Below are 72089 nucleotides of genomic sequence, written 5' to 3'. Positions count from 1 at the left end.
CCTCAAAAAAGCGGTCAAGTTGAAGTTTCCAATAGAGATATCAAGCAAATTCTTGAGAAGGTTGTTAACAAGACTCGTAAGGATTGGAGCATGAAACTTGATGACACTCTTTGGGCTTATAGGACGGCCTATAAGACCCCCGTAGGAGCTTCACCTTACAAGCTAGTCTATGGAAAGGCTTGTCACTTGCCACTTGATTTGGAGTACAAAGCCTTTTGGGCAATCAAAGCTCTCAATATTGATCTCAAGCTAAGTGGGGAGAAGAGGATCTATTAAATTGAAGATTTGGAAGAATTTCAGCTTCACTCATATGAGAATGCAAAGATCTACAAAGAACGCACCAAATTGCTTCATGACAAGAAAATCAAGCAAAAGGCATTGCACAAGGGAGACAAAGTCCTTCTATTCAACTCTCGATATCGGCTCTTCCCCGGAAAGTTAAATTCATGATGGACGAGTCCCTTTGTGATCACAAATGTTGGAAAGTATGGGGACTGTGAGCTAATGTCGGAAGATGGAAATCGGTTCAAGTCAATGGTCAACGTATCAAGCCTTATTATGAAGGAGCTTTCGTCAGAGAAGTTGAGGCCATCCGCCTTGAGCCTCTCCCACCATGATCAAGCATTAAAATGGAGGAGAGTTTGGTGGAGCCCTCTCTAAACCACCACTTGTAAATATACTAACTTACTTTCTTGCACTTAACTTCATTGCATTGCATTTTAATTCTTTGTTTTAAGTACATTTTTTTACATGAGAGCAGGTGAGGGAGGGTTACTAATCAAATTTGATGTGTGAAGGTTATGAAATTCAAGTGTAGGGAAGCTTTGCCTAGGCTAAGAGAGAGCCTATGTCACTCAATGAAGGAAGAGCCATAGAAGAGCTAAAAGGAGGATCCCCACGAGCTGGCCTCGACTCGTGGGAGTTGGAACCAAGAAGATTGAAAGAATTTTAGCTAAAGCAAAATTCGGGCGTCCCAGCACTCAGGACGGGCATCCTGAATGCTCAGGACGGGCGTACCATCCCTTGGGACGCACGTCCCCATCTACTTGTCAAAGAAAAATTTTATGCTGTTGCGAAATTCGGGCGTCCCTGTACTCAGGACGGGCGTCCCAGTACTCAGGACGGGCGTCCCAGTACTCAGGACGGGCGTCCCAGTACCCAGGACGGGCGGACCGACTTGAGGACGCGCGTCCCCCTCTACGTATACAAAAATCTTCTGAAGCAAGAAACGCCCGGCTCCCTCAACGAACCACGCGTCTCCCTCCCGTGCTACTCTTCTATTGGCTACAAACCTTTCTTTCTTTTCCTCATTTCCACCACACATATTAAGACACATCAACTTCTCTCTCTTCTAGTAAACCTAAATCTCCCTCACAAGCATTCAAACTCACCCAACCTTATCTCCAAACAAACAAATCAACCCCCTAAACTTTAGCTCACCCAAATCTAGGGTTTGAGATATTCCACAAAACAAAGAGATCTAATTTAGGAGGTTTGATTTCACTCTTAGACAAACAAAGTTCTTGACCCAAATCAAAATGAAAACACCAAGAAGGTTCATGACAAAAGATCAAAGAAGAACACGGATAATTGGGAGTTCTTCAACCTCACATCTCAACACAAGAAGAAGGGAAAATGAGGAGATTATTGATCTCTCAAGACTTGATCAATTTCCCGACATCGAGTTTGTTAATGATGCACAAAGAGGTTTCTTCCACCGACTATTGGGTAAGAACAACCTTCCCACTAAATTCGTTTGTCATGATACATTAACGAAGTTAGGAATTTATCATCAAACCGAAGCATTATTCGACTTGTCCGGTCTCTCAACTATGTTCCATATGCATGAGCTTACGTATAAATCACTTGTGCTAGAATTCCTAAACTTCTTAAAAATTTCCACTCTTAACAACACAATATGCATTGAGTTCCAGTTGGAAAATGTCACACGAATGATGACATTAGTTGAATTCGCGGATGTATCAGGCTTAGATGTGTCAACCTCTCGGTCTTCCAAGCCTAGAAACTATAGTGTGGAACCTCTTTGGAGAGCCCTAACGGGCTGTGATATGTTAAGGATAAAATATTGTTCAGCTTCCTATATCCAAAACCCCATTATAAGATTCACTTATTGTTTCATCGCGAGCACCCTACTTGTTCGACGTGACCCGACCATATTCAATGAGCTTGATCTTAATTTCATGGAATCATACTTGCAAATTCAAGGTAAGAGTGGCTACAAATTAAATGTTCCTTTGGTATTACTTGAAAGATGGGCACGGTTTCGGAACAGATGTGACAATGGGATGAGACACATTGTCAATGGAGGCTTAATAACAAGACTTTCAAAGTGGTTCAACCCGAATTTCAACAATGATAACTCATATGTCCATCTTCCGGGCAACACTAGGCTCAATAAAAGGCTTCTTTTCCAACAACATCATTGGATAGCCTACGAAGGATATGAAATGAAAATCAAATGGTTGACAAAATAAAGCACCCCTTTAACCCTTCCAATGGAAGGATTGACAAGGATTTCATCGAGGAGGGGTCCTCTTTCCCGATTACCGTCCTACCTAGTGCCCGGAAACACTGTTAGGTTTATAAAACCACATTTTAATTCATATCAAATATGAGTTCATTAATTTAGTCATAAAATTAACTTGAATCTTATGCATGCAAAACTAGAATAAGAGTAAGGAGAAATTGGTTTCATACCATATGAATATTTCGGCCAAATATGGGCACAAAAGTGGTCTCCTTCCACTACTTGTTCTTGAGCTAATAACACAATGGATGATCCTCCAAGTATTCAAAGTAGAATACCTCCAATAAGTTGCACCCAAGACTATCCCATAATACCCATATAATTATTAACTAGATAATTATATAAGTTGCCTTAAAAATTCTAATATACATATTACTAACACTAGTAATCTCTTATATTAGTTTTGAACAAGATACATAAAACTAATTTTATGTGTAGTAAGAATTATAGAGGTTTTCTCTAATTTTATTTCTTATGAGAGATAAGGAGAAAATGAGAATAAGCATAAATTAGAGAGAAGACCACTCATCTCTCTTTTGTTGTAGTCACCGAAAAAGAGGAGGAGGGGAGAGGTTAAGCATGCTCTTGTCACTTCTCTTTTCCATGCATTGGCTAGAGTAAAAGTGTCTTTGTGCTTTTCTAAAAAGTCTAACACAATTTTAAAAAAAAAAGCATAAAAAAACCCTTTCAAAATTTCAGTCAAGCCATCAAGTAAAATGGATTCCATTTTATAAATGTCATTTTGTCAATTTGTGTAAAATGTGTCATGTGACACACAACATGGCTTTGTCAATATAAAATGCACATTTAACTACTTAAATATCATTTTATATTAAATAAATCTCATTTATTAAATTGACTAGTAATTTAAAATTACTTATACATAAAATGGGTCATTTTAATACTAGTTAGTATAATTCACAACATCTTGTAATTATAACTAACTTATCATTCTCATCTCGCGTGTTGCAAACACCGATTAATTTTAGTAATATAACTTCTTAAATTACTAAATAAAATCTTATTTAATCACATTATAATAAGATGTCATTTTCTCACTTGTAATTATAATTTGTTCAATTTTAAGTAATTAATTAATCTGTATCGACATACAATTAATTAATCTTTTCAATTAAGGGAATCGTCCTTTAGGTGTGACCTCAAGGGATCAACTGATCACCACCGTCGTACGACAGTAATGTCAAACTCTAGTCAGCCAATCATTATCGATATGTGTGGACCAGTTGACTATATATAATGTATCATCCCTTTCGTATTCTTATTATGAGATTTAAATATGTCATTGGCAATGTGATCGCATTATTGTCGGGGACACTTACTCCAACAATCTCCACTTGTCCTCAACAAGTGTGCGTCACCAATTCTCTTGTACTATTACTATCTCCCACTCAATGCAAGGTGTATTTCGGGTCGTACTTGCAAGTGATCATATCGTGAGTGGTTTCCTCGATCTGGAGAATAACTGATTTGACCAGAATTATCTACCGTAGATACCTTCCGAGCGTGGCCACGCATTTCCAGTTCATTACTCCTCGAGTGGCCCTGAGATATTGTTTTAAGCCTGACAAGGTGGTGGACAATTCATATCGCACTATTCCCTTTGACTAGCCACAGCTCATCATAACCCAAAATAAGCCCATTTGACCCCATTTACGAAAGTCGTAGGATCATAAATCTAAGTTACTCTGAAACTGTGTCATCTTAGGCGAACAGTATTTAGTCAAAAGAATCGACTTATTACAATACTATAGTAGCTCTCGCCACGACCAGACTATATAAATTTGCCAGAACTCTATAAGCGGTCACTAGCCCGACAGAGTGTTCCAAACCGTCTGCCTATGTGATCGACTAGTCATCCCATATGACTCTATGGCACTTGAACTTGCCATCAATCACATCACACTCTAGTTACATTAAGACGTCACCTCATATAAGTAACTAGGGGTCAATACTATGTTAATCCAGTTCAATTTAATGGGGTTCAACATTGTCTCTACAACCCATTGGATTTAACAAAGTAATAAAAGGAGTTTTTAGATTAAAACTCGAACGACAAATACGATTATCACATATGAATAGTCAATACTTGATTACTACTTCATATTCTATAATCCAAATTTGATCTTGTATGTAGTTGTTCATCTCAATTCAATTGAAATGACATGACTTATCATGTAGAACCTATGAATAGGCATTAGTTAGTAGGTTTTAGCAACTCCTTGCTCAATCCTTGCTACATACTTGTTTTCCTTTCGTAATGCATACCTTACATTACAAAAACTTTCTGAGTACGTGTCTAGATTCAATCTAGACATAGGCTCTCTTGCCTTAGAATAGCTCCCACTGTTTTTACAGTGTGCGGGACTCATCCTTCTTGCACATCTCATGATTGCAAGTGTACTCAATTTCCGTTGTAAATATCTCTCATTGTTCTTTATTGCCTAGAACGATTCTAGCAGATCTATTTCTTAAATAACAAAGCCACAATGGTTCCTCAACCATCTTTATGTGTTTTGAATATGGTTTTGTTAGAAACCTTGCGCAATCTCAATTGTCATTTGTGTAATGCCCTTGCACAAATTTAGTGAATTGCATAAAAAACACTCAACTTTACATCCTTAATGCTTCTTCAAGCACTTAAGGATAATCCACATGGCTACTTGGTAACTATTACTTAAATTCGATTTTAAAACAATTCATCATACTCAAAGTATATGAAGTGTTATACATCATTACTCATTTAATTGATCCGACAGCGGAAGCAAATGGAATCAATCAAATATGTTCAACTCGTATGAACTAGTCATGAATCTTATCAACATAAGACATTTTAGTTGACGTTAATATCATGTAGATTTATCTCCATAAATCCGGATATTAAAGATGTATTATGTTTCTCCAAAAGTCTTAAATCATTCCCAATGATCAATATGTCATCCACATAAAAGACTAATTAAAATTTCCGTAACTCCTACTAAACTTCAATTATAGACACGAATTATCGAGAAAAGTTTTATAACATGATCAAGATATAGACTCCAACTCAATGATGTTGTAATACTACGGTTTTATGAGTCTATGGGTACTCTATCGAGTGGGGCTTACTCTATCGAGTAAGTATGTTTTGAGTTACGAAACGGTATTCTGCCTGTAGGGTACTCGATCGAGTAGCCTTGGCACTCGATCGAGTAAGCCGCACTCGATCGAGTAAGTTGGTTATCGGGTAATAGTTTGACGGGTTTTGTTAACGATGCGAGATAAGTATAAAAGGTTGTCCGTCACTTTTCTTAGTTTATTTTATCTATTCTAAAACCTAAGTGAGGAGAAAAGGAGTTACGCAGTTTGTCTGTCATCGCATCATTAGCAAATCCCGGAGCTAGAGGTGTCGGATTTCATCGTTCTTTACACCGTTGTGATCCTTGTGTCGAGGGTAAGCTTTACATATAATTTTTATACTGTTTTGTTAAAGTTGGTTAAACCCTAATTTTGGGATTGGGGGTTTTCTATGTTTTGTTGATGTTAGATTGTGATTGTATGATTATGTGTATAGGAGGAGGGTTCGTAGAGGAAAGGTTTTGAGACAGCTGCTAGATCGTCTGCTGTTTGTGTTGCATTCCAGGTAGGGTTTCCCTACTCAGTATTAATTAAATGATGTGTGGTGATTGTGCTGTAGTTAGTGATTGTTGATTGATTCAGACGGTTGTGATTTCGTATTATTGATTAATTCAGACTGTTGTTGGTTTTGTGTTAAGATTACTGTTTATCTGTGATCTTCAGGGTGCGTCCCTGGCTGAGTGGAGTCACTTGCGGGAGTGACTTCACGCCCTTGATTCGCCTCCTGTGGAACCCGCCACAGGAGGGATGTGCACATTAAGGAACATGAGTTTATCGCTCGATGAGATGAGCGGGGCTTAGGTGGGAACGGCTGCGGTCCCCCACTGGCGGTGTGGAGTACATGTTGCGATGGGTACTCTGGCAGGGCTACACACTTTAGTGTATAGCCAGTTGTGTGGAGATTGATGATGGAGACTGGGGTTTGATGTGTTGTTTGAGCTGCTTGGTATTTGCTTCATGTTGGTTTGTATCGAGTAATTAGTACTGACCCCGTTTAAATGTTTTAAAAACTGTGGTGATCCATTCCGGGGAGGTGAGCAGTTATTGAGCAGGTATGATATGACGCGTATGGGATAGCTGGGATGAGTCATCACGTGGCAGTTAGAAGTCTTCCATTTGTGTCGACGATGTTTTATAGCTTTGATAGTTTTATCAGTAGATCGTCTGAGAACCTTGTATTTCAGTTTAACAGTTTTGGTTTTGATCATGTAATCACTTTAAACTATATTGTTATTTAAATTAAATTATGTTTCTTCAATGTCATTTGATTATCATTACCTCGGGTAACCGAGATGGTGACGTTCTTATACCTTAAGTGGTCCTGGTAAGGCACTTGGAGTATGGGGGTGTCACAAAGTGGTATCAGAGCGACGATCCTGAAACTTGTAATCAATGAATCTAATTAACCTAGGGAGTCTAATTAAAATGAACCCGAGGTAGAAGTTGTAGGAGCTAATGCAAAAACTTCGGAGACGTCCTAAAGTCGCGAACTCGCCCTACAATTTTGAACCGGTCACCATGGAATATGAGTCCGGATCGCTATGTGTTTAGCTTATGAATTGTGTATCTTTGTAGCAAAGTGTGGTATGAATCAGTGGATGTATGTATGGGGAGAATGGGGAATGTGTAGAGAAAGATGATAATGAAGTGTTTTTATACATTATTGATTGAAAGCATGATAGTTGTTTTACGATATGGCATTATAGAAATACGGAAAGAAAGTTTGTTTGGTTTGAGTTATACATAGAGCTATGTATACATATATGTTGTTGGTAGTGTTGTACGAGTTTATATAGCTGAAAGTTTGAGTAAGAGCATGAATAATTGGTGGAAAAAGATGATAATTGTTGCATGATAATATGATTTTTGATAAAGCATGTTGTATGATGGAAGAGATTTTATAATGTTATTGTGCTAGTAACATGTGAATAAGAGACTTGATGTTATATATTTGTGATTTTGTTTACGTAAAGTTATAGAATAAAAACATGTAGGTAATACATACTTGGTAAATTGAATGATGCATGTGTATAATGGATGTTGTTGCTTGGCTTTTGAAGATAGTAACATGTGGTTAGGGATACTGTTTTTATGAGCATCGAGTTGTTTTTGTTTACCTTGTTGTCGTTTAAGTCATTTGGAAGTAAAATCAAGTAGTTGTGTTTTCGATTATAGAGAGGTTGTCTTTAAACTGTTATAACTTGAGATGCATAAATGATTTTAATGTAATTCCAATTGGAGGTAATAGCTTGTTCTTTTACGATTCTAACGATAGGTCACACGCCCAAAACGACCAAGAAACGAGTGAGTTATGGCCATTTTACGAAAATTGGACAGTGCTGAGAAATGCGTAGGGTACTCGATCGAGTGGCCCTCACTCGATCGAGTGAACCTTGGTATTCGATCGAGTACCCCTTACTCGATCGAGTAGCCCTGGTAATTTGTTTTACGTACTTCTGACCTTCACCTACTCGATCGAGTAAGTCACTTACTCGATCGAGTGGCATGTACTCGATCTAGTGACCCCTGTTTTGGGTCATATGCTTATCTTTTGAGTTCGTTGCATATTATGTTTAATTCAAAGGTGTTATTTTGCTTCTTTATGCATTGTTTTACATGTATGTTGGTCTTGATGCGTAAGTTACCCAATATTATGGTGTAGTGAGTGGCACCTTATGGTGGATATGAATTCGGTGGGAGGACATGAGTTATATGTGGTTGTGATGGATAGTGGAAAAAGAAAAGAAGGATTGGTAAGGCTTATTAAGGCATGGAGCATGTTTTTTGAGAAGAGATGAGTGATATGATTTTGTGTTGAGTAATGTAAAAGTAAGTAAATATGGGCAAGGGATGATGTGAGTCTAAGGAACGTGAGAATGAATAGATTGAAAGGAAGAATGTGGATAGTAGCAACTTGAAATGTATAAAGAATTATGGAGGGACATGGTTAGTAATTGTGTTGGTTAAGAATATATATAATGAAATGTCGCTTTAGAAGGATTGAGAAGAGTGGTATATCGTGAACTTAATGGAGACATGTCGCGACGTGGATTTGCAGATAGTGAGTGAGTTTGGGAATTTGTGTTATCAAGAGGTGAAACTAATGTGTGATTTCCTTGGGCAATTAACGGTATAAAATGAATTTTGATTTCTATAGATGTAAAAAGGGAGATGTAATTGTTTGAACAAGTAGACGTTGATTCTATGGATGGATTAGTGGCAAGGGTGAGTGATAGGATAATAAGAGAATATCTATGGTAAGAAAGAGTGAGATGATATCGATATGAAATAATGAGATGTAAGTTTTGGAGCAATGAGAAGGTAACCGGAGCACTAAAGAGTTAGGTAGAAGTGATAAGGAGTTGAATGGTTAATTTCTTTTGTTGAGTGTAAAAAGAAAAGAATGAAGGGAGTAAAACTAAGAAAATGTTCACCGGAGTTATGTGATATAAAAGTAAGGAATCGTCGAGGTGTATGATACTATCATGAGGATTTGAGTTAATAGTTATATAGGAGTTCCAGGACGACATGATAATCATGAGTTTCGAGGAATTAAGTAAAGTAAGTAGGTAAAGAATTTGCACGATATGAGATCGTGGTGGTGAGTCGGGTGACGATACAATTAAGGATGGAATTGGAAATAGTGTTGAGGTGATTTTTAGTTGATGTATTTGATGTTCGTTATTTGGGATGATAACCAAAGATAGGAAAAAAACGTGATGTTTAGAGATGAGTGTAAGAGGTTTTATGCACGAACGGTGGTAGTGTGGAGGTGTTGTCTCTAGTGGTTAAAGATGATGATAAATAGGAAATATGGCCAATCTAAAAAGGTTGATTTTGTAGAGACCGGATTGATATGTATGGTTGTGAGGAAGTATAAGACGTAGTCTTAGGAGGCGGTTTCTGGTAGTGAGTGTTAGCTGTATGGTTATGTATGGCAGAAGGTGCTGGTTATGCGAATGGAAAGATGAGTTATGAGGGGCATACGAGTTAAGCTCAGGCGAGAGGTAACCTTTATCAGATGGTAACTTACGTGATCAGGATTGACTAGTTGGATGTCATTATGGGTCTAATATGTATATAAATGTTTATGTGGGGTTCTGACTTCACGAGAAGTGGTATGGTGTGATAGTTATAAGTTGTTATCTGAATACTCTATAATATATGTTGGATACGGTAACCTAGTGGAATGATGTTTAAAAAGGTAATAATTCGAGTGATCTGCCATGGCTAGTTATACTTGTATGTGTATGCATGATATATGTTTATTCCGTGAAAAGGTATGGATGGTATTCGTGAGATTCTTGTCTGTTATTCTATATAATATATTGTGTTGTGATTTAGTAAAGTGGATTTGAGTAAGTTTTCTTGTCCGGGAAGTTATTTCTGAGTTAGTGTTTATGGGATTGTGTATGTTGCGATGTCTATCGGTGTGGTTGTGGTGCCTCGGGTGGTGATCCGGGCACGGTACTTAGTGTTGTGATGCGGGTATTTTTGCACTGCGGTGTGGCTGTTGGTGACGGTGTTGCAATGCCGTCACCGGTTGTGGTGGAGTAGGCGGGATGATTATGATTCGAGTTTCGAAAGTACATACCAGTTATACATAAATTGTTGTTTTGTTTGATGTTGCTTCCTGTGAGTTTCAGTTTGTACAGATAGACAGTTGTTTTGTTTATTGATGTTTCTTACCAGTTAAGTTTTGGAATGAGGGTAGAGTATGATATGAAAGAGAGTGTATTTGTTTCAGTGGTTGTCATGGTATAGTGATATTCTGTTGATGGGACACAGTTGTCAGAATTTGTTACAGTATATTTGATCTTGTTGTAGATGAGGCATCGGTGCACATAGTCATGGCAAGTGATTCGTAGAACATGTGTGGTAATGATCTGAAAGCTGCAGGTGGTTCATAATCTTTCGCTGAGACAGTGAGTGTAGGGTGTTGGAAATTAGTGTAATGTTAAGTTATGTACGCGTTTTACGGTAATGAAACAAAATAACTTGAGGATCTACTGTGAGTGTATGTAATAATTGTGGATCGTGAGTTATGAGTATGGAGATAGGTGCAGGTATAGAGGATTATGTCGTTTTGGCAGTAATAGGGAACAATTGAAGTTTTGGTTAAGCTAAAGATTTTGAGGTATAGGTTAGGTGGTGTGACGAGTGAATTGAAATATGAGAATTGTTTAAGTAAGAGAGCCTTAGATATATGCATGGCGAGTGTTTAGATTATAGGTGGTTATCTTTGACATGCGATGGTGATGGGGATAATGAGAAGAAATACCTAGGATTTAGTATTAGTGAGTTATGAGGACGTAACATTTATCTTAAGAGGAGTAGGATGCGATAAAAGAGATTTTGATGGTTGTGCATATGGTAGTATAATTGGAAGTAGAGTGTTGGTGTAGCATAAAGGACGGATATTTGTTTTGATTGATTTTATTAAAGGTCATGACCGTGCTTGTAGTAGTTCGATGTCTAGGAATGGGAGAATATTTCAATAGTGTTGACAGTTGGATGATGATGATATGAGTGTGAGTAAACTTCGAGGACAAAGTTCCTTTTAAGGGTGGTAGAATGTAACATTCCGTTTGATGTTATGAGTATCTTGATATTGGATTTTCTAGTGGATGATATGTTACGGAGCTAGCAGCGTTTGTGTTGGTAGTGTATGGAGTTAGTGTCGAGAGAGATATAATATAGTTGATATGATATCGTGAGACATGTTGTGGAGGTAGGCGTAGTTGGTGGAGTTGGTGTTAAGAGTTCATGTGTTATAGGTTAGGTTTTGTTTTGAGTTCTTAGTTGCGTTCTTGTGTCTTAATCGAGTTGGTAGGTTTGTTTTTATGTATGGGTTGAACTTCAGGGACGAAGTTCTTTTTAAGGTGGGAAGACTGTAATATTACGGTTTTATGAGTCTATGGGTACTCTATCGTGTGGGGCTTACTCTGTTGAGTAAGTATGTTTTGAGTTACGAAACAGTGTTCTACCTGTAGGGTACTCGATCGAGTAGCCTTGGCACTCGATCGAGTAAGTCGCACTCGATCGAGTATGTTACTTACTCGATCGAGTAAGTTGGTTATCGGGTAATAGTTTGACGGGTTTTGTTAATGATGCGAGATAAGTATAAAAGGTTGTCCGTCACTTTTCTTAGTTTCTTTTATCTATTCTAAAACCTAAGTGAGGAGAAAAGGAGTTACGCAGTTTGTCTGTCATAGCATCATTAGCAAATCCCGGAGCTAGAGGTGTTGGATTTCATCGTTCTTTACACTGTTGTGATCCTTGTGTCGAGGGTAAGCTTTACATATAATTTTTATACTGTTTTGTTAAAGTTAGTTAAACCCTAATTTTGGGATTGGGGGTTTTTTATGTTTTGTTGATGTTAGATTGTGATTGTATGATTATGTGTATAGGAGGAGGGTTCGTAGAGGAAAGGTTTTAGGACAGCTGCTAGATCGTCTGCTGTTTGTGTTGCATTCCAGGTAGGGTTTCCCTACTCAGTATTAATTAAATGATGTGTGGTGATTGTGTTGTAGTTAGTGATTGTTGATTGATTCAGACGGTTGTGATTTCGTATTATTGATTGATTCAGACCGTTGTTGGTTTTGTGTTGTGATTACTGTTTATCTGTGATCTTCGGGGTGCGTCCCTGGCTGAGTGGAGTCACTTGCGGGAGTGGCTTCACGCCCTTGATTCGCCTCCTGTGGAACCCGCCACAGGAGGGATGTGCACATTAAGGAACATGGGTTTATCGCTCGATGAGATGAGCGGGGCTTAGTTGGGAACGGCTGCGGTCCCCCACTGGCGGTGTGGAGTACCTGTTGCGATGGGTACTCTGGCAAGGCTACACACTTTAGTGTGTTGCCAGTTGTGTGGAGATTGATGATGGAGACTGGGGTTTGATGTGTTGTTTGAGCTGCTTGGTATTTGCTTCATGTTGGTTTGTATCGAGTAATTAGTACTGACTCCATTTAAATGTTTTAAAAACTGTGGTGATCCATTCGGGGGTGGTGAGCAGTTATTAAGCAGGTGTGATATGACGCTATGGGATAGCTGGGATGAGTCATCACGTGGCAGTTAGAAGTCTTCCATTGTGTCAGACGATGTTTTATAGCTTTGATAGTTTTATCAGTAGATCGTCTGAGAACCTTGTATTTCAGTTTAACAGTTTTGGTTTTGATCATGTAATCACTTTAAACTATATTGTTATTTAAATTATGTTTCTTCATTGTCATTTGATTATCATTGCCTCGGGTAAGCGAGATGTTGACGTTCTTATACCTTAAGTGGTCCTGGTAAGGCACTTGGAGTATGGGGGTGTCACAGATGTCCTACTTAAGACCATCTCTTAAGTTGTACATTGTCTTAGGATTGTAAGAATCTACAAAACTCATAACATGTATCGAATACGTTCCTTCTTTGGAGAAGTGGGTTTTAGATTCACTCGCTATATATATCTCATCATGATGAAATACAATCCCTAAGAAGATCTGAATAGACTTAAGCATTTCAACTAGTGCAAAACCCTTTGACACCAATCAAGCTTTGATATCTTACAAATTCACTTGGAATTTATTAGCTCTAAGCCTTATATTGAGTTTTGACTTAAACACTCTCATGTAAGTCATATGTTCATTACTTTCATGAATCAAACAATTGCTTTGTAAGAGTAACGCTAATTCATCATCTTCAATAAGTGATGAGTTCAACCTCGTAGGTTTCAAAGAAACAACGTCTCATGTAGCCAAGAAAGTAGCCAAGAAAGACCAGTTTCTTGCGACATACAATTCTTTTGTGGCTCTTGAATATTTTCTCCCACTCTGTCTTCTAGAAATAAACTTGTATTCTAGAAAGACAGCTTCACGAGCCACAAACCCGTTGTACTCATGATTGTTGTAAGGAAGAATGAGCATTTGTTTCTTATAAAACTTACAAGCATGGTACACTAACATTTCATATCTCATATGAATCGTTTAGATTTAGTGGAAAAATAATTTAGACAAAATGATAAAATCCCAAAAATAAGATCAAGTAACTCAACGTAACTTGATTAAAGTCCAAAACATATCGAATAGGGTTTGATTTCTTCATTTAACCACACCTTATCCCATAATGCGTGCTAGGAGAGATTAACTTGTGATACTATATCACACTCCTTTGGCTTATATCAACGTCATCACTTAGATAATCCCATCATGACTTAATCGTGATTTTTGAACTCTTTGAACTTCTTCAAAGATTTCTCTTAGTACCTCATTAAGTAAACACTAAAGTATAAACTCAATCGTCGATAAAAGAAATGATCAACCTTTTCTGGATCAATGATTTGCATCCTCGATCTCCTTTTCAACCAAAAAGCACGATATCTTGCTTTGAATACAAGATACGCATATACCATAATATTAACAATCTAATGGTTTCAAGAGTACTCGCTAACTCTTTGCGTTCATCATTCCAAAATTTAAGGTTTAATCTTGGGTTACCAATTTGAGTCTTGCATCATCTACATGATATATCATTCTAGTTTGGTTTAGAATATAATCACCTTGATTATGGGCTAGCCATCGAATCGTGGTGTATGGGGTCACAAAAGTGAAACCTCTTTTGTATCTTAACAAAATTATATTCTTACTCAGAGTTTATGTACTTAATAGTCATAATTAAGGTACAACTTTAAACCCAAAAACTAGATTGAGTACACAATGACTCTATCTCTCGACATTATTTGATGCTAGTCGTCAAATTATAATCATCCTATGTATCGAATACAATGATGAAAACCACCACCGGTTTCTAATATTGACGAAGTGGTACTAGCAAGATTTATGTCAATTAAATAAACATTTAAAGAAGAAAGTCTCATTAGATGTCCCACAACTAATTTGCGTGTTCTTCAATAATTTGCGGTAGTTTCCTTTCTAGTGTCCAACACTTCCAAAAATGGAAACTTTATCGGTCGGGATTGATAGGTTTGGTAATGTTATTCTCAATAACTTTACTTTTACCATGTCTTGTATCAATACCATTCTAGATTTACTTCTTGAACCTCGTTCTTTTCTTAATGATTAAGAAAATGCTCCCACTAATTTCTATGAGTCTTTGCTTAGAGAAGCAAAATTTGAATTTCATGAAGCCTACTCTTCAATTCATTCATTTAGTCTTAAAACTTTTATTGAGGTGGTTGCGTTATTTTGGTCAATTACGATTTCTAACAAATCTAATTACCAAAGCAATTTAACGTTTCAAAGTACTTAACTCAATTAAGCACATGAGAAACAATCCATTGTAATTAGACATGTTAGTCAATAATCAAAAGCCCTTTTGATAATGAATAACTTCTATCTACACTCTTTACAAGAGATCTTTGCAATGGTTAATATGAGGTTTTTAGAAGAAAATTCATATTTGTCTTTAGTTACGATGTTTTAATGGAGATTCGAATCGAAATGATATCGTATAATTAGAGGTAAAGAAATAGAACAATATGATAACGGAATAATGGAAAACTAACATTTATCGTTATAATAATACTTGTAAACAAGTTAAGCATTTACATAGTGACCTCTACCCAACTATGATAAATGATTCCAAGATCCAAATTCATATTAACTTGGGGTACGGTTTGCCGAAATACCCCTCATCAATATAACTCAGTGGATTAACTCTTTAATCGATTCTACTTTTAGAACTCTTGGTCGATAAAATTACCTTAATTTTTATCTTTAGCCCGAAACACATCCGGCAACGGTCGAGAATACTTTCGTTGAGTTCAACCCATATTTCGATATAAATGATTCCAAGATCCAAATTCATATTAACTTGGGCACGGTTTGCCGAAATAACCCTTATCAATATAACTTGGTGGATTAACATTTATCACCCACTTCCCCAACGTAACAAGGTTTGTACCCCAGTGTGGCCGGGTACACTCCCTCACGAAATTGGTTTTCATGGGTTCTACTATTTGGTAAGGCTAAATCTCAATTGTTTATTTTGCGTGAGGTCATGTTAATTTATTATCTATCACGTTTTAAATGAACTAAAGCGGTGAACTACGATAATTGTAATTGACATGGTCGATAATTCGATAAAATAAAATGCATGTTTGGTTATGGCGATTTAGCTATGCATGCAAACATATAAATAAAATGCAAAGCATAATATAAAATCCTAGTATGGCCTTCCTAAAATAGAAAATCAAATTAACTATTACAAATTCGTAAATCAACTCCATTGGTCCCTTGAACTTCGGTTGACACGCCTTCCTTAGGAAACACCGTCTTCTTCGGAACGCCTCTCCGAATGACACTGTCTCCAAGGAACGTCGGGAAATTACAAATAATAAATTACATAATTTCCTATTATACATTTGTAATAAAAATTTAAGTCTATTAAATTACAAATTGGTGATACGAGATCACAAATATTACAACCGAATCGATATTCACATACATTCCAGGCAATAATGATTAAAAACTAAGGCCATACTAAGTACAATTACATAATTCCAAATTATATAAAACAAAATATGACAATCATAAATCAAATATGCAGCATTAATATATGTATGAACATGCTTATTATAATGCCAAATTGCCTTTAAAGAGCAAACATCGTATATTTGGTTGCGGTTTTACGGATAAGCGTGATTATAACTTCTTAAAATCACGAAACATTACATAAATCTAATTTATGTCCAATTTAATCATCCTAACACTCTTAGGACTCAAAATTTAGTCTTCACTAAACTTTTGACTACGATTCAACTTGATATTCATTATTGTTCGATAATTACTCGTATTAACGGAAAAATTTAAAGGAAAAACCCAATAATTCGAAAAATTATGAAAAATTCAAAATAAAAAATTTGAACATTCTGGAAAATTTCCAATATTCCAGATCTCAAATTAAATTTTCCTTTCAATAAAATTTATTTATTTCACAAATAAATTACTAAAAACATGTTTTTAAGCCATTAATTCAAAATCAAGCATCAAAACATGTAATAATTCAAAACTAAAAGTTTGAATATTCTCAAATAGATCTTAGAACCTGGAAAAGACAAAAAATTTAAGCTAAAGACGAATTTTTACAATAAGGACTTAATAAGGTTCATATTATCAATCTTTATCAACATAAAAATTAATAATCAACAAAAACCAAAACTTTTCAACATACAAGCTTGGATCTGATGTTCATGTTACATATGACACCTATGGGTAAAATTTCATGCCACAAAAATCATTTTAGCCACTTTTGCCAAAATATGTCACCATTAATATGATTTTCACCTCAAAAATCATAAATCATGCAAAAATAAGATAGAAAAATCTCAAACTTTACATACATTCTGTAAATATTTCATGTGACATCATACTAAAATTTCATGGCCAGATTCGAAATATAACTCATATTATCCCATTTTTCTCATATTATGACATTTTATCTCATAAATATCATAATTCATGCAAAATAACTTTATTTTACACGAAATTTTACATGCAGTCTGTAAAATATGTATATGAGAACATATCTAAAAATTACTGAAAAATACCAAGTTTTACTAATTTTCGTTTAAAAATGACATTTTAGTCATAAAAGTGACATTTTATACAAACAATTATAAAAATGAACAATAAAAATCCATAAATCATTCCAAATGACCTAAAACCATTTTAGGACCAGAATAAATAACATGCAAAAATTTTGTGGCTTTATCTTCATAAATCCATATTTTTCAAGTTTTATTTGTTACTTTTAACTCGGAAAAACTATCCCGATTATGCATGCAACAACCATGAGCTCGGATACCGCTTGTTAGGTTTATAAAATCACATTTTAATTCATATCAAATATGAGTTCATTAATTTAGTCATAAAATTAACTTGAATCTTATGCATACAAAACTAGAATAAGAGTAAGGAGAAATTGGTTTCATATCATATGAATATTTCGGTCAAATATGGGCACAAAAGTGGTCTCCTTCTACTGCTTGTTCTTGAGCTAATAACACAATGGATGATCCTCCAAGTATTCAAAGTAGAATACCTCCAATAAGTTGCACCTAAGACTATCCCATAATTCCCATATAATTATTAACTAGATAATTATATAAGTTACCTTAAAAATTCTAATATACATATTACTAACACTAGTAATCTCTTATATTAGTTTTGAACAAGATACATAAAACTAATTTTATGTGTAGTAAGAATTAGAGAGGTTTTCTCTAATTTTATTTCTTATGAGAGATAAGGAGAAAATGAGAATAAGCATAAATTAGAGAGAAGACCACTCATCTCTCTTTTGTTGTAGTCACCGAAAAAGAAGAGGAGGGGAGAGGTTAAGCATGCTCTTGTCACTTCTCTTTTCCATGCATTGGCTAGAGTAAAAGTGTCTTTGTGCTTTTCAAAAAGTCTAACACAATTTAAAAAAAAAACATCAAAAAACCCTTGCAAAATTTCGGTCAAGCCATCAAGTAAAATGGATTCCATTTTATAAATGTCATTTTGTCAATTTGTGTAAAATGTGTCATGTGACACACAACATGGCTTTGTTAATATAAAATGCACATTTAACTACTTAAATATCATTTTATATTAAATAAATCTCATTTATTAAATTGACTAGTAATTCAAAATTACTTATACATAAAATGGGTCATTTTAATACTAGTTAGTATAATTCACAACATCTTGTAATTATAACTAACTTATCATTCTCATCTCGCGTGTTGCAAACACCGATTAATTTTAGTAATATAACTTCTTAAATTACTAAATAAAATCTTATTTACTCACATTATAATAAGATGTCATTTTCTCACTTGTAATTATAATTTGTTCAATTTTAAGGAATTAATTAATCTGTATCGACATACAATTAATTAATCTTTTCAATTAAGGGAATCGTCCTTTAGATGTGACCTCAAGGGATCAACTGATCACCACCGTCGTACGACAGTAATGTCAAACTCTAGTCAGCCAATCATTATTGATATGTGTGGACCAGTTGACTATATAATGTATCATCCCTTTCGTATTCTTATTATGAGATTTAAATATGTCATTGACAATGTGATCGCATTATTGTCGGGGACACTTACTCCAACAAACACAAGACAAGAGAACCAAACCCCACCCCCTACTCAACAACAACAAGAGCATGAGCAAAAGAATGAAGGGGAAAAGATCACTATTCCTCCATACTCCTTTCCTTACCAACCCTACAACCACCCTAACCCGTTCATTCTCCCAAAGGATGACCTTGCCACGGGTCTACTTCAAGCAATGCATAAACAACAATGCGATAATAGGGCGGATGCCTACTATACTCTCTATCCTAGTTTCCATCAAATGGCCCGCCAAGGGCGAATTAATGAAGAAAGAGTACTTCCTTCTTGGGCTCAAGTTGACATACTCTTCCCAAATTCGGCCCATGGGAATGACGGAGCAAGTGGCAATGGTAATGAAAGGGAGAGTAACGGTGACACCGTGGAAGTGAATAGCAATGGGGATGAATTCATGGACTTTTATGAGAGTGATGAGTCTAAGGTGAATTGGAGCGATGAGCTTGGAGGAGATGATGATAAGTGAAAAGTTCTTTGGCTTGGTGGAGAGGGCAAGAGGCACCCACCATAGTTTTTGTGAGCTTTTTCTTCCTCTCTCATTCTTTGTCAAAATTTGATTTGTATAATAGTTTGGTTTGAATAATTCTTGTTGTTTTGGCTTTTGCCTAGTGACTGTCCTAGTAACACCAAAGGACTTTTTCCATCTTAGCCACATCAAGGTGATGACAATTTTTACTCCCACTAGAAAAATCCAAAACGACATTTGCATAGCATAACATGCATAGCCTTGTGGCCAAACTTCCACCATAACTTTAACCGGTTTGGGAAAGTTTAGTCACAAGCATCCCGAGTTAATCTAAATTAGCTCTTCAAACAATCGAAAGCATGCATCACTTAGAGTAGTTTATCTTGCATCATTTGTAATATTTCATGTAGTATGCATTTAGTGTAGCATTCATACATCCCATATAATTTCATGTATTTGCATAATTCCTTATCGTATTATCCATTGAGGACAAATGGACAATGTCCATACTAGTGTGGGAATTGGAAATTCTAACATTCTAAAATCTAACCATTTAACATCTAACTTATTTTAAAAAAAATGATAAAAATTTGAAAAATTTAAAAATCCAAAAACATGTTCATTCCTTTGTAGTGTAGAATTGTATATATTGTTATATTTGTTTGTTTGTCACTCTTATCACATTGGGTCGACTACGCCACATTCGAAGCATGAGGGAAATAGAAGACCGCATGGTATGATCTTTCCAAATCTCCTTTCTCCTTCTATATGTTAATGACAATGTGGCTATATTTTGTTGATGCGGTACAAACCTATGAGTTGCTAAGAGTTTGCATTTAGTTTACATGGCATAGTAGTTGATAGAAGCATATGCATTAGAGTTGTATATATGTTAGTTGCATCATGGCATTTAGTTGCATTTTAGAAAAATTTTGTGAAAATGCCTATTTGGGAAGCTTTACACGTGTATATAAGGCCCTTGTAGATAATTTTTTTCCTTGAGACTTTGTTTGCTAAAATACTCTCAAGACACCCTAGGATGTGTCATATTAGTATCCTTTGTCCCATGAACTAAGGCCTAGTCAAGAGTGCCTTGTAGTGTGATAACTCCTTAGCTACCGTTTATTCCAAGGTGACCCTTAATGCTATGCAACCGTCCTTACACTTCTATCATCATATTTTGTCAACAAAAAGGGAATGGGCACAAAAATGTCAAATTGAGTTCAAGTTACCAAATGTCAAATGTTTGCAATTGCATCAAATGAAATGAGGAGCGAAAATAAACTCCTATGCTCTTAATAGAAGTATCCTTGCTACAAATGAGGTTACTTTTAAAATGTTCAAAGAAATGCAAAAGTTGAAAATGCCAAACATAAAAAAAAAAAAACTGGCATGGAATGTTCTTAATTGTCGAATGCTACAAAAATGGGGGGAAAATAAACCCAAAAGCAAACTACCATCATGAAACTCATATACTTAGAATCCCTTTTATCCTTGATGATCCTATCTTTGTTGCATGGTGGAGAGGGGACAACCCTTCTTCTTGTTTAGGCAAGAGAGGGAATTCCGCGATCCTACAGTGTTTTCTAACACCATGGGGAGTTGACTCTTGACAAAAGCATTTAGCAATTATGAACAAAAGTACCCTAGTTTAACACAACTTGGAGGTGACTTGTTTGTATCCTCTTGGACTTACTAACTAGGAGAATTATTATATATGATGGAGTGTGTGCCCTTGAGTTGCTTCCCTTGCAGGCGATTTCTGCCACTTAGATGAGGAAAGTGGCTATTCTTTTTGTAGATGCATGCTTTACTTGTTTTTGTGTGCTTAAATGTTAGGATGTTAGGATCCATCGCCATTTTTGGCAAGCCCCACCTTGCCTTGCAAAAAGGAATCTTACCTCATGGATGTCTTGTTGAGAGTTGAAGGGGCGGAGTGAGACCCGCTAATTGTCTCACATCGGCTAGTAGTATTAATAAAGGTCATAGTTTTAGTCACCTCTTTACTCGGGACGAGCAAAGGTTCGGTTTGGTGATAGTTGATGTGACTCATATTTACACACATTTAGTCCCCGAACTAGCCTCGTTCCTATACTTCCTAGCATGTATTAGGGTCGTTTCTATCTTAAGCTTCCTACTTTGCATATTCTATGAGGTTTTGTGCCCTTGTAGGGAAGGAGCGCTAGCCTTGCGTGTATGAAGCAAAATGGAGCTAAATTGATCGCATATAACGACCAAGCATCAAAGAGAAGACCGATACTCAAGGCCTAAGTAGATAGATCAAATAAATGGGTAATGATGAAAGACCCTCACTGCTCCTCAATGATCCCCACGGATCATGAGGCAACCAAATGAAGAAGGAAATCTGTATGGAAGGACGGGCGACCCAGAGCCGGACAGGGCGTCCCATCACTAAGGACGGGCGTCCGAAAGAACAGCCCGGGCATCTCGAAGGCAGGTCGAGCGTCCTTTGAAGCAGCATGAGCGGGCAACAGCAGCAGGTCGAGCGTCTCCATGAAGGACTTGCAAGGCATTAATCTTCATTTTATGGACTTGATCGTCATTTAAGCCCTTAGTTAACCTAATACTTGTACTTAGTATAAATACTCTCTTGTAATAGAAGATTAGCATCAAGTCATTAGAGTAGATTAGAGATCAATTAGCTTAATTACATCTTAATCCTTCCCTAATTATTGTTGAAGAATTCGTAGGTCCAATTGGGTAATTTGAAGATTATTTGGGTTTATTGAAGAATTGACAACTCTTCATTCATCAATCAAGTTCTCTTCTATTTATTCTTTCCTTTCCATTTGTTCATCATAAGTTTGGTACAATTTCTTTACTCTTTGCTTAATTATTGTTTTTACTAATTCATCATATTTACATTTGTTAAGATGATTGACACCATTATTAACATGTTTTCCATTATCATGAGTGAGTAGTCTCCTAACTAGGGTTAGTGGGGGTTAGGAGAGTTAATCATGGGGTAGATCTTTACTTAATAAGTTCATATAATTGCTTGCTAGTTGTAGTTTCAACTTATGCACATGTTATGCTTGATGAAATGCTTAATTGATAACCTAGCATGAATCTCTTATACATTCAACAAGACTTGTAAGACATAAACTAACTCAAGGCTTGTTAGACCATGCACATAATTGAATAGTGAGAATTAAGTCGACTTGTAGGAGTTGTAAAGTCTTGACCGACTCGGCTCCGAGACCCAAAACTTCCTAGGAATTGTAAGATATAAACTAACTCGATTCCACTACAACAATAATTTGCTTGCATCTATGAAACTTGTTTATGAGATCTCACCATGATTCTCTTATGAACCCATGACACCCTAGTGCCTTTTATCAATTATTTACATTCCCATTTACTTTAGTTGCCTTGTTTTCCACTTGTTTACATTTACCTTGCCTAGTAGTTTAGATAACCATCTCATCCAAACTAAATTGTGACTCTAAGGCATAACTACTTGCATTTGATAGCTTAATCCAATACTCGTCCCTGGGATCCGACCTTTACTTACCGCTCTACTAAGGGTAGTTTGTGGAGACTATAAATATTGTTTGAGGGCGTACAACGACAGGCTACATCAGTGGACTTACTCGGCCGAGTAGAACTCTACTCGGTGGAGTAGACTCAGATCACTCGGTCGAGTATACTCTTCACTCGACCGAGTGGACCCACTCGGTCCGCTGCAACACCACTTGGTCTAGTCTAGGTCTAGTGTAAGGTTATCCTTCCCTCCCGAGTGATCTCTTATCGCTCTAAAGGTTCTCTCACGCATCCTAAGGTCAAAATACGGGCCCCACAAAGGCCGGATATTACACTTGCACAAAATGATAACCTTCATCACAACTTGTCATCATAAACCATTTGAACTAACCTTGAGATGCAAATGCCAAAAACAAGTCCAATTAACCCAAATTAAAACCAAAGTAGATTGGCCGGAAAATACAACGATTAACACTCAAAACCGGCTTCATAACATAATAACCAACCTAAAACGACTCGATTAACTCGACACAAAATGACACTATTAAATATGACAACAAATAAGCGGGACGAAAGAGTAAGAGATATAGAGTATCCATGTGTTGATATCGTTATCATCATCAATCGAGGTTTGGGGTTATGTTAGGACATACAGTTAAGTGTGGGACGCCAGTTGAAGTGGCGTTGAGTAAAAGAATGGTCGAAAAGTCAATGAAAGTGGCAGTGGCTCAGATGACATCGGTCAACGATACCGCGGCCAATTTCGCTACTTGCTCTCGCCTTGCCAAGGTCCAATCCCTTATTTCATTTTTGTTTGTTTTTTGATGATCATGATATTTATGGCTCTAATCTTTATAGAACACTACAAATAAATAAGCCCTGAATCGCGCGGACATGAAATCTAGTATAAATCAAAGTGATGTCTTTTGATTTTTTAAGGAAGCGATAGCTGCAGGGGCCAAGTTACTTGCTTTTCCAGAGAGTTTCTCATTTGTGGGTGTTCAACAAGGGGACAGTCTTAAGATTGCAGAAACATTGGATGGACCAATAATGCAACGATACTGCAATCTTGCGAGGTGCCGATTTATACATTTGCATACCTCTTGCCTTATCTTTCATATATATATATATATATATATATATATATATATATATATATATATATAAAGTTGCTGACTTCTAACGCCCATTTTAAAGTATATTTCCTAAGACATCTTGTCAAGTTATATGCAATTTTGCCTTCACTGTTTTGTTTGCATGGATTGCAGAGAGTCTCGAATCTGGTTGTCTCTAGGAGGATTTCAGGAAAAAGCTTCTGACGATTCTCACTTGTGCAATACGCATGTTATAGTTGATGATTCTGGGAATATCAGAACCAAATATCGAAAGATACATTTGTATGTTGTACACCTTTCATTCATCTACTTCTGTTTATCTGACTCGTTTGGTCTTCAACTATTTTGCTATGTTTCATCATATTCCAAAGCCGAACAATACTGAGTATTTGGCCCTCTCTCTATCAGAAATGCAATTTCTCATGTTCATTTTTCTGTTCGACAGGTTTGATGTCGATGTTCCTGGTGGAGCAGTTTACAAGGAAAGCAGTTTTACAGAAGCAGGTCTGACATCCTTCTGCTTTATTTCATATTTGTTTTCACTAAGTTATCTTGGAATAGGACAAGTCTATTCCCCTTTCTATATGTTTTGTAATTGTCAAGGAGAAGAATATGCCCATCCATTTGACGGTGATTTCGTGACCATCATATATTTGTATTAGTTGCCCTTCCATAACAGAACTGCAATGCGTCGAAAGCTTATGGTAGATTTCTAAAAGGTGTTCACAATTTATTGGGATCTTAGCAAAATATTCAATGTAGACAACAAGTGCAAATCTTATAAAGTTTCCAACAGGCCTTTAGATTGTGGGAAAGGGTGCTACAATAAACTACCTTCATGAGAACAGGAGTTAGCTCGAGTGGTAAGAGCTCTCTTACCCTAACTATGAAGTTGGGGATTCGATTCTCACCTGCGACATAGTGCGCTCATTTAGACCAAAAAAAAAATACCTTCATCTTGTTTATATTGTTCCTTTTAGTCTTTGGTGGTCAATCAATGTCAACTTCACCATTTAATTCTTTACACATATCTAGAGATATCATGTAAAATTTGTTACATTTGATTTAATTGAAACAAGTATTTTCATATTATTATTTCTAATAGTTGTAGCTATTATGGAATTGAAAACATGGTTAGTTAATGGCATCACAATGACGACAACAACAACACTGCCCCCAATGCCTTTAAAGGCTCGCACCCATGGGGAGAGAAGTGAGTGTTTGCGTTGTCCCATGGTGAAAAATGCATTATGAATTGCATCAACTGAGAGTTACTTTACAATAGTAGAAGCACAATCATTTTGGTGAGCCATTTTTCTTATTTCATCATATTCCTTAACCAAAGAATTGGGAGTCTCTGGCTCTATTAGAAAGGAACTTGGTTAGTTCTTGGCACATCTGTACAAAATATAAAGCTGAGACAGTATTTTAGCTTCATTGCCTGTTTTTTATTTTTTTATTACATACATGCTTGAAATTTCTCGAATCCAAGCTGATAATTCTTTGTTTGGCATTGATCAACTTATAGGCAAGGATATTGTCGCAGTTGACAGTCCCTTCGGACGACTGGGCCTGACAGTTTGTTATGATTTACGATTTCCAGACCTGTATCAACGCTTACGGTTTGAACATCAAGCTCAAGTATAAATAATTAATATTAGCTGCATCTTTACCGGTCTGCATTCAACTTCGCCTACTTATATCATATAAATTTTAGGTTCTATTCGTGCCCTCCGCATTTACAAAGATAACTGGTGAAGCTCATTGGGAGATACTTCTTCGGGCTCGTGCAATTGAAACTCAGTGCTACGTAAGAACTTATGACTCTCCACCATCCTCCTTTTGTTTGATTCCTGTTTTAGTGACAAGATATTTTCATTGCACAATTAATGCCAATGGATGAAACTGTCGACAGATTTAGCATTTTTTATTGAAAATTTTCCAATGACCAGGAAAATTAGAACCCATGCATGTAGAATTGGGCCAAGGGAACATGAAAAAACACTTGTCTTGCCTCAAATTCATCTATACACTATTGCCAAATTTGCTAGAACTAGATGCATCTATTCACAAACTAGAAGGAAGAGATGTAGAAGAGGTCATGACGAAAAAGTTTTAAGTTTAAATACCTCCCGTGTCCCAACTCCCACCCCTCTGCCTAAAAAATGGAACCATTGACAAGGTTTTATGTATGCACTTCGCAATATTTCAATAAGTGGCCTTCATCCCTTACCCAGTTGGGTCTCGTCTCAATAAGTCTAAGTTTCAGCTATTGTTGACAATATAGTGTTTTTTTAATTCTAAATATCAATAGGCATGATCTGTTAAGGTTCTACAAGAAACGTCTCTTAGTGCATAGGAGCTAATCCTCACCCTTTTATTGGCGATTTCTTCTGAAACATTTGAAAATTCTTCTGGAATTCATGCAAATGCAAACTTGTGCGTGATTGCTAGTCTGAAATTGAACATGCTTGTCGCTTGAGGCTTCTTCTTCTTAGTAATTTAAATAAATATTGAAGCTTGCTTCATTTCGACAACATCTATAAGAATCAAATTCTGATTAGAGGTCATATCACGGTTACTTTTCTTTTCCTAGTCGCTGAACTATTGTGTAAGTGTAGTTCTTGACATTGGCTCTGTAGGTGATAGCTGCAGCACAAGCTGGTAAGCATAATGATAAAAGAGAGAGCTATGGAGATTCTCTTATTATTGATCCCTGGGGAACGGTTGTTGCTCGGCTTCCAGGTGAGCGAATACTCGTTAGCAATTGATAATTAAATTTAGCAGGAGCTTTTGTACCTTTTTGATGCCTGTTTAAGTTTGTAAAGATCTGCATTGCAAACAAGCCTTAGGGTGTGTTTGGATAGTAAAATGGATGGAAAGGGAGGGATTCAATTTCCTTTGATTGGTTACAATATATGGAAGGAAGGAAATGGGAGGGGAGGGAAATGAGAGGATTTAATTTCCCTCCTTTAGACCAAACTAGAATCTTTCCATTATTGGCAAGATTTGGGAGGAAAACTTTCTTTGGACTGAAATTGTCTATCCACTGTAATTAGCTTCACCCTCACTGTCCTCCAAGGCTCCAATACATTGAAATTTAACACAAGTCTCACGTAAAATATTTCATAAATACAATACAGGGATTTCTTCCTCCCTCTCCCCTTCCCTTGTCTTATTTTTGCTATCCAAACAATCCCCCTTCATCCCCCCTCCCCTTCCCTTCCTTCCCTTTCCCTTCTCTCTATCCCCCTCCCCTCCCTTTCCCTCCCAGTTTGCTATCCAAACACACCCTTAATGTAACATTGGGGTCATTCACTCAACAGCGAGACATAACTTCTTTTTTCTTTTCAAAGAAACTTAGATACCAAAAGTATCAAAGATTTTATGAATTAACATAATTATACTTCTAGTATTAAATAAATGAGTGACAATACAAAGTGTAAAGAAAGTCAAAACAACCCAAAAAAGAAGTCATTCCAATAAAGGATGCTAATACAAGGACATTTGAGTAAAACTTTTGAAAAATCTTAAAAAATAAACAAATAATATTTAAAAATAAATAAATAAATTAGTAAATTTGAAAGCAAATATAATTATAGAAACAAGTAAGAATCATACTCGAATGTTCAGAGCTATCATTTCCCTTCATAGTGTTCTTTCCATTGATATACAAACTTCAACCTCAAGGAACCTCATATCGTTCTCAATAACCTCCATCCACATCCAGGGTTTTTACGTCTTCGTCTACCCCTTGTCCCTCGCAATCTTTTCCGTTCTTCAACTTTCAAGCCTCCTTATCGGGTCATTAATTTCTCTTCATCTCACATGGCCAAACCACTCTGACCAATTTTCCATATCTTATCCTTTATCGACGCAACTCTCACTTTCACTCTAACAATATGTTAGTGTATTGAAATCAATGTGCGAGTCATAGTTTTAAAGATAATTTGATCGAGATTGGTATATTTAATTGTTGGTACACAGTTAATCGTCCAAATATAATGTTTGTCAGTTGGCTACATATTTCTTGTGACTTAGGTTTTTGACAGTATCGTGTCATAACCATATGTCCATACCTACCAACTAATAGTACTCCAGTTCTTCATATTATTACTTCGAATACGATGTCCAACACCTGACATAGACATCAGCATGACGGTATGATACTCACTTGAAGCAAATAAAGGTATTTTTCGTAAAAGAGCCATGTCTTAAATCATAGACGCACATCAACATGAGATAATTTTAGCCATGTCTAAGTAACAAAGCCTGCCAACTATCTCCTTCTGTGATTCTTATGTTGATTATATTTTTTATGATCTTAGTGCTTCAGAACTCAGATATGTAGTCTACTTAGTCAATGCATTCTGTATTAACTATTCTGTATGTAATGTTGCCTGAATTCTGCATTCATCTAGCTATTTTTGGCTGTCACAGATAAACTTTCAACAGGAATTGCTGTGGCAGATATTGATTTCTCGTTTATTGATTCTGTTAGGATGAAGATGCCCATTGATCAGGTGCATATATATAACTTTCTGTACTTTTATCAGTTTAGAAGTTAATAAGAGGTCCATATCTTATAGACAGAAACCATAGCTGCTTTGTTAGGGTATATGAGTGATCTAGTTGCCAAGTAGGATTAATACTCTTCCAATAGTGAATAGGTGTCAGGATGGAAGTCAACGCAACTGAGCATGTGTTCTAAAGCCGTTTGTCACGTTGTCCTCCTTAGTGTCATCCCTAACAATGTACACGAGTACCCAATCATCCTTGCACAATTGTTTGTCTTTCACTTACATTATGTTTCAGGCATCCTCTTCTTTTGGGAGGGATAGGCAAGGGGGAATCAGCTGAGCTGGCTATCTAGTCACTATCAGTTTGAGGTTGAATCAATGCGGATTGGGTCCTATAGGTTTGGTTTTTAATGAGGTATATGGGATCCAGTTTCAGGTGATATGGATAGGGTCAGGTTTGCCAATTTTAGAAAACTTGATATGTGAAGGGAAGAGGTATCCATTAACGACTTAATTACATATCACAAATTCTCATTATAGACGGACGCTATCCGTCTATACATATAGACGGATACCATTTTCCCTCACAAAATACCCATTTGCCATAAAGTGGGAAGCACATGGGGGTGCCCCACCTTATCCCCCCACCCATTTTATTAGAGGTCTTTACCCGTCTGTTCGCCCCACCCGTCTATACCAAGACCTATTGATTACATATAGTCAAATAGCTTTCCTTTTGTGAAGTCGTCACCTAAATGGACATTTGGTGATGACAGTTCGTGATTAGATAGATAGTCTTGTGTGAGATCCCTGAAAAAATCTCCTTTTTGAAAATAAGTAAATAGATAGGGGTGGAGTCGCCAGTAGGTTTTATAAAAAACATACAAAAATAAGTTAACGGAAAAGGCCCCTTTTGATCTCTGGTATGGGGACTGATCCGTCACTCCGGTTTGAACCAAAGATTGCGGATTTGGGGGTAAATGTACGGTCAGGGAAGGGGTTACACGGACCGCCCATCAAACTGACGGCCTCTACTATTTATTTGTAATATTATATATTTGACGAAATTTGACGCTAAAAAAGTTAATTATACAATTATTTACAAGGACAAGTTACGAGATTAGTTTTTATACAATTATTATACGAATTATACGATAAAAATAGATAAAAGAAATAAAAGAGCAAAATAAAGAGTAAAGAAAACTTATTTGATCTGGTACCCTCAGGTAGGGCTGTTCATTCACGGTTCGGTTGCACCGTCTGTACGGTTAACCGACTATACGGTTCGGCTAAAAGTCGAACCTTAACCGAACCTTTTCATACGGTTTATTTCGGTTCGGTGAACCTGTCATAACGGTTCGGTTTAGCGGTGAACCGTGAATCATTTGTTAATGATTCCAAAAAAACAAAATAAGGAGCTTTTAAATTGGTTTTAATTCAAAACACCATACACTTTCAAGTTTCAACTAGTCCAAAACGTGATTCATCATTTCACAATTCACATTACACTTGCAGCAAACATGCCAAACAAACATAATGATATCTTCTAGTCTTCAACTGCCGCTAACTTGAGGCACATCGTCACATACTACTTGCTATTTGCTAAGTTGCTAGTAATCTAGTATACTAGCACAAAATGTCCAAGTTCAAGTTTACATAAAAGTCCAAAATGTCCAAGTTCAAATAGAAATAAAAACAAAATCCTCATAACATCAGTGTCCCAACGAAATGTAATGTATTCAAGACACGGACTCTTCATTCATCAATCCAAATCCATCGTCATTAAAGGACACCATCATTGACTCGTCAATAAGTATCTCCGGTTGTTGAATCAACAAATCTTGTAACCCTAAAATAGAACAAAAAAAATATAATTATCACAATCTATTACTTTATTTATATAAACAATAAAGAATAACATAAGAGATTATAAAAACAAATAGAAAGGGATGAAAGTGTAGGATATGCAAAAAAAAAAGTACTTACTTTCTTCCAATTCTTCCAAATCAGCTAGATTTTCCTCTATAATAAGAGGACCATGAGATTGACGAAGCCAATCTTGACAACAAACCAAAGCCTCAACAAGTCTCGGAGTTAAAGAGGTACGAAATGAATCTAAGACACGACCTCCCGTACTGAAAGAGGATTCAGAAGCAACGGTTGAAATTGGCATAGCAAGAACATCTTTTGCCAATTTACCAAGAGTGGGATATCTTCTCTTAGAACTATCCTTCCACCAGGCTAATAAATCAAAATTAGGATCATTTGGTTCCGTGTTATCGCTTAGATACTTTTCCAACTCCGACTTATTCTCCGCCACAACAGACGACCCCTTTTCACTCTTATACCTTTCCATAAAAAGTTTTTGAGCATCAATTTTATTATCACTCTCCTTACCACGACTAATGGGTGTAGGAGAAACAAATTTGGAAGAAGATTCACCAGTCCTCTGTTCAGATGTTCAGATGCAGATGAGGAAGGAAGCAGAGGTGTCATAAGACTCAAAAAGTACCTTGAGACACTTTTTTATTGTAAGAAGCAACATATTTGCACTCTCATCATCAAAAGCGTCTCTGATAGTCCACTCCACAAACACCCATTTATGTCTTGGATCAAGAATAACAGCAATGAACAATAACACATTAACTTTGTCAATATCCGCCCATATTTGTCATGTTTAACCTTCATCTTTAAAGCCATGCATTTAATGTGTGTTCGTTTTCATGTTCACAATAAGTAGATATAAGACTACCAACACCAACAATCAGGGGTACAAAAGTATTACTAGTAGAATAAATGCTACCAGAAACCTTTAAAGTAGCATCGTAAAAAATTTCAAGAAATGGTAAGAATGTCTCAACTGCCTTCCAATCATCATCACTAGGCACACCATGGTGCTTGTTCATATGCCTAGTGTAAGCACCACCTTTACTACTCAAATTAGCAAACGCCTCTTTAAACTTTAAAGCAGATTGTAACATTAAGAATGTGGAATTCCATCGTGTTTCAACATCCAAAGATACAAGACCTTTACACTTAATGTTCACTTCATTTATGCAAGCCTTGAAAGCTTTAGCTCTAGCGGGTGAAGCCCTCACAAATGTCATAGCATACCGAATTCTAAGAATGGAGACACAAAGTTCTTTAAGACCATCCTTAACAACTAAATTTAAAATATGTGCCGCACACCTCATATGCATGTATTTACCCTCCAACACAGTTCCTTTCCAGAAATTGACTCTTCTTTTCAAGTATTGAATGGCCACATCATTTGCACTAGCATTATCAACCGTGCATGTTAAAATTCTTTTCAAATTCCATTCAATTAGACATTGTTCTATGGATCTACCAATTACTTCACCGAATGGCGGCGGGCGTAAATTGATTATTCTCGTATGCAACTTCCAATTATCATCTATAAAGTGAGCTGTCAAACACATGTAACTCAAATTTTGACCCGACGTCCATGTATCAGTAGTAAGGCACACTCTAGAAGACAATTTACTAAAGAAATCTTTGAACTTAACCCTCTCATCAATATAAAGACTATAGCAATCCCTCGTCACGGTACTCCGTGAAGGAGGGACAAACTCTGGATTCAACGCTTTACAAAACCCACGAAATCCGACACCCTCAACAAAAGCAAATGGCAACTCATCAGTAATTATCATTTTAGCACATTCTTTTCTACTAACAAGATGATCATGCAGCCACAATTTTGGTACTTGGATAATTTCAGTTGTCCCATCTTCATTTTCAATTGTTTGACACTCAAATTCAATAAGTTTTTGTTTCCTATCCAAGTTGGCAGGAAACTTTTTGCATCTTCCGAGGTGAGTTTTCAAAGCAGTAGTCCCATTACCCGATTTATGGGTTATGAGCTGCTTACAATACTTGCATTCTACTTTGTTGACTATTAATGAATTTCGACTTTGTCGTAAATTAACGGCTCTTATGCACTTATATGGAACTGGGACGATTTATTGTAGGTTTTGATTAGAAACTGAGATAGTATATTTGAGACGGGGTATGTGAGAGTATAGAGTCTATGATATCTGGGAAAATTAATGTTACGGGATTTATGTGAGTATGTGAATTTCGTCCTCGGTATTATGTCTCTCGTAAATTTCGTGGATCTGGGGTGTGTATCTCTGGCAATTCTTGTGTATGTCGTATGTCGTATGTCTTGTCCGCCCTCATGTTTGCCTGATCAAGTCCATATTTATAGTAAGGCTACTCGTGTCACAATTTGACTTGAATTGCACCTTGAGTAATAATAGCCAAATATATCGAATTGTTAATCATGATAAGCGCCAAACACATAAACCTATCTCCTAGCTACTATTTTTTATCTTGTAATGGCCTTCTAGAGTTATAGTCTTTGTAGACCAATAGAATATGTCAACTCCATCCAACTTTTCTTAGCTTTTCGGGAAATCCAAGCCCTGCTTTGTCGTGGGTTTTCTTTACAGAAATTGGGCTTTTATTGTCCAAATTTCTACGGGCCCAACAACTTTTTTTTTTTTGACAAACGTGTACTATCATATTATAGACAATAAAAGTATTACACGAAACCACTAACATACCAGTTAATATTACAACTAAGATAAAATAAAATGCGACTAAGACTATTAGAAACCGAAATAGGAACTTTATGTACACTATCTTTGCCGAGCAACCTGAGAAGTTGATTGTTCTCAACTTTGAAAAGAACATTTTGTAGACCACCAGCAGAGGCTATAACCATAGCCTTAAGTAGAGCAGTAATAGAACTTTGAAGACGAGAGCAACAGAAGGTGCTGTTAACCTCATGATCAATACGGTTGTTGTATCGGATATGAAAAGTACCTGTCAAAATCTTCTTGTTGAAAGCTACATTAATCTTAAAGCTTGGTAATATTAGACTTGGCTGAGGCGAACACATCACTCTTATTGTTGGACGCGAAATCATGCTGTTGCGAGTATAGGAAATCAGCCTCTTGTAAAATAGCCATAGGGTTAACAGGGCAGCCACGAAAGATAACATTATTCCTATGCTTCCAGATAGCAAAAAGAGTGAGAGAAAAGCGCATTGCTTGCCAAATACCTTGATTATCAGATTTGAACAAGTAGATAAAAAACTTTTGGACCCAAGTAAGAAAGGGAATGTTATTTGAGGATGACTCAATCCTTATTCCAAGGATGCTAGCAAGCCAAAGTCTCTTAACTATAACACAATCTCTGAACAAGTGAGACGGAGATTCAGAATCAAGGTGGCGAAATGCTTGACAAGTAGGACTTACATTCATACCTCTGCGAATTAGGACATCTGCAGTAGGTAAAATTTGATTGACAATTTTCCCCAAAAAAAAGCTTGATGTGGGGTTGACATGGAAGTTTCCGGATCAAAACAAAAAGAGAAGAGGTATGAGATCTTGAAGCAGATGAGTGCTGATCTAATTTAAGAAGGTACGAGTAACCTGATTTAGCTGAATAGCTTCCATCTTCCGTGAATTTCCAATAAATATAATCATCCGTAGGCTCTGATGGAAGTTCCAGAGCACAAATGCTTTTTGCAGAAGCTGTATTGAAGTATTTGAAAACAACCTTAGAGCTCCAGTGAGAGGAGTCTAGCAGGAGATCATCAAAACTGATCGTCTGTGCTTGTGTTTGTGACTTGAAAAAAGGTTTGTTACCAAGAACCTAAGCGTCATTTCTTAGATCAATCGATCTTCCATTTCCAAATTTCCAAGCAATACCGTCACGAAGTAAAAAGGTGGACTTGACAATACCTTTCCAACCAAAAGATGCAAAATTGAATATTTAGAAATTCTGGGAGGGATAGGAAAATCTTTCTGGTATTTTGAGCGGATAATTTTGGATAAAAGAGAAGTAGGATGATGCTGACTTCGCCAAAAAAATTTCACCAACAAAGCTTGACTGACAAGTCTTGCATTCTTTAAACCCAAACCACCATCCGACTTTGGTAGTTGTAATTGCTCAAAAGGTAACCAATGTTGGGCGCGTTTATTTTGAGATTTCTTCCACCAGAAAAGGTCAATCAGATAATTAATCTTCGAGGTAATCTGCAGTGGAATTGGAAGAACAGAGGCCACGTAGTTAACGGAAGCCAGCAAAATTGAATTAACAAGGATTAACTTAGCTGCTTGAGAGAAATTTGCAGGGCCCCAAGAGAGAATTCTACTAGCAATCTTGTCAACGAGAAACTGGAAAGCCGATAATTTCCTTCTGCCTAAATCGATTGGGACTCCAAGATATAGTCCAAAATTACTCTTAGTTTGCACTTGTAAAATATTAGTAATATGCTCTTTAAAATCGGCGGGAGAGTTGGGGTGAACTTGATATAAGATTTCGATGATTAATCATTTGACCCGAGATAGAACTGAAATAGTTCAGGATGCTACGCAAAGTTTCGCAACCATTTGATGTTAGACGGAGGCACAAGAGCGAATCATCAGCGTATAAAAGATGAGAAATAGCAGGACTATGCCGTGATAGCTTAATACCTTCAATGAGTCCAATAGATTCAGCCTTGTTAATCATAAGAGAGAGGATTTCCATACATAGTATAAAAAGATATGGCGAAATAGGGTCGCCTTGACGTAACCCGCACCGAGGAAAAAAATACTACGGTGGAGGGAGTACCATTAATGAGAACTTGCAAAGAGACCGTTCGACGACACAAGTTTTAACAAGTCTTGAAACTTCTTTGGAAAACCAAAAAGTTTTAAAACTACGAACAAGAAGGGCCAAGAAACTCTATCAAAAGCCTTATTCATATCAAGCTTGATAGCTCCAAAACATCGAGTACCCCTTTTGCGTTGGTTAATGTAAGTAAGAATCTCATGACCAAGAAATCCCCAATCACTGATTAAACGTCCTGAAACAAAAGCATTTTGATTTTGGCCAATAATAGCATCAATCACCCTCCTCGGCTGGTAGCAATACATTTTGAGGTCGCTCTATAGATGACGTTACAAAGGTGATTGGGCGAAACCGAGAAATATGTTCGGGTATATCAACTTTCGAATGAGAACAACATTTGTGTTGTTCCATGCGAGAAGAAGGTGACCAAAGTTTAGGAAAGAAAGGAATGCTTGAAGTAATATCATCTTTGATAATATCCCATAAAGTTGATAAAAGCGGGGTGGAAAGCCATCGAGTCCGGGTGATTTATTCGGCTTCATCGAGAAAAAGCTTTTTCAACATCATTAGAAGTGAAGGGTTCGAAATATAATCTTCTTGAAATTCGTCCAATCGAGGAATAGACAAATCTTCAAGGGCTGAGGACGGAAGATTTTGATTAGCCGAACTGTATAAGCTGGTAAAATGTGACATAACCAACTTAGAAAGATCCAAATCAGAAGAAGTCCAGATTCCCATATCATTCTTTAGAGAAATGATCCGAAGACGCTTCTGTCGAGATTTAGATCTACTAAAAAAATAAGAAGTTGGTATGCCATCGTTGAAATGAAACTCAAATTTTGCACGTTGTTTCCAGAAGGATTGTTGGATAAGAACTTCGTGCTCCAAAGATTTTATATTGTCAATGTAGTTCAAACCCGAGGAGCTATCGTGGACAAGAGAAGCAGATGCAGATAAATCATGTGAAATGGAGCTCCAATCAGTCATAAATTTGTGACGATTTTGAAGAACCCATTTAAGAATTCCAGAACGGATTTGGCTAAGTTTAAGGGAGACGGACGACGAAGCTGGACCATGACATGAAGTATTCCAAATAGAAGAAATAAGCCATTGAATTTCCGGGCCCAACAACTTGATTATGCGTCTTTTGTATCTTATTGGTTTCGGGCCAATACTATGTCACTCGAATAACTCTCAGGTTTTTACCAAATGGTTAATAATATGAAGTGGATTGAATATGAACAAAGGGTGGCTTTAGGCCAATTTTATGTGGTTTATCTGGTAATAAGCGTAAAGAGCCATTTAATTATAACACTAGTTTGGATACCCGTGCAATGCACGGGACTTGGTTTTCTTGGTCACATGAAAGTTGGGATACGGTTATCAATTTAAGTGAACATTTGAATTGACTTTTTTTTTTTTTTTAGAAACCTGAATTGACTTTTTGTAACACTCAAATAAGGAAAAACAAAGTAATATATTGATCACATTTAAGAGCGCAACATGATAGAATTCAATGTTTTTAACGGAGTATCAATGATTCAATGTAAGGACAACAAATTACAATTCAAAGCTTTAAAGTCATCTGTAGGAAAACAACAATGTCTAATAAGGCTCTTAAACGTATACAGTACATTTTTGTGCCTTACACTTTTTTTCGATTAATAAGGTAAAAAAGACCCGTTCCTAAATGGTAAATTTAAGAAATAGGGTTAAGGGGCTGAAGATTTGTAAAGGTAATTGCAGTACCTTTGACCAGATCACACCAATCTATAGCGAAGAATAAATATGATTGTTGGATGAAAAAAGGATCAAGAGTGAGTGGCTGTTTTTGATGGTAATATTATGCCATGTGATTCAATATAGAGATCAATACAGAGTAATTTTGTTCCTTCATTAGTAGTGGGGGTATTCGAATGCAAAACATGAAATGGAGGGATGAGGAGAAGGGAAAGAATACAATATCAATTGTTCAATTAACAAAAACAAACATTCTATTTTAAGGGAAAAGAAAATTACACAAAATCGTGTACATTTGCTCTAAAAGCCATTCTCACATTAACACAAAAACCATGATCCAATGCAAAGAAGAAATCCTTCCTCTTTCGATTGATGAACTCTACTTCCCTTGTCATGTTCCCAATTATTTTCCATGATTTGTTTCCCTAATATGTCAGAGTGCATACCAATCAACATCATCATGGGTGTATTGGTGTGGTGTGACCAATTGCTGAAAATTCTGGTGAATAATCAATGAAATTAGCGAATGTAAAATTTTTGAATCGGGTTAGTCGAGAAGCAATTAAATGGGATTGAATCGACTAAATTACAATGGAATTTGCCAAAAGTGAAAACCATACCTCTATTAAACATAATCTTGAAAGTGTATACACCATTGAGAATGCAACGTCCTTCTTCGTAAATCGTCATACCCCGAGATTCTTTTCTGCATGGTTGGTAAACTGCCTTATAAACCAAGGTCTTCGACATAACTAATCATTATCGATCAAAAAATCAATCATCGGTATGTCTTACGTGAAAATTTTGGTAAAATGGAACAATAAGACTAAATCCGCGAATTACTAATGCAAACAACAATATATTCATTAAAAAGTAACACAAATTAAATTCAAATTATGTTAAATCATGCAAATGGGCCTGGGCCTTACCCGAATGGAGGAGAGACGGACCACTTAACAACACAAGGGAGGTTCCATCCTAAAACCAATTGGCAATAGGAGGAGTAGCCCCCTTGGTTATAAAGTGGTACAATCTCTCTTTCTCCTTCAATGTGGGACACTCACATGTGGGATAATATGGGATTCTTCACAAATTATAACTACTTCACATTTTGAATTATTATATACACTTCATTATCTGCATAAAACGTATTTTCAATTAAATATGAAGAAGATGAAGTGGGGGAAATAAAGTGAAATTAAAGGCCATGAAGGAGGAAGATGAAGAGTATGAGTCAATTGGAAAGTCGAGGCAGATAGAAGAATTTTAGTCAACAGCTAAAGAATTTGTTTTCCAGTAAATTATGTTTGGCTAAAGTATGTGGTACTTTATTGAGAGCAAATCGTGACATGTGGCAGCTCAAATTTACCCTTTTTATATTATTTATAGATTGGTGATGTGCTGGCCATTTAGTGCAACCGTGTCATTCATAAAACAAATGTGGCATTCCATTAATCAAATGTGGCATTTTTCAATCACACGTGGCTTTAATGACATGGACTTTAGAAGTCATTTTAGTTTAGACTTTTAATAGTATTTTATAGATTGTCAATTTTCATTAAGTCATTTAGTTTTTAGCCTCATCATCGGGTACCCTTAAGACTAGTAGACAACTTTGAGGTGTCTACAGAAGCCCCCACTTTGACCGAGTCTGAGTAAGACGAAGGTCAAAGTAGTCTGGTCGGGACAGATAAAGGATAAGAAACATAGCTGAGCCTCTTATATTACCTGTCTGGAGTAGCAATTTGGAAGCTGAGCTGGAATCTGGATACTGGCTTAGCAAAACTTTGTTTTACTAATCTGGAATGAAGCCGGTAAAACTTTGTTTCACCAATCTGGTAACTGTCATGGCAAAACTTTGTTTCGCCGGTCTGGAATCTGGTAAAGCAAAACTTTGTTTTGCTGGGCTGGAATCTGGTATAGCCAAACTTTGTTTAGCTGGTCTGCTCGCCGACCGAGGAATTCAAAATTTTATTTTGAAAGGGGATTAGAATGTAAAATTTTTATTTTACAAACTAAGATTTGCAAAATTTTATTTCGGAAAAAGGCAAGTTCAGAAAATTTTATTTTAAAAACTCAGAATGCATGTCAGGGCCTGCCGACCAATTGATTTGAAAATTGCAAACCTTTATTTCGCAAAATAACAAGTTCAGAAAATTTTATTTTAAGAACTCAGATGCATGTCAGGGCCTGCCGACCAATTGATTTGAAAATTGCAAAATTTTATTTCGCAAAAAGGTAAGCTCGGAAAATTTTATTTTAAGAACTCAAATGCATGTCAGGGCCTGCCGACCAAGTTTAATTTCAAAATTTTATTTCGAAAAAAACTAAATTTAATGAATCGTAAAATTTTATTTCAGGAAATGGGATGTAAATTTGCAAAATTTTATTTCACATAAAGATAAGTTGAATTTTTTTTTGATTTTGAAACTCGCAAGATTTTATTTTACGAGAAGATGAGACTTTTTGAGAAAGCCCCCACTTTGGCTAAATCTGGAAGATGAATGACAAAGTAGTCGACTTGAGATCTGGAATAGTTAGTGACAAGTATATGACACCTAAAATGCAAATGCATGTCCTAAATACGATGCATGTCCTAGATATGATGCATATGTAAATCAGGATTTTTTTTTTTTTGAAAACATTGGAATTGAGATTCTTTTTTTGAAAAGATTTTGAAAAGGATGGGGTCTGTCCCAAATGTGATCCAAGTAGAAATACTGGACACTGACTGAACATTGTTACCCTAGAAGTAACTCACAATTTCTCTAATGTGGAGAATGTGTTCCACTTTTATTTGACATGTGAATTTGAGTTATATTTTGATGAGTTTTGCCCTCTTTAATGTAACAAGCTCTACTAATTACACAAAACTAATACCATAGAAACAAAATACTTATGTGACCGTATAAACTTAGTGTACATCTCCCGAATTCTTAGATGCTGAACGAGGGTGATAAATGGAATGGAGTAGAAGGTTCTATGGTGTTAGAAGACACTGAAGACTCGTGTGCCTCTCTCACTCATCTAAATGAATGAAAGGATCGTCCCAAGAGGAATGGAGACAATGTAACTGTGGATTAATTCGTCTGAGGAATGAAAAAAAGAAAATGACTATTCTGCAATTGCATCTTTGACTAGAGTATTTTTTTGTCTTTTTTACTGGAATTTTTTTTGTCTTGTGATTTTTTGAGATTTTTGACACTGGATTAAGTTGCAACTTTGTCGCTGGATTTCTTTTGTCTTCTGAATTTTTGAGACTTTTGACATTGGATTTGATTGCAAATTTGACTGGAATTTTTGTGATTTATGAGTGTCTTCGGTGTGAGTACTTTTGAGCTTGTCTTGGTACTTGGACTCACATCTTAAGTTCATTTTAAGGGACTAGTGGTCATCTCTCTTGTTTAAATAGCATGGAGTGTGCGCTCTCGTGTTTTATTTGGTATGTTGGGACACTGGTATACTGAGAATCTGGTTTGAATATGTTCGAGCTAGTTTTCTAGCACCAATGGGAATGGATGACAATATAATATTTGATAAAATGGTCGAACATATGAGATTTTGCTCATCTAGTAGTCATTTGAGATATGGGAAATTGACGAATTTGGTAGAGAGAAATTTGTGCTCATTTGGATTGGTAGTCACATAAAATATGGGAAATTGATGAATCTGGTAGTCATTGGAAATATGGAAAATGAACGAATCAGGTAAAAAGATGGAATCTCTAAACCTAGAGGTCACCTAGTTAGAGACACGGCGATCAAGGAATTATCACACCAGTAGATGAAAAAGATGGTCAAATGCACGCCCTCGTTCAGGCTGATTCTAAGAGGTCGATTGATCTACACTAAAGAGATACGTCCTAAAGTATTTCAAGTCTATTCTACTAGTTAAGGGTAAGAAATAGAACAAGTGACTAATAGAAATGACATATGCTCTTTTTATTTATTTATGTAACTCAAAGAGGACTAGGGTGGTCCTAATTACTATCAATGTATTATGGGTATGGCAATAATTTATGGGATGTGACTGTCACGCACAAGCTCAAGGGTGAAACTAGTAGAGGCCAACGTACTGGGGTATATGCATGGTGTCACGGTCCGGGACTTTGAGCCGGATCGTGGCGCGCACCCTTGTCTAACACGCGACAAGAATGCAAGCGAGAGCGCCAAGCACTAGTGAAGGATCACTAGTGCATTCGTAATCGGTCTCGGGTCGGCGTGTGTCTGGAATCCTAGTCACGATTATCAAGTCCGGCACACGAAAGCAATAAAAGTAAGCAATACGATTATTGAAAGCAAGCAACAAGCAACAAGCAACAACAAGCTTTTGGATGAGAAGCGGTTTTTCATTGACTAGCACCTCTCATAGAGGCAAATTTGATAGTTTGGTCCTAGTAGCAGGATACATTGATTGTGCAGAATAGCGATACGTTTTCTAAACGCCTAAAAACGTATCTTAAACTAAAAACGAGACTCCAAGATTCGACACGCAGGAAGTAATCTTGGAGTACTAAATGAAACTAAAAAAGAAATGAAAATACATAAGTGCAAATAAGAAATCTAGGGGTTCGAAGTGGAATGACCGAGCGCGCAATTTTTAGGAATTGTGCACTACAACTGCGGCTCATTACACTCTCCCCCACCTAATTTGTTGCCGTCCTCGGCAACGCTTGAAAATCTTCATGGCTGGTTCGATCGGTGATGTCGCCGGAAGTTGATTGGAGCGGATGTTGGCGCGCTTGCTCTTGTTGCGGGTGGGATCTTCAGGATCTGGATGGTAAGGCTTTAGACAGCTCACATGAAAGACAGGGTGACACTTCATCCAGGCAGGGCGGTCAAGCTTGTATGCCACTTCCCCAATCCGCTTGGTCACTTGGATGAGGACTTCGTACTTTCGCACTAGACGCTTGTCCCGTCCTCGGAGGAATCTCATCTGCTCTTTGTTCAGCTTCACCATGACCATGTCGCCTACTTTGAACTCCCTTGGTCTCCGATTCTGATCCGCCCACTTCTTCATGCGGCGAGCAATTTCAGCATTCACGTTCCATTCTTTCACATACTCGTGGGCTTTCTTTGTCCGGCCTCCATAGGTATCTGCAACTGTGGGAGGCAATAACGATCATTGACCAGAACAAGCTCAAACGGGCTCTTGTTGGACGAAGAGCTCGTCTGCACATTAAAACAAAACTGGGCCACATCAAGGAGTCTCACCCACTCCATTTGAGTTGCCCCAACAAAGTGTCTCAAGTACTCTTCCAACATGCTATTGAATCGTTCAGTCTGGCCATCCGTTTGGGGATGGTAATTGGAGGACATCCGCAGCTTCGAACCCAGGAGATTGAACAACTCTCCCCAAAATAGTCCCGTGAAGCTAGAATCGCGGTCACTGACTATACTTTGAGGCAATCCCCAATATTTCACAACATGCCTGAAGAACATTGTGGCAGTTTCTTCAGCGCTACACGCCTTAGGAAGAGGAATGAAAGTCGCATATTTCGAGAATCGATTCACAATGACAAGGATCACACTTAACGCCCCGACCTTCGGTAACCTAGAGATAAAGTCCATTGAGATACTCTCCCATGGTCGTGTCGATCAGACAGTAACAGTTTAGCGACCCTCCAGGCTTCGTTTCTCTCCCTTATCTTGTCGGCAAATGAGACATGTCTTCGTGTACTCCATCACATCATCCTTCATCTGCGGCCAATAGTAACTTCTCTTCAATAGGCATAAAGTTCTCTCGCCATCCCGGGTGACTCCGCCTGAAGGTATCATGGCACTCTTGTAGGAGAATCTTCCTCAATCCAGCCGCCTTTGGAACAAAGATGCGATATCCCTTTGTGAATAAGAGTCCATCTTCCACCCAAAACTTGCGAGTTTTTCCTTCTAAGGCCAACTGTTTCAGTGTCCTCGCCATTGGGTCTTGGTCGAGGTGTTCCTTCGCTTTAGCTCGAATATCTGTGACCACGGTGGTAGTGGACAAGTGAGCGATCATATGCAGTGCGGCCAAGTCGCACCTACGGCTTAGGGCATCAACGACCCTATTCGCTGCTCCCGGTCGATAAGTGAACTCCACATCAAACTCGGCCAACAATTCTTGCCATCTAGCTTGTCGGCTGTTGAGCTTGGGTTGCGTCAGGAAGTGAGATGCCGCAGTGTTATCCGTCTTGACGATAAACTTTGATCCCAAGAGATAGTATCTCCATCCCCGCAAGCAGTGAACAATAGCAAGAAGTTCTTTCTCTTGGGCAGCATACCGAGTCTCGGCCCCATTCAACTTTCTACTCTCAAAGGCCACTGGATGACCCTCTTGGAGGAGTACTCCCCCAAGGGCATAATCAGACGCATACGTCTCTACTTCGAATGGCTTGGTGATGTCCGGTAGTGCCAATACGGGTTCCTGCATCACTGCTTCCTTGAGCCTCTCAAAGGCTCTTCTTCTGTCGATAGACCACTCCCACTTGATATCCTTTTTCAACAAATCGGTTAGGGGGGCGGCTATTTTAGAATACTCCCGGATGAATCTTCGATAATAGTTTGCTAGCCCCAAGAAAGAGCGAAGCTCCGACACGTTTCTTGGAGTACCCCAATCCTTGATTGTCGTAATCTTCTTCGGATCCATTCTAAGTCTCCCTTTCCCCACGATGTGGCCGAGGAAATTGACTTCAGGTTGGGCAAACTCACACTTCTCCCTTTTTACAAATAAGTGGTTGTCCCGTAGTTTTGCAAACACAAGCCTCAAATGCTTCACATGATCAGCCAGAGCCAGAGAGCGACTATAAACAACAATATCATCCAGGTACACCACCACGAACTTGTCTAAGTACTCGTGGAACACGTGATTCATCAACGTGCAAAACGTAGCAGGTGCGTTCGTCAACCCGAAAGGCATGACCAGCCATTCGAAAGACCCATACCTCGTCACACAAGCTGTCTTTGGCTCATCTCCTTCGGCAATTCGAACTTGATGATAACCAGATCTCAGATCTAACTTGGTGAAGTATACGGCGCCCTGTAACTGATCAAACAAGTCCGCTACTAAGGAATGGGGTAGCGATTTCTCACTGCCAACTTGTTTAAGGCCCGGTAGTCAATACATAGTCTCAGACTACCATCTTGTTTCTTTTGAAAGAGCACGGGAGCTCCATAGGGAGCTTTAGAGGGTCGAATCGACCCCGAGCGAATCAAATCATCTAGCTGCTTTCGAAGTTCAGCTAATTCTGGGGCCGCCATGCGGTATGGCCCTCGAGCAGGAGGTCTTGTCCCTGGAAGTAACTCGATCTGATGGTCTACCGAGCGTCGTGGCGGAAGACTCATAGGTAAAGAATCTGGCATCAAGTCCTTGTTGTCATCCAACACCCGCATTATCGAGGGTTCCTCTGATTCGGCAGAAGTGTCCTCTTTCATGGACACGGTACACAAAAAGGTTGGCTCACCCTTTTGAAGTCCTCTATTCAATTGCATCGCCGAAAGGAGGGGTCCCTTCATCTTACGATCTCCTCCCACGGCCTTCACCAAGCAAGGGTTTGACCCGACCATCATAAGGGAACCATTATGGGGAACTAAGAAGGTCGGAGTTCGCTTTAGAAAATCCATTCCGAGGACAATCTTGAAGTCATCCATCAGGACACTGGTGAAGTCGAGCTTCCCGCTCCATTCACCCATCTTGATCACTACATCTTTGGCCACGCCCTGAATCGGCTTAAGACGGAGTTAACAGCTTTCATCCTTCCTCCTTCTCGGTTTATCTCCATCCCAAGCTGTTTCGCCTCATCTGGGGTAACAAAATTGTGGGAGGCTCCCGTGTCTATCATGGCACGAGTGCAGATTCCATTAATTTTTACTTCAACGTACATGAGCTCAGTGGACTTGGCCTCGGAAAGGTTGGTGCCTTTTCCCATCGAACACATCATGTGCACCGCGCCCATCCGTGCCACTTCTCCCTGTTCGTTGAACTCGTCATCATCCCCCGGGTCGACTTCATGGTCCATCCCTTCGGGGTTTGGTTCCACCGACATCTTAGATAAATTCTTCTTGAGGTTGTTGAACTCCCCCTGGTGCGGACACTCGGACATTCGGTGTGGTCCCTTGCATAAGAAACAGGCAAACAGTTTTCTAGCGGTAGACGCTTCTGAGGTGCTCCCCTTTGAGGAAGTTGGTGTGGAATTAGCTTGCCCCCCCTTTCTATAATCTCCTCCTGGACGGAATCGACTGTTTCCCGTAGGAGTTTTGGCTTGCGACGTGTTTCCTCCAAATCTGGGGTTACCCCCGCTTGCTGCTGAGAATACCTTTTTCTGCGCTGCTTCACGCTCAAAATAGTAATCGACTAGTCTCTCGGCCGCGGTCATTGCAGCGGAGAGGGACTCGGGTCTCTGTCGCATGATCTCTCGTTGAGCCCACTCTTTCAAACCATTGACGAACTGGAACACACGATCCTTCTCGGTCATATCATTTATCTCTAGCATACACGTCGAGTAGGCTTTCACGTACTCCCGGATAGAACCCGTATGCTTCAAGCTCTTGAGTTTTCTTCGAGCGAGGAAGTCGGTATTCTCCGGATAGAATTGTTCCTTGAAGAGTCGTTTGAAATCGTCCCATGACTCCAACACTAGGCTCCCTGCCTCAATCTCGGCGTATTTGGAGCGCCACCATTGTTTGGCATCATCGATTAGATACATGCTTGCGGTAGTGACCTTCAGGGTCTCCTCGAGCGCACTCGCTCGGAAGAATTGCTCCATGTCGAAGAGGAAATTGTCGACTTCTTTCGAGTCTCTTGCCCCACTATACTTGTGGGGTGTAGGCAGCTTCACCTTGGGAGTCCCACCAAAATTCCCGTCTGCGGCCATTCTCATCAATGTATTACACATGTTCTCGAGCTGTCCGAGTCTCTCGTGGACATAGCCCATCTCTTCTGCGTATTCACGCGGGATCAAAGCATCTATGGCGTCAAAGTGAGCCTCATGCCCCTTTATCGTCTCGTGTACGGCTTCTAGGCGGGCCTCATGCCCCCTTACCGTCTCACCTACGGCTTGGTGAGTGCCCCCGAGGCTCACCACGAGTCCTTCCAGATACGGAAGTTTCTCCTCAAGTAGCTTCTCTAAGGCCGTCACCCGGGCCCTAGTTTCTCCTTTGTTCCCACTCGGTTCCGCGTTCTTTCCCGTCATCGTAAGCAGCAGCTTGTCGTGAAGACCGAGCTCTGATACCAAATGTCACGGTCCGGGACTTTGAGCCGGATCGTGGCGCGCACCCTTGTCTAACACGCGACAAGAATGCAAGCGAGAGCGTCAAGCACTAGTGAAGGATCACTAGTGCATTCGTAATCGGTCTCGGGTCGGCGTGTGTCTGGAATCCTAGTCACGATTATCAAGTCCGGCACACGAAAGCAATAAAAGTAAGCAATACGATTATTGAAAGCAAGCAACAAGCAACAACAAGCTTTTGGATGAGAAGCGGTTTTTCATTGACTAGCACCTCTCATAGAGGCAAATTTGATAGTTTGGTCCTAGTAGCAGGATACATTGATTGTGCAGAATAGCGATACGTTTTCTAAACGCCTAAAAACGTATCTTAAACTAAAAACGAGACTCCAAGATTCGACACGCAGGAAGTAATCTTGGAGTACTAAATGAAACTAAAAAAGAAATGAAAATACATAAGTGCAAATAAGAAATCTAGGGGTTCGAAGTGGAATGACCGCGCGCGCAATTTTTAGGAATTGTACACTACAACTGCGGCTCATTACACATGGCAGGTGTAGAAAGTGATGTGCACTTCTATTTACATTCCAAATTTTTAGTAATTCCTTAATTTATCCTTGCCATTGCCCATTACCGATCCACCGACTACTGATGATTGCTATTCTAAGTCAACGGACGTGAGAGTAAATATCAAATACACGAGACGCTAGATTAACAATACGACTCTTAATTGGGTATAGAAAGCTCTTTGTCCAATTTCTTTTCACAACGGTTGATACGACTCTATAAGGAGAAATATGGAACAGTTATTTAGAAATTGATAGAAAGATTTGAAGTGTAAGATGACCTATACAAATTTCTATATGGACCACACATGGGTAAAAAAAGAGTTGAAAATGGAAAATTGTCCAAAAAAGAGAATTTTTTTTTTGTTTTTTTTTTAACTAAACTGAAAAATAAAAAAATAAGACCCCTTTTTTTAATATTAAAAGAAGGAAACTTTTATTGTTTTTAAAAAAAAAAATAAAATAAATAAATAAAAATAAAGTGGAAACGATATGTAAGCTGAGTGACTAACTAAAATGCAAACTTACATGTGCATGAGAGCAAGTCTCTGGGATGAGATTGATAGGGCCTGATGTTTGTTAAGAGAAGAAACAAAATTGATACAATGTTTTGGTGTTATTTTTTTTTTTTTTTTTTTTTTTTGACATGGCGTGTTATTACTACGCACAAAGAACAAATGCATGCCTCGTGTAGCTGACACATGTCTTTTTTTTTTAGCTAATTATTACAACGAGACTATGTCGAAAATATTAACACACAAAATACATATAACATGACCTAACAAAGGTTCTACGGGATCTATGGTTAGGTTTATGGTTGGCAATTGGGTACTCACAACATTAAAATACCCGAGGTATCTCTCGCTTTTGTGCTCCCCCAGTCATATGGACCAGGCGAGTTGCCAAAATGCGACGTCATGAGGTGACAAATATGTGTAAGGCCTAGTCGGTCGAATGTACCTTTTAAGTATACAACATACTTTACTGAGGGTGAATAGGGTAGCTTAAATGGCATAGTATTGGCTAACAGAGAGCATACAACTTTTTTGTCTTTACATGGATAAAAAAAAAAACAAAAAAAACAACAATAAATAAAACAAAGTATATAATTTACGAGGAGCAGAATGTTTGTTTAAACATGGGAATCGTTTTAGCATTGACATTTGACACTTTGTATTCATGCTATTATCTCGTTAATTCGGGCGAACAGGTGGTGTAATCTCATAACAATCAAGAATTAAGCACCAAAAGTGGACTAAAATTTGAACAAATAGGTACGAACTTAGCCGTACAAACAGTATTTCGTCAAAACAAAATATTAAAAATAAATTTGAAGTCTTACCCTCTTAATAAGTCCCCAGCGGAGTCGGTACTGTGACTCTGTGAGATCCCTGAAAAAATCCCCTTTTTTGAAATAAGTAATAATATGGGTGGAGTCGCCAGTAGGTTTTATAAAAAACATACAAAAATAAGTTAACGGAAAAGGCTTCTTTTGATCCCTGGTATGGGGACTGATTCGTCACTCCGGTTTAAACCAAAGATTGCGGATTCGGGGGTAAAGGTACGGTCAGGGAAGGTGTTAGGCACCCGGACCGCCCATCAAACTGACGGCCTCTACTATTTATTTGTAATATTATATATTTGACGAAATTTGACGATAAAAAAGTTAATTATACAATTATTTACAAGGACAAGTTACGAGATTAGTTTTTATACAATTATTATACGAATTATACGATAAAAATAGATAAAAGAAATAAAAGAGCAAAATAAAGAGTAAAGAAAATGTTAATAATAGAGGAGAGATATAACTGAATGAGCTGATCATTATTAATGAATCGGTTACATTATATAGTAAACCGTCTTGGAGGATAATTCAAGAATAATCCTAAATATCCTAAATGATAATATTATGATAACCATAATATTATCTTTCCACATAATATATATTTCCTAATATTCTATCCTATCTAATATTCTATTCTAATATTCTCTAATAGAAAACTTATTTGATCTGGTACCCTCAGGCCTATCTGGATGTTGACTATTAATGAATTTCGACTTTGTCGTAACTTAACGGCTCTTATGCGCTTATATGGAACTGGGACGATTTATTGTAGGTTTTGATTAGAAATTGAGATAGTATATTTGAGACGGTGTATGTGAGAGTATAGAATCTATGAGATCTGGGAAAATTAATGTTACGGGATTTATCTGAGTATGTGAATTTCGTCCTCCGTATTATGTCTCGCGTAAATTTCGTGGATCTGGGGTGTGTATCTCTGGCAATTCTTGTGTATGTCGTATGTCTCGTCCCCCCTCCTGTTTGCCTGATCAAGTCCATATTTATAGTAAGGCTACTCGTGTCACAATTTGACTTGAATTGCACCTTGAGTAATAATAGCCAAATATATCGAATTGTTAATCATGATAAGCACCAAACACACAAACTTATCTCCTAGCTACTACTCCCTCCATTCAACTCCACTCTACCACTTTACTTTTTCACGTTTGCCAACGCGTGTTTTACGCGGTAAATATCGTTAGCTACGTATTTGGTAAAAGCATAAAAGTTAGATATTTTTAATGTAATTGTAAAGACGAATCAAACAAAATCTCACATGAATATAGTTGAATGGAGGAAGTATTTTTTATCTTGTAATGGCCTTCTAGAGTTTATAGTCTTTGTAGACCAATAGAATATGTCAACTCCAGCCAACTTTTCTTAGCTTTTCTGGAAATCCAAGCCCTGCTTTGTCGTGGGTTTTCTTTACAGAAATTGGGCTTTTATTGTCCAAATTTCTACAGGCCCAACAACTTGATTATGCCTCTTTTGTAACTTATTGGTTTCGGGCCAATACTATGTCACTCGAATAACTCTCAGGTTTTTACCGAATGGTTAATAATATGAAGTGGATTGAATATGAACATCACAAAATCTCATTATAGACGGCATATATCCGTCTATAACAAAAGACGGGTCAAATACAATACCACATTCCTAATAGGACAAGCAACAAGTGAGGTGGTGGGGGCCAAAAATATTACCACTTTCAAGATATTTGACTCGTCTTTAGCTGTAGACGGATATATCCGTCTATAGCAAGACTAGCTGTATGAACATAGGGTGGCTTTAGGCCAATTTTATGTGGTTTATCGTGTAATAAGTATAAAGAGCCATTTAATTATAACATTGTCAATTTTCATTAAGTCATTTAGTTTTTAGCCTCATCATCGGGTACCCTTAAGACTAGTAGACAACTTTGAGGTGTCTACAGAAGCCCCCACTTTGACCGAGTCTGAGTAAGACGAAGGTCAAAGTAGTCTGGTCGGGACAGATAAAGGATAAGAAACATAGCTGAGCCTCTTATATTACCTGTCTGGAGTAGCAATTTGGAAGCTGGAGCTGAGCTGGAATCTGGATACTGGCTTAGCAAAACTGGCATGGCAAAACTTTGTTTCGCCGGTCTGGAATCTGGTAAAGCAAAACTTTGTTTTGCTGGTCTGGAATCTGGTATAGCCAAACTTTGTTTAGCTGGTCTGCCCGCCGACCGAGGAATTCAAAATTTTATTTTGAAAGTGGATTAGAATGTAAAATTTTTATTTTACAAACTAAGATTTGCAAAATTTTATTTCGGAAAAAGGCAAGTTCAGAAAATTTTATTTTAAAAACTCAGAATGCATGTCAGGGCCTGCCGACCAATTGATTTGAAAATTGCAAAATTTTATTTCGCAAAATAACAAGTTCAGAAAATTTTATTTTAAGAACTCAGATGCATGTCAGGGCCTGCCGACCAATTGATTTGAAAATTGCAAAATTTTATTTCGCAAAAAGGTAAGTTCGGAAAATTTTATTTTAAGAACTCAAATGCATGTGAGGGCCTGCCGACCAAGTTTAATTTCAAAATTTTATTTCGAAAAAAACTAAATTTAATGAATCGTAAAATTTTATTTCAGGAAATGGGATGTAAATTTGCAAAATTTTATTTCACATAAAGATAAGTTGATTTTTTTTTGATTTGGAAACTCGCAAGATTTTATTTTACGAGAAGATGAGACTTTTTGAGAAAGCCCCCACTTTGGCTAAATCTGGAAGATGAATGACAAAGTAGTCGACTTGAGATCTGGAATAGTTAGTGACAAGTATATGACACCTAAAATGCAAATGCATGTCCTAAATACGATGCATGTCCTAGATATGATGCATATGTAAATCAGGATTTTTTTTTTTTTTTGAAAACATTGGAATTGAGATTCTTTTTTTGAAAAGATTTTGAAAAGGATGGGGTCTGTCCCAAATGTGATCCAAGTAGAAATACTGGACACTGACTGAACATTGTTACCCTAGAAGTAACTCACAATTTCTCTAATGTGGAGAATGTGTTCCATTTTTATTTGACATGTGAATTTGAGTTATATTTTGATGAGTTTTGCCCTCTTTAATGTAACAAGCTCTACTAATTACACAAAACTAATACCATAGAAACTTGTAATGGCCTTCTAGAGTTATAGTCTTTGTAGACCAATAGAATATGTCAACTCCAGCCAACTTTTCTTAGCTTTTCGGGAAATCCAAGCCCTGCTTTGTCGTGGGTTTTCTTTATAGAAATTGGGCTTTTATTGTCCAAATTTCTACGGGCCCAACAACTTGATTATGCCTCTTTTGTAACTTATTGGTTTCGGGCCAATACTATGTCACTCGAATAACTCTCAGGTTTTTACCGAATGGTTAATAATAGGGTCCTGCTATATATCGTCGACAATTTACTAATTATCGTCGACATTTAATGTAAATTTCCAAGTTTGCCCTCCATAACATAACTCCATTTCCGTCTCACTAAAATGCAATTTCCGTCTCATTAAAACACAAGTCAATTTCCGTCTCACCAACGTCTCACTAAAATCTTTCAAACAAAAAAAAAAAGACGGTTTTTCAAAAAAAAAAAAGCGGGATTTGTAATTAACATGAACGAGAACTTAGCGATTATCGATTACCGCACCAAAAATTAATCTAAGTCAGAAAATGATTTTTTTTTTCAAAAAAAAAAAAAGAAATTTTTTTTTTCCGCACGAAAAACATTTTCGTCCAGACCAAGGTCCGGACAAAGAAAATTTTCGTCCAGACCATGGTCCAAACAAAAATATTTTTCGTCCAGACGGAAAATATTTTCGTCCAGACCCAGGTCCAGATGAAAAATATTTTCGTCCGGAATTTTTTTTTTTTTTAAAAAAACTATTTTTTAAAAAAAAAAAAAAAAATTTTTCCGGACGAAAATATTTTTTGTCTGGACCTGGGTCTGGACGGAAAATATTTTTGTCTGGACGAAAATTTCTTTGTCCGGACCTTGGTCTGGACGAAAAATTTCTTCATCCAGGCCCTTTTTCAACAATTTTTTTTTTTTAAAAAAAAAAATTATTAATTTCCGTCTTAAATTAGTTTTGGGTGCGTGGATCGATAATCGCTAATTAAAATAAGTTTCAATAAATTAAAAAATTAAAATAAAACGAACTATCCCCGAACGGGGTTTATTAGTAATTATTAATTATTTTTTTACGAAAACAAAACAAGACGGAAAAAATATAAGGGGGAGTGTGAGGGAGGGGTAGTTTTGAAAGTTCATTAAAATTGTCGACGATAATTAGTAAATTGTCGACGATCTTTAGCAGGCAGGTAATTATATGAAGTGGATTGAATATGAACAAAGGGTGGCTTTAGGCCAATTTTATGTGGTTTATCGGGTAATAAGCATAAAGAGCCATTTAATTATAACATTGTCAATTTTCATTAAGTCATTTAGTTTTTAGCCTCATCATCGGGTACCCTTAAGGCTAGTAGACAACTTTGAGGTGTCTACATCTTGGTTTTGAAAATATTTGAATGGCTAATTCTGTCGTTTGAGTTCATGATGATATTGTTTCAGTAGTGTTCAGCTTAAGAGTTGAAGAAATAAGTTAAATAACTACGCCATATACTTTACCAGTATTCTCCTACTGTCTTTCTGACATCATCACCTACAGTTACTAACGAAGAACAAATTGTGTTTTGTGTTTCAGCAACGTAAGTTTACCGATAACTGGGCATCTTCTTCTTTTTGAGCTCTGTAAGCCTTTATTGCTGCTCACATTCAAAATGTTATGGACGCTGCAAATCCAGAGCTGAGCAAGTTCCTTGACTGATGTCAGTTTGTCTATAATTCTTTGATGTATGATGTTGGTGAACACTGATTCTACAGAATGAAACAAAATAGGGAAAAAAAAGCGTTGGATGATACAAGGAAATTGTCCGGAAATTGTTAGTGCCACATTCGACCGAGTATGTGAATGTTGTCCCTGATGTTAATATCAGTAAAATAATGCCAATACCGCATTTTATTTTTGAGATTTGTCCCATTTTCCAAACTCTTACTCGGTATTCGAGAAGAGCTTTCCTTTACAGCAACATGTAAAAGATGTAAAATCACCTCATATTAGCCAAATACGTAAACGAACTTTCCTTTACAGCAATGTGTGTGCATGAAACAGACAACTTATACAATCATAATCAAATTTCCTTTTCAAGTCAAATCATGGCAGTGTGTATAGTTATATCAGGAAAAAGTTGGAAAAGAAAAAAACTTGAAATCAACAATTGTGATGGTACCAAATTGAAAGACTGAAAACTATTGACATTCCTATCCTAAACAAAAAAGTTAGCTTCCCCCTATCAACAACAATCAGGTTATAGTAGGAATTCATGGGTTCGGTCGGGACTTGCCAAAAGGTCGAATGACTTGCTCCCCAAAGTGTCCCTTAGAATGGTTATCTCTCCCTCTTTTAGAAGAAGTTCCTCATCGAGCGTCTCAATTTTCTTCTTCAACAAGTTAACTTCTGAGTTCCATAGCATGTTTTTCTCAGCAAGTTGTTTCACTTCTTCCCACATCATATCTCTCTCTTCTGTAACTTTGGGCAATTTCCTCACTTCTTTTGTGCTCTCCTGGAGTTCATTCTCAAGTTGTTGTATTTTGTCATCCTTCTTAATCATCTATGAAAACAAAAATTGATATCTAAGAACTTCGATGTATAGAACTAGGTATGCAACTCTGTCTATGAAGTATTCGACATTTGTCATTTGGCAATTTCGTTTCATCAGCACAATTAAACAAGGTTTCCAATTTTTAAGAGAGCCAAAGAATTACTTTTCTTTCATTATGGATTAATGAATGAAAAATGTAAAATAGCTCAAAGTATTGAGTGCAGGCACTTCTTTCCATGTTAACGAAATTTTCATTATGACTGATCCCAAAACCATTCAAAAACAACCTGTGTGTTGTGAATACAAGACTAAGGCTTGCATATTTGTGACCTTTTTACCCCGCTATTCGTCAGAGCCTTAAGACACTGCTCAAGAGCATCCCATGTGAAAACTACTGTACTAGATAGAAAAGATTGACTAAAGCCCTTAAATACACCCTGAAGGTTAAGTTTAGTGTTAAAACACTCACCAGGAGTTCAAGCTCCTTCATCCTGTGACTAGCAGCAGACAGAGAATCAAGGGCGTTTTGGACTTCACACCTAAGAACATCATTTCCCCTTGCAGCAGTAGCCACTTCGGCCTGTAATTGTTCAATGTCTTGGCTTTTAGCATACAATTTCTCCCGATACAGACTTGTTAATAAAACTTCAGCTTTGAGCTCCGATCTGGTAAAATCCTGTTCAAGCAAAAGATCAAATTTTCCCTAGATGCTATGACAATGTACAAAAGCTCAAGAATTAGTGTAACAGTTACCTTTACATTTGACCCATTTTGTAAGCCAAATGCATTATCATCCATACTTTTTGTGTGGGAATTTGAGGACAAATCAGACTTTTCACGCATTACTGTCGATATGTTCTGCAAACTCCTCATCAGACTTTCAATTCCCCGTCTGAAACCTTGAACTTTCATGTCAGATTCCATGATAAAATGTGCATCTAAACTATTCCTGAAAACTTCTGTGCTCTCCTTACCAACACTTCGGCTTACACTTTTAAGGGATTCAAGCAACTTTGAACACATCTTGGTGCTCTCATTAAGCAATGATAAACCCTGTCCCTGTAACGAGTCAAGACGGCCACATAATTCCTCATCTATCTTAAGAGTCAACAAACCACTTCCATCACCACCCGATCTAAGGCGGTTCAACAGGCTAATATTCTCGCTGCGAAGAGAATCAACTTCAATTTTGTAAGATTCAAACTCTCTTCTTAAAATCTGTTCGACACCTGTTAACCTTATTTGCTCCAGCTGTAATTTCTGAACATGCCTTTCTAAGTTCTCCATAGGATGTTTTTCCTGGACCATATCAGTGAGTTCCCCTCTTAAGCCTTCAATTGTCTTCTCTTGATCACTGCATGTCCTGAGTAACCTGGTGACACACATGTGCAAGTCTTTACACTCCTCTTCTTTCTCTCTGTAATTTCTCTGGAGGCAAACTTTATCTTCATCAGCAACCTTATACTTCTCTTGTAGCTCAAGGATAGCCTGACGAAGATCTTCATTTTCCCCTTGGTAAGACTCCAACGTGGCAGTCAGATCATTGACCTGTTTCTCCATGTTGTTCCTATCTGTTTCCATTTTGGTCAAAGAAGATACTTCCCTTTGTAGGTACACATTTTGCTCGGCAAGCTCTCTCACTCGTTCACGAAGTCTTACTTCTTCCGCCTGAAATATCTCCACCTTTGACGACCAATCACTAGACCTCCTGTCCAACTCTTTCTCAATATCATTAATTTCCTTCTGCAATTTCAGGGTTCTTGATTCTAATTCAAGGCTTAGTGATCTGAGTTGTTCTTTCATGGAAGACCTATCAGCCAGTCGACTTTCTAGAGCCGCACAAAGCTCAAGTGCCAAACTTATCTTCTCCTCGGTTAACCCTCTTACTCTTTGAATCAATGAAGGCACATTAAATTCCATATCACGAGAAAATGACTCTTGTTCTAGTTCTTCAGACAAAAACAGAATCCTGTCCTTAGCCTCCTGAAATTTCGATTTTAACTCTATGTCCACCTCGTCTTCTGCGTGTATACCAGAACTAGCACGAGGCCCGTTCGGTGACGTATGATCATTGCATGGTACACCACTCTCAAGAAAAGCAGTCTCCGGATTTGAAGTTCCGTTTTTGTTGAAGAATCTGCCGTAAACATCCTCAATTGTTGTAGGAACATCGTAATCAAAGTCTCTTGATTTTTTCCTAGAATGAGTCTGACCAAGCTTTTCAGCTACATGTTTTGCAAGCGCCTTAGGTGATTCACAGCCAAAGCCAGTTTCAATCCAATCTCTTGAAGAGGGATAATGTTCTGATCCTCTAGCAGCTCGAAATGAATGAGTTCTAGGATTATGCTTGATACTGCCAGTTGGAGATGGCGGTCCCGTAAATTGGATTCTTGGAGGCTTTTTACCAACATGTTGGGCATGATCTTTTAACGAAGTTTTGCTCACTGGGCCGCCCCTTTCAAAATCCTGTTCTCCATCGATATATAAATCCAGAACCTCATTTAACACATTACTTGAGCCAAGAGAAGCATTTCCCGAGTGATCATGATAACGACGAGAAGAGTGAGAAGGAGGCTTCCTCCTGCTGTGATCATTCTCAAGAGGAACTTTGGTGAATCCCTTTGCCTTCACATGCCTCTCTGGAGTACGTGTCCGACCCCTACAACAGTAAAAGAAAAGAAAAGAAAATCACGGTATGTGCCAAACCTGTAAAAATGTATGTTGAAGCCAAGTGAGGTGCGACTACAACAACATTATCCGTGCCTTGAGGCCTTCCGCAAATAGCGGGGTAAAACAGAAATCTTGTTTTCACATGACCCATACCAAAAGTTACGCCAAGAATCGTATCAAATTACTCTGCTAGTTCAGAATAAAAGGAACTGTTTCCAGTTTAGAACTCATTTTGCGTTGTTCTATCATAATACGTAACCAAAGAATAGTGAGGGTTTGGCTCTACTGGAAATGGAAATCATGTGAGACTCGACAAGCAAATGTGCAATACCATAATTAGCAAAAACTGGTTACCGAGATGAGTGAATATGCTGCTGAGCATTGACACTGCTACTACTACTTGACGGTGAGCTACTCTGGTCACTGAAACAAGAAAAATTCCCTTGTGCCATTGCATTACCCTTATAAGCTGCTGATGAGAATGATTGGCTTCTTCTAAGACGAATGCTGGGGTCTGGGCCTTGATTCTCTGATGTGTGATTTTGAGGTTTAAAAAGGGAGGTTCTAAGGCTTTGAGCAGAGAGCTCATCTCTTGTGTTTCGTTGATTATCCAATCCACCATTTGACGAGTTCTCCGCACAAACTTGCTTATCAGCGGAAGTCCTGAAGAAAAATAATTTCTTCATTGCAGAATTCTGGCCAAATTGCCTCTATATAGTGCATAAAACCTCCACACGGATGAAATCAATCCACTACTGGAGAAGAAAAATAAGCATTATAATCAGCTATGTAAGAAAAAGAAAAACAAAAAGAAGGTGAGAGTAGATGCAAAGTCATCACGTGTAGAAAATAATAAGAAAAACAATATAATCAGACGAATTACATAATGAAACTGCAAATGGGGAAACATAAAGCTAAAGTGAAGGTAGATATATGCTAGCAAGAAAGAGTATAGCATAGCTAAAGCGACGGGAGATAGCCACAAATCTAATTGTAGAGAGAAGTAGTTGAAAAAGAATGATACAAAAATGTGCAACTCTTAAAAACAATGAAAAACCATAATAGAGACTAGAGCATATCACATAGTCAAGGCAGGAATAGTATAGGCAGCATGACAAGTTAACAAGGAGTACTCCGTAAATAGCAGAAAATAAAGTAAAGGATTGACAAGTAAATTTGATGTTGACACTTATATTAGAAGCAGAATGGCAGGTAGTAATGAAAAAGGTATTCGAAAATGGCTTAGTGTATTACTCCTACTTGGTGGATATTTGAAAGGCATAGTGATAAAGATGGAGAAAGAAAGTGAAGCAAAGATGGGTGATCCATCCATTTGAGAGATGATTAAATGGAAATTGCAGATTGCAGATTACATTTGTTTTGTTTAATCATTTCATTAATCATATGTCAGACCTCTGTCACTTTAATAAGTAGTGTTAACCAAAATAAACAAGCAAGATGGTGGATAATTATTAAACTCCCAACAATGAAACTAATGTAAAAATACACTACTACCCTCCCTCTAAACCCTAATTAAATTATACACCCCATTGAATAAGTATCAACGACGATCAAAATCTTTGATCAATTCTGTATTTCAATCAAATTAACCGCGGTTATATTAAAAACAAATACAAGAACACAAGAATCAATCAATAACAATTGAAAAAAAAAAAAAAACAAACAAAAAGATGATGATGAATGACTAACAGGATGAAATGCTGTGACAAATATTCAGGTAAAACTGGCGGCGATTACACAAGCGAATGAATTTTGTAGGGTGATTTTGCAGAAAACAAGGAATGAGAATAGACAATAGAGAGTCAAGTTTCACAGTGCAATTGTAGTTGCAAGTGTGCAATTGAAGAGGAGGATTAAGGATGTAAGAGGAAGGCGAAAAAGCCCTTTTTTGTGTGTAACGGACTAACGGATATATATATACGGAGGGGTAAAGCTGTCTGTCTGAATATACCAGTATTTGATTTTTGAAAACTTCGAGGAGGCGCCTTTGCGGAGGAGCGTTACAGCTTTACACACTATAATCTACCCATTTTGTTGGATCGATGGATGGATGGATACGGATCTTATTTGAGTGTGACCGGGTCACCGGGATTATATATTTGTATTTACCCGCCATCGTTTATTTGGGGAGACTTGATTCACTTAGACAGTTAGACTGACCCGCTACGCTATATTCACTCTGCACACTATTTTTGTCGAGTTTCGACAAGAGAATTTCTACAATTTATTTTACGAACGAGTCAAGTCTTGCCCGCTTACATTTTATGACTAAAAGCTACTCTCTCCATCCTAATGAGTTATTATATATTGCTTTTGGCATAAAGTTTTAGGGGATCGGATAGAGTATAATTCTCTCATAACCAATCACTGGACCCGCTTCAATTTACAATCAGAAAAAACTACCTAAAAAGGAAATAGATAGTTATTTAGTAATACACCTAAAGTTGAAAATAGATAGCTATTAACTAGAACGAAATAAATAATAAAGTAAAAAAAATGTAGCAAAAATACTAAATGAAATTTGTGATGGTGAAAAAAGAAAAAAGTTTGGATTTTGTTATATCATTCACACTGTTTAAAGATTTGTAAGTTTAACGTGGTAACTACATTTAATTAACACTACAAAAAAACTAGTTTGGTAGTCTGTCGCAAAATAAGGTAATTTTACCGCAAAAACCAACTTTGCGATGGAATAGCGACGATATTTCTGATTGGCTTCGTCGCATAAGTCAATAATTTCTACGGACGTTCCCTCGCAAAAAGACCAGATTCCTTCGCAAATTTGCAGGACCATAAACCGTAGCAGCCAGCTTACAACTCCCCCAAATGTTAGATTAGTCACAAGCAGCATATGTAACCAACAAAATACATTCACAACAACATATATACCGCAATCGACAACGGTACACAACTACATCGAACAGAGAGGTTTCATATCTCAAACTAGAAGTTTACAAGAGTTCAAATACACACCTTAAAAGTTCAAGTACTCTAATACATAACTTAAAAGTTTTACTAAAACGTGTAAGTAAAAAGTTCAACTAAACACACACTTAGTAGTTCAGCTAAAAATCTCAAATAAACACATAACCTAATCTAGCAGAGTGGATGATTGAAAGGGATGATAAGGGCAGAAGCAAAATCTCGCTTTGTCACCACAACATCGTCAAAGTTATTCGACTTTGACTATGACTGTGACACTCCCATATACTCAGGAGCCTTAACAAGACCTTCCCTAGCATATAAGGGCGTCACCATCTCGGTTGCCCGAGGTCAGTAATAATCAAATGTCGGTAAAAGAACAATTAAGTTATATTACAAGTGATTAACAAAACTACTGATATATAAAAGATACAACTCAAAACCACTATGCGAACTACTTCTGTCGTTACTCGTGAAAGACTCATCCCGCCAAGCACCCAGCTAACATCCAGATCACAACCTGCTAAGACTGACTGCTCACCATAAGGGATCACGGCAGACACAACAGAAACAAACAACAAGACAAAACCACACAAGGTCAGTAACTGAAGAAACACACCAACAACCACAGACACAACACAGGCAAAACAAAACATACACACATCACACCTCCTCCAACCAATCACCGTCACCGACTGTCCATTGGACCAGCCCTGCCAGTGGGGGACCGCGGCCGTTCCCACCTAAGCCCCACTCATCATACCGAGCGATAAACCCATGTATATTAATGTGCACATCCCCTCCCGTGGCGGGTTCCACGGAGGGCGAACAACGGGCGTGAAGCCACTCCCGCAAGTGACTCCACTCAGCCGAGGACGCACCTCGAGAACCATAGACAAACAATCATAATCAGCTGCACCACAACAATGGTAAACGGAACAACACAACACCAACCAACTTTCACAATCAGTCAATCATATCAACACTACAACAGCCAAACCACATCAAAAGACACTCTAGACAACCAACAGTACTGAGTAGGCGAACCTACCTTTAGCGCACCGCAGCGATTCTGCGTCCGACCACATGATATCAATCAACCACGCAACACACCTATACAAACAATACAATCATCTATCACTACCACTATAAACCTAACCGGAAACAACAACAATAATGATGATGACGATGACATACCTACGCATAGCAATCCGGCGTCAAGGCCGCTACCCGACTCAAGCAACCTATCCCCATGGCATAAGCATCTTCAAGGACTCCTATGGAAGGAACTATGGTGAAAGGGAGAAGGGGAGACGACATCTAGGTTTAGGAAATGAAGTGCAGAAATGATTTGAGGTTTCACGAAACACGATATATAAATCCTCGCTGCAAACCCGTTACTCGATCAAGTAACTGACTTACTCGATCGAGTGACCTCTACTCGATCGAGCTCCCAAGCTACTCGATCGAGTAGCCTCCGCTAGATCGAGTAACTCACAAACTAAGGCTCACACCGTCACCAGTCATCGCTCGTAAGGTTTCCGAAGGTCAAGATATGTGTCTAAGGTCGGTCAGCGTCGGTCAACGGGTCCCTAAAAGGACGGGTATTACAGTCTTCCCCCCCTTAAAAGGAACTTCGTCTCCGAAGTTCAACTCATCCTCTCCCGCGATACATGCCAACAAAACCAATGTCAACACCACCGTCTACCCGACACAGGTCACATAACTGTTTAGAAATACCATCCCCCTACGTATGTTCATCAGACATTATCATCATCGTTCGCCTTAGCTCACAACACACAACACGACTCTCAGCTAATCACCCACTTCCTTTTTGCATCATTGAACACATAATAACCACAATAACGACTAACTCAACTATCACCTGCACTCTCTACATACTATTATTCAAACGTACACCAACACAAACATCAGACTATACTTTCATTCATCACTCGTCAATAATTACCAATTACAAAACATACGAAACAACGGTCCTACCATAGATTCACAACAATACACGATTCATTCCACCCTATCACTTTAATCACACCACAATACAGTTCTGCTAAAGACAACTCCACTATTGCTAATAACATCTAATTCTCAAGCCAACATAACGAATAATTACCGAACATAAAGTATACAACATGCTATTTCATTCAACAATTATAAACTCTTACTCGTTCACACAATAACCACAATAAAACTATTCAAACCATCATTCACATACTTTAAAATACTACCAAAAATACTGTAAAATTGTTATAATTACGTCATTTTTCTTTTGCGACATTACTCTTCCCCTCTTAAAAGGAACTTCGTCCCCGAAGTTCACCATCAAACAACTTTCCCGTCCCTCAAACCGATACATATTATACCATACTGACATTACTCACAACCACAAGGCAACCTTGACTCATACTTTTGACATTACACAAATTAACTCGAATAAATTTAAAATCACTGAAATCGTGTCTCACACCACAAGATATAGCATTACCAACTAACACACAAGTCATCTATTAGTTGTTATATGCTCACACCAGTTATGCTACAACATTATAATCATTGTACACTACTTCTCTAAGGTAGCTTGATTTAGAATACAAAATTATATAAATACCACCGAAAATTGTACAAATTAACCGATATACGCATTCGACTCATGACAGCCACGACACTTTCTTGACATTACGTAAACATTACTCGCATGATATATATGTATCTATATGCAACCGTTGAACCTCACATAACCTGAAATAACATGCTTTATCATCTTAATTTATATGCATAGCGTTGAAAATTGTATACATCGCACAACCACACACGATAATATCACCACCGTCGAGGCTAAACAGTGGTATAGGCACCCACAACAAGAAATAATAAAACAACACTTAAAGATATGATGATTCAACCAAGTTGTAAAACGAAAGGTAGCTGTAACAGTGCTACTCGATCGAGTTGGTTAGACACTCGATTGAGTTGAGCTTACTCGATCGAGTTCATCAGCTGCTCGGTCGAGTAGGCTGAGATCAGAACACCCCTCAAATGTCACACCTGCAGTTACTCGATCGAGTAGCCACAGGTCGAAAAGCCTCCAAAAACCATGCTAAAACCAAACAACTATATAAACACGAGTCGGAACGCCTTCCCGACTCCAATATCCTGCACATACTGTCTAAAGTACTCAAAATACGGCCTTATGGCCAATCATACATACCAAAGTCTGATAAAGTACTACCAACCAAAACAAATAATATCCACTACAAACCCATGATACGATATATAAAATAAAGAAAAGGAGCGTCATCACTCCGCATCCTGATCATCCATCACCTCATCACCACCAGCACCGCCTGACGTGCCCGCTCCAGCTGCATCATGACCTGCCACTCCACCAACACCAACATCTGCGCCCATACGCCAAGGGGCCAAGAAACCGTAGGGATATGACTGGGGCTCTCCCCAAGTAGACCTCTCCACGCCGAAAGAGTGAAAAACTCCACTGTCGTCTCCAACGCCCCTCCACCATACGGGCTGCGCTGCCACGGTCCCGATGCCCTGCACATACGCCATCTCATGGAGGTTCCGGAGTGTCAAGGTCGTTGACACCCTCTCCGTGAGGTCGCTCACTCTCATCTCAGGGCTAAGGTAGGAAGGGTAACAGGGAAACTGGTACTGTGGCGGTACATGCTGCTCTAGCTGAGTCTCATCCACCCTCTCCCTCACTCGCCATGGTGTAGATACCCAGTATTTGCTGAGACTCCAACAAACACCCGATGATTATCGGACTATAACATGCTTTGAAATCGCGACGTTTGATCGACAGTTTGTGTACAACTTTACGTCGGAAAACTTAAAACGATTTCGAAAATAAAACATTTTAAAACTTTTCAAAAGTACCTGGAGTGTTTAATGCACGACGACGGGGTCACAATGACACTAACTAGAGTCAAAACCGACACCGGACTAAAAACCGACTAAAAAATTCGAATCCCGACTCCAACAACGAGTCAAACCGAGTCAACCACCAAAAACAAAACATTCAAAGCTTTCTATACTAAGATTTCCCGGATTCATGAATGGTCAAGTACCAAACATGTGACTACAAATCCTAGGATAGAACAAATCATGATTGCACTTGTGTGAAAGTGACAGGACAACTCGAAGACCCGCGACGTGGCTCACGCCTCTTTGAGCAGCCCAGGTGGCCACGTCGCTCAAAACTCACACAACCACTCATTTTCCTATAAATACCCCTCAAATGCCCCCATTTGAGAACTTACGCGAGTGTCCGCCCCCTCTTTTATCCCTAAAAATTCTCGACTCGACTTCTTAGGTCACAATCCGACGCGTATTTACGACCTACCGATCGTAAATACAAGCCTTACACATTGTTTGGTACCGTCATCGTGCATTAAATCACTTGACCGACCACTTCGACCACTACACCGTCACTAATCTTAATAAAACACTCTTTTTACTTACCAAAACGGTTTTAAACCTAGTCTTTTCCGACCAAACGAGTTGTTACACTTACATGTAAGTATGAGGCTGTAAAAATCCTTCTTTTATCATGTCTTCATTTGTTTTATGACTATAAGATGCTAAAACATGCATAACACGATCCAAAACATGGGTTAAATGAGCCAAAACTGAGTTTTGGCCTGAGACAGAAGCCCCTTGGTATGCAGGCATGCTCGTGCCTCAATGGGGTGTCCAGGTCAGAACTCAACCGTGTTTGTTCTCGTCTTTCCCCTTTAATTCATCTTCACATTTGTAATCGATTTTTACCATTCCAAATATTTTCGAATCTTTTTATTTTATTTGTTTTAACCATAAAACATTTTTCACCCTTGGTTCCTCATACCATGACGGTTAAATCCGTGTTTCGGTGATAATATTTGGTTAATAACATTTAAAACGTATTTTAAAGCCTTTTATTTCATTTTTGGGAGGTATTTTAAAGCCTTTCATCATTTCTTTATATTTTCAAAACAAGCATATTAGTCACCAACACAAAGTCATCCTTGGTTCAACATACTATGCCGGATTTTAACCCGGGTACGATGATGAGTATCGACTAATTATATTCAAGTGAACTTAAAATAATTAGTTCATAATTATTTTCAAAACTATTCATGTCAAGCTTGTCAAATCGAACCCGACACCGAATATCATCAAAATAATGATGATTATTTGAGTCTCGTTCCTCAAATCAACAAATGCGGTCTAAACGACCCTTTCAAACCAAATCGGGTCAAATACCCATTTTTCAATATGTTTTATAAACGTTTTTCAAACGGTCAGGACACGGCATACAACTGTTAGTTGACCCGCGCCTAAACAGGCTCCTTCTTCTTATTTCCAAAACCAGGAGAGACCCCCTTGCACTGCCAACAGGCTCGCGCCTCATGTGGCCGCCTGGTGCAGGGTCTGTTCCCTTTCCAGCATTAGTCTAGGACGATCCCGACTCCAGTTAGCCCGGATATAGGACGGATCAGATGACTATTTGCTCATTCAAAATCATATTTGCAAAATGCTTCACTAAGACAAATGGATCACGTTATGCACCATAAACCTAATACGGTAAATGGATGTTTAATTTCCGTCTTGCATGCAAATCAACCATTAATCCAACTCGATATCTTATACTTGATACTTGGAGTAAATCAACCGACTTAAAAAGCTCTCACATGTTAGTTTTAAATTATTGGATGCGCATTCACGCATTTAAACCGTTTTATTAACTTTTGCATTCAACCAACCAAGATCGATCAGTAGAGGCCGCTACCGCGGGCGGGATTGGGTGTCTGATTAAAGGGCTTCCTAATACGTACCTTCACCTCTTACTCAGAAACTTTGGATAGTGGACGACCTTATCCAGGGCGTACGAGAGTCATTCTAGAGATATGATGCTAAAGAGGGACGATTTCCTTATCTTTAGTACCTATGTCAAACGCTGCTTTGTGCTTCGATTTGAACGAGGTATAAAGTGGATTTCGAATGGGTTCCAAGCATCCAACAAATGCTTGGTGGCGATTCCGAACATCTCTAATTGTTTCGAGACCCTTACCGAGACGAAACCGGCCGATCTAAAACGATCCGGTCGAAAGCATTTTTACGCCGCCGAGCGTGGCTTTCAAAAGACCGCTGCACGTTAGCAGATCGAACCGGACCTCCAGGTGGGCCATGTCCACACATGGTCCCCTCCCCACTCTAGGCTGGGCATCCTCAGGTCTCACCTGGTCCCCCTTCCTCGGCTCGGGCATCACCTCCAGGATATCCGGGTCAATGAGGTATACCTGCCTCTCAGGAACCTCCTCCTTGTCAGAATCGGTAGCTACCACTGCCGCCGGTAAAGGCTCAGTCGCTGGAAGGTGCTCAGGAGCAGGTATACACATCCAACTCATACCCCACACTATCCATGCCAACCCACCACCCTCCAATGTTCTCAACCATTTCTGGTCGAGGAAGTACTCTCGGTCCAAGGTAGGCACCAGAGGGGTCAACGGAGTATAGGCTGAGGAGGCCTCAAAGGTAGTCAGCCTCTCTGCCAACCGAGTGGCAATGGCACCGCAACTCAGAAAACGGGTGTCGGACGAGGCCATCAAGGCTAAACTGGCACACACTATGTCAGGGGCACTAAAGGTCACTCTCTGAGACCGGGTGGGGTTGAGGTACGCCGCAAGCAACATCACATCATGTGAGTTGAGCTTAATCACATCCTTCATCTCATAAAGCAAACAGGTCAAAGCACGGAGGAAGATCTTCAAGGTGACATGTTGAACATCATTAATCAACATGTTACTCGAAGTGGGGGCATGTTTTCCGATAAAGCAAGGCATGAGGCTACTAGCTCCACACTCAGTCGGGATGTTCTTAAGAGCTCCCGTCGCAGGTTTAGCCAAGCCGAGGTGAGTGGCAAACATATCCATGGTAAGGAAGAAACTGGTGTTCATGAGGCGGAACTCAACGGTTTGTTAAACTCATGAACTCAAGGGTCAGAAAAGCATAAGAGTGCTTCCGGAGTCGGTACAACCCAGTCATCCCCAAAGTCTCGAAGATATGCCTAACAACGGTCTCAATCCCCAAATCAGTCAAGAGAGTTGTGTCGATACAACGGGTGGGTCGCATCTTTCATCTCTGTAAGGCAACAAAATTATCCCTTTGTGTAAAGTCCACAAAGACAACAGACGGGTACTCGGGTACTGCTAGGACCGTAGGTCCCCCACTCCCCTCTCCTAACTCGGGCTCAGAAGCTAGCCCTCCCCATCTTGCTCTGACGGGTTCCCACAGTTGGTCTCGGCATCTGTTTTGTGACACAATCTTAGATTCACATATCACATATACTTGAAAACATGTAAAACATTCACGTATGATCATGGAAAAGAGTTACTACGTACACACTTTCACCAAACAATCCAGAAATTATAATTACAGCTCTCAAATTTATCATCAGACGATCTCACAGCTGTAAAAATTCATAGCAAGGATGGCATCAATTAACAATACTACTACTAATTCTGAAAATTAAACCTTCAAAATAGCTTTATAGATAGACAAATTTCACAATAATGTAAGACGAATTTCAGTTTGGGATACTTTTAAGACGGAGTTTTAAGGCAAAAGTTTGAGTAAAATTCATCAAAATCAACTCTAAATATGATATATACAACATACATTACCCAATTTTCCATTTTTTATATACAAAAGACAACCAAAATTCAATTCAAAATTTCAAACCCTAGAAATTTCGAGTCATATAAACCCCCTTTTTGATTCGATTTTTGCATAACTAACATCAATAACCAATAAATTGAAGCAAATAGATCATATTACAACAATTACAAGCAAGATTTGGCACATATAAATCAATTTTTCAGCAAATACCAACATCCTACATGCTTCTAATTAGTCAAAAACACAAAAATAGGATAAACATTCATACCTTGATTGTTTGGCAAGCAAAAGAACGAATTAAGCAAGGAAAAACACAAGATTCAAGCACAAAGTCACAAGATTGAGGGGAACTCGAGAGAGATATAGAGATTTAGGGTTTTTGATGAATGAAGAATAAGAAAGAAAGAAGATGGAAAAGGTTATAAGAATCCCGTAATCCACTCAGGTACTGTTCACTTACTCGATCGAGTAAGTAGGTTACTCGATCGAGTGGCCTCTACTCGATCGAGTTGGAGCTACTCGGTCGAGTTTCCGCTGGCAGATCCAACTTTTTCGATGTTATAGCTTCCTAACTAGATCGAATGAGGTCTACTCGATAGAGTAGATACTCTTACTAGGTCGGGCAAGAATAAGAACGAGGTCAAAAGTTACGGATTTGAGTAACAGTTCTTGCAAAACAGCAATGTGTGTCGATTCCAAAATGAATTCGGGAATCGTCACTGATTATTGTATTCATTCACGACATATTACCACTATACTAATGCAATGTATCGATCTAGCAAACATATCACTTCGTCCAACACATTTCACTTCATTCTATAGCAAATATTACGTAAACAATTGATTACTCCACTAACTTCCTCATGCATACATTCAACACATTTCTTTACCTCTAATCATGCTTTTGCAACTTCAACAATACAACTTCTAATCATATCAGCCCTAGCATTCATCTAACATTAAGCCATCACTTATCGTCCAAGCTTACTAATAACTTAACCGTGTCACAACAAATTACCAACTAGATTACTCAACTAAACTATGCCATATCACGGAAGCATTCAACCATTCATCCAACACACATACCAAATACTACTCTAGCAATTATTACAACTAATTCAAAACTTACTAATTATCATCATTACCACATACAAGACTCACAACTTTTATACCGATGCACAAAGAACGATTTAGAAAACATGACCATCACTATATCACACCACACTGTCACATATTATAGCCATTCCACCACTTCCGCTACGTTCATACACACCTCTACTCAACCACATATTTTCACAGTTCCTCGTTACCATTACACGTACTAGCATACATAAAGACTTTATCACAAATATTCCTAACAGAACTGTTATACACACTAAGTACACGATTTCCGACTCGACATTCCCCTACCCGGTGACTGGCTTAAGCATAATGGGACCATGATTTTGAAATGAGGGCGCCTACTCACCCAAAATCTAGCATCAACTGGAGCTTCCAATATACATACACCAGGTTCATTTTATTAGACTCACTACGTTCATTAGGCTCATTTGTTACAGGTTCCAAAATCGTCGCTCTGATACCATGTAACACCCCCATATACCAAGGAGCCTTAACAAGACCTCCCCTAGCATATAAGGGCATCACCAACTCGGTTGTCCGAGGAAAGTAATCATCAAAGGTCAATAAAAGAACATTTAAAATTATTTTACAAGCGGTACAACCAAACTACTAAAATAAAAGATACAACTCGTCCAAGCTATATAACTATTTCTTAATGTTACTCGTGAAGACTCATCCCTTCCAGGACTCCAGCTACCACCAAAGACAACACCTGCTAAGCCTGACTGCTCACCATAAGGGATCACGACAGACACAATAAAACAAACAAGACAAACCACACAAGGTCAGTAACTGAGGCAAGACACAACAATCAACTAACAACATATTACAAGCACAATCAAACACACACATCAGTCACCACCACTCCAACCAATCACCATCACCGACTGTCCACTGGACCAGCCCTGCCAGTGGGGGACCGCAACCGTACCCACCAAATCCCCGCTCATCATACCGAGCGATAAACCCTGTCCCATTAATGTGCACATCCCCTCCCGTGGCGGGTTCCACGGAGGGCGAAACTAGGGCGTGAAGCCACTCCCGCAAGTGACTCCACTCAGCCGAGGACGCACCTCGAGAACCAAAGACAATCAATCACAAACAGCTGCAAGACAACAACAACCAACAAAACAGCATACACCAACTGATTACCATGTATACTTAGCCATACGGTCACAACAACAATACAACAACCGACACACTAGACCACCAACAGAAACTGAGTAGGCGAACCTACCTTTAACCAAAAGCAGCGATTCCTCGATCAACCATACGACATCAACCAAGCAAGCAATCCCTATACAAACAGCATACAAGCCTATTACTACCAATACAACCCTACATAGAACAACCAAGACAAAGATGATGACGATGACATACCTACGCATCCTAGATCGGCGTTAAGACCGCTACCCGACTCAAGCAACGCATCCCCAAAGCACTAACATCCTCAAAAGCTCCCATGAAAGAAGTTATGGTGAAGGGAAAGAAGAAAGGCGACATCTAGGTGAAAGATCAAAGATCCATATTAGACTCTCTAATAAAAATGAAATTATCTCATAATTTATCATTTTAGTGATCTATGTAACATGCATGCAAATATAAAAGCATAAAAGGAAAGTTTAAGGAAAAATAATTTCCTTACATTGATTTTATGGTAATTTGGGCACAATCAAGATCTCCTACCTTGATTGTTCTTGAGCTTATAATAAAAGGATGATCCTCCTAACAAATCTTCAAAGAGAAGACCTCCTTCAAGATGCACCCAAGAGCTCAACCGAATTAATCTAACAAGTATTTACTAGTAACTTATTAGAATTATTCCCTTGATAATATGTAAATAATACTAACACTCTTAGTAATTATTTATTTTATTTTACTAACAACTTAGTAAAGGATGAATAATAATTTTAGAGAGATGTTTATGTTCACATGCAAAACACATAAGTTAAGTTGTGTAGAAATGAACATATGATGGAGTATAAAGGAGGGGAAAGTGGCGGGTGGTAGGAGGTAGTGTGTAGGAGTGAATTTCTTATTTTTTTTATCAATCTTACATCACATGCAAAATCATTATAAGATAGCTTATGGTAGTATATAAAGTAAGGTGAAATGATTATGTTCCTAATCATCCACTACTCTATTTTACACGGTCCACTTGCCCATTTACGGGTCCATATTGGTTCTTATATTTGTTGCACAAATATGTGTAATTTTATTTTAAACATCGTTTCATGTTTAAATACTTCCATAATTAATTCGTCCAAATCACTCCGTAAATATACGTGTACCACTACACATATTATTTACGTACTAATATTAATCACATTAATCAATTAGTACAATTTTAGTGAATTAACAATTAATTAACTAAAACCCGTCTCATAAAATTTATTATTTAATTATCGCGTAATTAAATAATAACTGCCGCTCCTCGAGTTCGCAACTCAAAATCTCTCTAAAAATAATCGACTAACCTTTTAGTCTATAAATCAAGGGACTAAATAAATTTTATCTCATACAATTAATTAGTTGTCTATTGGAGTTCGTTCCTTTAGGTGTGACCTAAAGGGGTCAGTTGATCACCGCCGTCTCACGACAATAACGTCAAACTCTAGTCAGCCAACCGTTATCGATTTACGTTAATCAACTGACGAGGATCAAATAATTAAATATCTGATGATATTCCTTTAATGAGATTTATTATGTAAACGCACTATTGTGGAGGACACTAACTCCAACAATCTCCCACTTGTCCGACACAAGGTGTGCGCTACCAATTCTCTTGTCCGTTTTAATCTCCCACTCAATGCAAGGTGTCTTTCAGGTCGCACTTGCACATGAACATATCGCGAGTGGTTTTCTCGATCGGGAGTGTGACTACCTGACCGGAAAAATCTCTCACAGATTACTTCCGAGCGTGGCCACGCATTTGTAGTCATAACTCCTCGAGTGGCCTTGAGATGTTTAAACCCAACGTGGGTGGACAATTCCTGTCTGCCCTATCTATCCTACTGAACAATATAGATCACCATGACCCAGTAGATGTCCTTTGGCCCCCTTTCACGGCACGACCTAGGACAAAAACCAAAGTCACTCAAAAACTGCACTTGCTCAGATAATAGTCTCCAGTCAAAAGAATCGACTCATTAGAACATCTTAGAGATCCCTGCCACGACCAGGCGTCTATAATAGAACTTAGGGATTCTCTAAATGGTCACTGTCCGGCAAAGTGTCACACACTCTGTCTATGTAATCGAATAGTCATCACGTATGACCTTATGGTGTTGAACAACTATCAATCGACTTACAATCTAGTCACTCCGAGACGTCACCTCATTAAGTGACTAGGGACAAAATAAAATGTTCATCTTGTTCACTTGAATATTGTTCAACATTGTCTCCACAACTTATTCAGATAAACAAGGTATTCATGTTTTCAGTCAAACTGAATAATTGAGTTCTTAAGAGACTCAAACAATGAATGCGATCATCACTTATGTAAATATCAATACTCTATCCAATATTTACATAACGATCTTCAGCAATTAAGGTATACTGCTCAATCACATTGAGATAACATAACCATCATGTCTACCTTATGCCAACAGCTTTGGTTAGAGGATTAGCAACAGTTGCATCACTCTAATTTCCATTGCTATTTTCCTTTGTTCTATGCAATCTTTTCATCACATAGAGCATTTCTAAGTACACGTCTAAACAAGTTTTTAGACTCTGGTTCTAAAGCCAGTCAAATACTCCCACTGTTTTCACAGTCTCTTGGGATACGATATTCGGCTAACAGAACTACTCTAGTCCCATTAAATTCCGGTTATCAACTATCTCTCTTACAACATCGGATGTTGTAATGTACTTAGATTTCGTTCATGATTTGTACGTATATCACTTATACATACACATCCTTCATATGACATCTTTTATGTATGACTCCTCATACATGTTTGCTTTATACATGTATAACTTCTTATACACTTATGTATAACTTCTTATACATATTATTCTTTATGCACATAGCACTCTTACATGCTAACCACTCCTTAACGAGGCCCATAACATCTTATAAGCATA

General features: G+C 38.1%; 2 protein-coding genes across 8 annotated transcripts; one reads left to right on the top strand and one right to left on the bottom strand.

Moving 5' to 3' along the window:
- Window positions 1–23349: 23349 nt before the first annotated feature.
- On the top strand, window positions 23350–52943 carry LOC141600021 (deaminated glutathione amidase, chloroplastic/cytosolic). 4 transcript variants are annotated; one of them, XM_074420175.1, is made up of 9 exons: window positions 23350–23568; window positions 23719–23855; window positions 24048–24176; window positions 24340–24398; window positions 25423–25535; window positions 25612–25704; window positions 26537–26639; window positions 28335–28417; window positions 39740–40129. In XM_074420175.1, exons 1-9 carry the CDS (start codon window positions 23419–23421, stop codon window positions 39836–39838), a joined length of 966 nt encoding a protein of 321 aa, XP_074276276.1. In that variant the 5' UTR covers window positions 23350–23418; the 3' UTR covers window positions 39839–40129. The 4 variants fall into 4 exon arrangements, with proteins under 4 accessions (XP_074276276.1, XP_074276277.1, XP_074276278.1 ...); XM_074420176.1 differs by lacking the exon at window positions 39740–40129 and adding an exon at window positions 30830–31069; XM_074420177.1 differs by lacking the exon at window positions 39740–40129 and adding an exon at window positions 52619–52943 and having other exon boundaries at window positions 23351–23568.
- Window positions 52944–53091: 148 nt separating this feature from the next.
- On the bottom strand, window positions 53092–58152 carry LOC141600020 (uncharacterized). Of its 4 annotated transcripts, none has more exons than XM_074420171.1 (5): window positions 57957–58152; window positions 56601–57001; window positions 54330–56235; window positions 54046–54252; window positions 53092–53585 (listed from the first exon to the last, which is right to left on the bottom strand). In XM_074420171.1, exons 2-5 carry the CDS (start codon window positions 56930–56932, stop codon window positions 53283–53285), a joined length of 2748 nt encoding a protein of 915 aa, XP_074276272.1. In that variant the 5' UTR covers window positions 56933–57001; window positions 57957–58152; the 3' UTR covers window positions 53092–53282. The 4 variants fall into 4 exon arrangements, with proteins under 4 accessions (XP_074276272.1, XP_074276273.1, XP_074276275.1 ...); XM_074420172.1 differs by having other exon boundaries at window positions 56601–56998; window positions 57957–58130; XM_074420174.1 differs by lacking the exon at window positions 57957–58152 and adding an exon at window positions 57507–57584.
- Between the last annotated feature and the right edge of the window lie 13937 nt (window positions 58153–72089).

Source organism: Silene latifolia, chromosome 9 (genome assembly GCF_048544455.1).
Source record: "Silene latifolia isolate original U9 population chromosome 9, ASM4854445v1, whole genome shotgun sequence".
In the NCBI taxonomy this organism is placed as follows: Eukaryota; Viridiplantae; Streptophyta; class Magnoliopsida; order Caryophyllales; family Caryophyllaceae; genus Silene; species Silene latifolia.
Note: the sequence above shows the minus strand (reverse complement) of the source record. Positions and strands in the feature narration are given on the sequence as shown.

Coding starts and splice junctions, on each gene's coding strand:
- LOC141600021 (XM_074420175.1), top strand. CDS start 23,419: ATGTTAGGACATACAGTTAAGTGTGGGACGCCAGTTGAAGTGGCGTTG. Junction 24,399..25,422: donor AAGCAGTTTTACAGAAGCAG/GTCTGACATCCT, acceptor ATCAACTTATAG/GCAAGGATATTGTCGCAGTT. Junction 25,705..26,536: donor CAATTGAAACTCAGTGCTAC/GTAAGAACTTAT, acceptor TTGGCTCTGTAG/GTGATAGCTGCAGCACAAGC.
- LOC141600020 (XM_074420171.1), bottom strand. CDS start 56,932: ATGAAGAAATTATTTTTCTTCAGGACTTCCGCTGATAAGCAAGTTTGT. Junction 56,236..56,600: donor CAGCATATTCACTCATCTCG/GTAACCAGTTTT, acceptor TTACTGTTGTAG/GGGTCGGACACGTACTCCAG. Junction 53,586..54,045: donor TGAAGGAGCTTGAACTCCTG/GTGAGTGTTTTA, acceptor TTGTTTTCATAG/ATGATTAAGAAGGATGACAA.